Here is a 72089-nt window from a genome sequence, read left to right as displayed (position 1 = left end):
AATAAAGCAACACCTGAGAGAGTGGCATCTAAAACCATTACGAAATCTTTAGGTGTTACAGGGACCTTGTAAAGTGATAAGAATTCCTTATAACTAAGTAAACGACCCTCTGCATTTACCAGTTGGCTTACCAATAGGATATTATTTTGGAACCAATATTCTAAAAACAAAGTATTTTTATACAATATATCCCGATTGTATAAAAATACAAATTTGTTTTTAGAATTTTGGTTCCGAAATAATATCTTATTGGTGAGGTGTCACCACAGACCCTGGTTTGATGCCAGGCTGTATCACAACCGGCCGTGATTGGGAGTCCCATAGGGCAGCGCACAATTGTCCCAGCATTGTCCGGGTTAGGGTTTCGATGGGGTAGGCCGTCATTGTAAATAAAATTAAAGACCTATATCTATCCTGCCTTTCTAAAGTCTTCGAAAGCCAAGTTAACAAACAGATCACCCGACCATTTCGAATCCCAATCCTTCTCCGCTTAGCAATCTGGTTTCCTAGCTGGTCATGGGTGCTCCTCAGCCATGCTCAAGGTCCTAAACGATATCATAACCGCCATCAATAAAAGACTACTGTGCAGCTGTCTTCATCAACCTGGCCAATGCTTTCGACTCAGTCAATCATCACATTCTTATCAGCAGACTCACAGCCTTGGTTTCTCAAATGACTCGCCTGGTTCACCAACTACTTCTCAGATAGAGTTCAGTGTGTCAAATTGGAGGGCCTGTTGTCCGGACCTCTGGCAGTCTCTATGGGGGTGCCACAGGGTTCAATTCTCTGTCCGACTCTTTTCTCTGTATATATATATCAATGATGTTGCTGCTGGTGATTCTCTGATCCACCTCTACACAGACAACACCATTCTGTATACTTCTGGCCCTTCTTTGGGCACTGTGTTAAACCTCCAGATGAGCTTCAATGCCATACAACACTCCTTCCGTGGCCTCCAACTGCTCTTAACTGCTAGTAAAACTAAATGCATGCTCTTCAACTGATCGCTGCCTGCCCATCTAGCATCACTACTCTGGACGGTTCTGACTTAGAATATGTGGATAACTACAAATACCTAGGTGTCTGGGTAGACTGTAAACTCTCGTTCCAGACTCACATTAAGCATCTCCAATCCAAAAATAAATCTAGAATCAGCTCCCTATTTTGCAACAAAGCCTCCATCATTCGTGCTGCTTAACATACCCTTGTAAAAATGACTATCATTCCGATCCTTGACTTCGGCGATGTCATTTACAAAATAGCCTCCAACACTCTACTCAGAAAATTGGATGTAGTCTATCACAGTGCCATCCCCATATACTACCCACCACTGCGACCTGTATGCTCTCGTTGGCTGGCGCTCGCTTCATATTCGTCACAAACCCACTGGCTCCAGGTCATCTAAGTCTTTGCTAGGTAAAGCCCTGCATCATCTCAGCTCACTGGTCACCATAGCAACACCCACCCGTAGCATGCGCTGCAGCAGGTATATTTCACTGGTCATTCCCAAAGTCAGCTCCTGCTTTGGCTGCCTTTCCGTGCAGTCCTCTGCTGCCAATGACTGGAACGAATTGCAAAAATCAGAGTGGGAAGTTTACATACACTTAGTTTGGAGTCATTAAACACATTTTTCAACCACTTAAAAATGTTCTTGTTAACAAACTATAGTTTTGACAAGTTGGTTAGGACATAATTTTTCCAACAATTGTTTACAGACTACAATTCCTGTGGGTCAGACGTTTACATACACTAAGTCATTTTTGGAAATGATCAGATTATTTCACTTACAATTCACTGTATCACAATTCCGTTGGGTCAGAAGTTTACATACACTATGTTTACTGTGCCTTTAAACAGCTTGGAAAATTCCAGCAAATGATGTCATGGCTTCTGAAAGCTTCTGATAGGCTAATTGACATAATTTGAGTCAATTGGAGGTTTACCTGTGGATGTATTTCAAGGCCTGCCTTCAAACTCAGTGCCTGAGTTCAAATCCACAGTAAAACGAGTCCTATATTGTCCTAAAGGCCGCTCAGCAAGGAAGAAACCACTGCTCCAAAACCGCCATAAAAAAAGCCAGACTACAGTTTGCAACTGCACACGGGGACAAAGATTGTACTTTTTGGAGAAATGTCCTCTGGTCTGATGAAACAAAAATAGAAAAGGCCTGTAACAAAATTTGAAAAGGTTTCAAAACAAATGTCCTTGTTAAACTTTGACACAAAGTAGTCTGTGATAAATAACACAATATGTTTCATCTGAGTATTTGTTATAGTCAAAATAATCCATACATTATTATGTTTTCACTCAAAAACGAGTTGTATGAGCTCAGGTCAATGAGGCCATAAATAGCAAATAGAAGTTCAAACCTTTTATTGTGAACATTACCTTATGTTGATAAAAAGATCTAACCCAACATTAGGTGATAATATATGTATTATTATGATTTATAATAAGCTAGAATGGGGCGGTCATTTTGGACCAGGAACACAGAATGAATTAACATGAAACGAACACAACAGGTGGGTTAAGTATTTATGTAAATTGTTATGGCTGTATTGTTTTAAAAACCCAATAATGTTGTGGGTCCATCAGACCCGCGAACATTGGGTGAATAACAAAAACATGAACACCACACAAGGGTTAAATGTATGCTCACTCAGCTGTGCCTCACAAGTAATACAATAAACGCTCTATTACTGGTGTGATCATACAGCCTACCCCACATTTTGAAATATATATATTTTTAAACATCCTGAACAACAATGCATTGGCAGGGCAATTCAAGCAAAGCCAAAATGTGGTGATAATGTATTGGGCCTACACTGCACAAACCTCATTTCTACAGTAATGTTTTTAATTGGTTCATGTTACATAGGCTATTGTTAAAGGTCATGTTAAAAAAGACATCTGAGCGGTAGATCTCAGCTAGCATTAGCATCTTAACTTAGAAAAGGTTGGTGACCACTGTTCTAGAGTTTTCCCTGTTAACACTATCAACTTTTCCCTGTGGCAATTGTGATCGAATCAACGCAATATTAGCCACTTCCAATGCAACATACTGAAACAAATGAACTATGCAAGACAGGTTTTGTTGTAGGCAGAACGCATTGGAGTAGGATTCTGTTGAATTGACAAGCTCTACTCAGTCTGTACTCTACACAGACCGGTGCGGCATAACCAATCAGAGCTGCAGTAGGCCTATATGCAAATAAATGGATATATGCATCTGTGCAATTTACTTTGAACTGGACTATGTTTAATAGCATGAGCGGTCATAGGTAGAAGCGCTTGTTCTGAAATCAAGGCAAGAGCTGCATGTAGCCACCTGCACATTTTGTTAATATCCTTTGTAAGTTAGTGAGATAATAGCCCAGTTATAGATCATTTGTAGTCAGCAGTAGGGTAGTGATTGCTTCCTACAAGAGCACAAAACGTGTACATTTCTAGACATCTTTGAAAAGCGAGTCAGGTAAATCACTTTTTTTTGTCTTAAAAGGGGCAGTGTTGTATTTTGAGACAGTGGATAAAGTGGATAAACAGGTATAAAGTGGATAAACAGGTTAATGTCAAGCCCTGCATGTTTTTTTCAAAAGTCTCATGGAATAAAGACCTACATTGGCTGCTACTGTAGGCTGAATGATAGAACAGCTAATTCCATGATAAAATGTTATGGGATATACATTGCTCAAAAAAATAAAGGGAACACTAAAATAACACATCCTAGATCTGAATGAATGAAATATTCTTATTAAATACTTTTTTCTTTACATAGTTGAATGTGCTGACAACAAAAATCACACAAAAATGATCAATGGAAATCAAATTTATCAACCCATGGAGGTCTGGATTTGGAGTCACACTCAAAATTAAAGTGGAAAACTACACTACAGGCTGATCCAACTTTGATGTAATGTCCTTAAAACAAGTCAAAATGAGGCTCAGTAGTGTGTGTGGCCTCCACGTGCCTGTATGACCTCCCTACAACGCCTAGGCATGCTCCTGATGAGGTGGCGGATGGTCTCCTGAGGGATCTCATCCCAGACCTGGACTAAAGCATCCGCCAACTCCTGGACAGTCTATGGTGCAAATGGAGCGAGACATGATGTCCCAGATGTGCTCAATTGGATTCAGGTCTGGGGAACAGGCGGGCGAGTCCATAGCATCAATGCCTTCCTCTTGCAGGAACTGCTGACACACTCCAGCCACTTGAGGTCTAGCATTGTCTTGCATTAGGAGGAACCCAGGGCCAACCGCACCAGTATATGGTCTCACAAGGGGTCTGAGGATCTCATCTCGGTACCTAATGGCAGTCAGGCTACCTCTGGCGAGCACATGGAGGGCTGTGCGGCCCCCCAAAGAAATGCTACCCACACCGTGACTGACCCACTGCCAAACCGGTCATGCTGGAGGATGTTGCAGGCAGCAGAACGTTCTCCACGGCGTCTCCAGACTCTGTCACGTCTGTCACGTGCTCAGTGTGAACCTGCTTTCATCTGTGAAGAGCACAGGGCGCCAGTGGCGAATTTGCCAATCTTGGTGTTCTCTGGCAAATGCCAAACGTCCTGCACGGTGTTGGGCTGTAAGCACAACCCCCACCTGTGGACGTCGGGCCCTCATACCACCCTCATGGAGTCTGTTTCTGACCGTTTGAGCAGACACATGCACATTTGTGGCCTGCTGGAGGTCATTTTGCAGGGCTCTGGCAGTGCTCCTCCTGCTCCTCCTTGCACAAAGGCGGAGGTAGCGGTCCTGCTGCTGGGTTGTTGCCCTCCTACGGCCTCCTCCACGTCTCCTGATGTACTGGCCTGTCTCCTGGTAGCGCCTCCATGCTCTGGACACTACGCTGACAGACACAGCAAACCTTCTTGCCACAGCTCGCATTGATGTGCCATCCTGGATGAGCTGCACTACCTGAGCCACTTGTGTGGGTTGTAAGACTCCGTCTCATGCTATCACTAGAGTGAAAGCACTGCCAGCATTCAAAGGTGACCAAAACATCAGCCAGGAAGCATAGGAACTGAGAAGTGGTCTGTGGTCACCACCTGCAGAACCACTCCTTTATTGGGGGTGTCTTGCTAATTGCCTATAATTTCCACCTGTTGTCTATTCCATTTGCACAACAGCATGTGAAATTTATTGTCAATCAGTGTTGCTTCCTAAGTGGACAGTTTGATTTCACAGAAGTGTGATTGACTTGGAGTTACTTGTGTTTTTTAAGTGTTCCCTTTATTTTTTTGAGCAGTGTATGTTCTCCAATGTGTTTGATGGTAGGCCACTCCGGTAGGCCTACATTGTGATCAAATAGTAAAAAATGTAACTTAAAGTGGGTACAGTGTCAGTGTTCACAGTAAATGCGTATTGGAAGTTGCACAAAAGTTTGCGCTCAGCAGACCTGACATTTGCTCAGTGCCAAATAAATTTGAGGGAACATTGCCTATGACCCTTGCTGGTTTGAAAGTGGCCGATGCCATTGGCTTGGAGGTAGTTTCCCAACCCCCTCCACTTATAGTTAGGCTTAATCACAGGATTTCAGGGCATCCAGCTCTGTTTTTTAGGTGGTGCAGAGATAGAGAACAGGCATGTACAAGCATGAGTTACAAGCTTAGGTCCAGATTTACCTGAGTTTAGCAAAGGGTATAAATTGAGGACCAGGAGAGACGGTAGAGAAAGTGATAGAGAGAGAGAGTGAAGTGAGGACAGGAGGACACCTAACCTCATACAACCATCCGGAAACTTCGCAAGCTTTCATTCTGTTTTGCTATGCGCATTCGCAGCGGTAATCAGTTTGGTAATATGTGGCTCGAGGAGAGCAGCAGGCGAGGGGGATATAATGTTGGTGTTATGTGGCCAAGTAGACGACTGCACGCACACATGCATACACACTTTCACTGAGTATACCAAACATTAGGAACACCTTCCTTATATTAAGTTGCAATCCCTCTTTTGCCCTCAGAACAGCCTGAATCCTGGACTCTACAAGGTGTTGAAAGCGTTCCACAGGGATACTGGCCCATGTTGGCTCCAATGCTTCCCACAGTTGTGTCAAGTTGGCTGGATGTCCTTTGGATGGTGGACCATTCTTGATACACACAGGACACTGTTGAGCGTGAAAAACCCAGCAGCATTGGCGTTCTTGACATACCCACTTAAATCTTTGGTCTTGCCCATTCAACTTCTGAATGGCACACATACACAATCCATGTCTCAATTGTCTCACGGCTTCAAAATCATTCTTTAATTAACTCTCCAACCTTCATCTACACGGATTGAAGTGGATTTAACAAGTGACATCAATACGGGATCATAGCTTTCACCTGGATTCATCTGGTGAAATCCAGGTCATCTATGTCAAGGAAAGATCAGGTCTTCTTAATGTTTTGTATACTCAGTATACTTACAAGCACACACACATATTGTATGTCCCATACCATAGGGTATGTGGTGGAGCTGAAAGTTGGAAGCTTTAGGCCTATCCTGTCACTCGTCAGGTTATTGTGGGGAACAGGCGGATGCCACAACACTGGAGGAAAACAAAATCCATCCAGCTGTGAATTAGCTGTGGCCTCAGCCCATAACCACAGCTGGATTCCCCTAGTTACGTCAGCCCAGTCAAGTGGGGTGCAAACTTGACTCTGTCTAACATTAAACACACACTTCCAGCACGCTAAGGCAAAGAAACAAGCAGAAAAGAGATGGAGGGAGACAAACAGAGACAGACAGAGAGACAGAGAGAGAAAAGGGTGGAGTCCCAGTCCAGGACAACCATTACATAATACCCTTTTTTTCCCCTCTAACATTACGTTCTGCCTATCACACACATCTGGGTCCACACGAGATGTTTAGATCATTCACAGATGTATGAAGGCCAGCACCATAAGGCAGCCTAACTCAGACAACACTACATGGATGACACGTCTCAGCTATGCACCATTTAATAGATGGTATAACTTGTCTAACCAAATGTGTGTGCTCAAGGAGCTAAAGAGTAATGTCTCTATGGGTATCCATGCCGTATAGGAGAGGGCTGGAGGTGTTGCCTGGTTACCCAGGCAGGTGGAGATGAGAGTAGGTTTAGGTCAATAACCAGTAGTCTTTGTCCTAGTCCAGTACCCTGTGATTCGTGTCTTCACTCCAGGACTTGGTGATAAACAGATAGGACATAAACTACATAAACCAGTTTTGGTTAGGCCAGGGTGTGACTAGGGTGGGCATTCTATGTTCATTTTCTAGGTTTTGTTTTTCTTTGTTGTTTGGCCGGGTGTGGTTCTCAATCTGAGGCAGCTGTCTAGCGTTGTCTCTGATTGAGAATCATACTTAGGTAGCCTTTTCCCACCTGAGTTTTGTGGGTAGTTGCTTTCTGTTTTTTTTGTGTGTGTCTGCACCAGACAGAACTGTTTCGGTTGTTCTTTTGCATTTTAGTGTTCAGTTTCGAATAAATAATATGAACACGTACAACGCTGCACCTTGGTCCTCACCTTCTTCCACCAACGGCCGTTACAGATACTCGTTACATTATGAATGCTTAGCAGGAAAGGAAAATGGTCCAATACACATCCCTACTGCCTCTGATCTGGCGGACTCACTAAACACAAATGCTTAATTTGTAAATTATGTCTGAGTGTTAGTGTGCCCCTGGCTATCCTTATATAAACATGTTTTAATAAATGGTGCCCTCTGGTTTGCTTAATATAAGGAATTTGAAATTATTTATACTTTTACTTTTGATACTTAAGTATATTTTAGCAATTACATGTTTACTTTTGATACTTAAGTATATTTCAAACCAAATTTACTGAGTAACTTTCAATACCTCACCTTGCGAGGATAATGGCACTGAGCCTTTTTCTAAAATGTTTTATGAGTTGGAGAACACATTGGGAGGGATCTTAAACCATTCCTCCATACAGAATCCTTCCAGTTCCTTGATATCCTTCATCTGCACTTATGGACTGCCCTCTTCAATTCAGACCATAGGGTTTCAATGGAGTTTTAAGCCAATTATCAATTTCTTGTAGATTGTGCTTGGGGCTATTGTCTTGCTGGAAGATCCACTTGCGGCCAAGTTTCAGCCTCCTTACAGAAGCAACCAGGTTTTTGGCTAAAATGCCCTGGTACTAGTTAAATAAAGGTAAACATTTTTTTTTTAAATAAGCTGGGTAAAGTCCATGATGCTGTTAACAAAGGCCAGTGGAAGCAAAATAGCCCCATAACATCAAAGATCCACCACCATATTTTACTGTAAGTATGGGGTTCTTTTCTACTCATGCATTCTCAATTCGACGCAAAACCCACCACTGGTCTGTGTGGTCAAAGAACTCTATTCTCATGTCATCCAAGAAATGTAAATCCCCGGAATTTGCTAAACGGCATTGGCACTTGGATTGGAACCAATGCTTTGGTCAGATGACATGAAAATAAAGCTCTTTGATTAACTTCATTGATGCCAAGTGGCTCAGTCAGGATTGCTAGCTGACGTGAAAACAATGGAACAGTGATGTGGAACGGACTTGAAAACAGTATTTATTTAACTGCTCTGACTTTCAGGTACCTGATGGTATGTCAGCTACGATGAGACTAGAGATTGTGCCATAGGTAATGCCTGGGCCTCGTTTCCCAATTGCAATGTAACGTAAGCATTACGATGATAGTACTAGATCCATCGGTATTTACGAGCCAACTTTTTTAGTGTTTCCCAAACAAGCACGTAGAGAGAACGTTCGCTAAGTGCGTTGTTAGAACATGTGTCGATACTGATAGGATCAAAAGAAAAGCAGCCCTGCTCTCAGATCAGCTTTCTCCATTCAAATCTTACCTTAACATAATTATTCTACAATACTGACAACGGATCAGCTCCTAGAGAGATTGCAACCATAGGTGGTACTAATAGGCTATTAAGGCGGCTTATTATGCTTACCCAATAATAATGCACTAAATTGGGCACATCATTGTACACATGTTGTCACACATCATGAAACACATTGAGGCAAAAAATTACAGAAAGTAGCCTAGTCTCAAATTAGAACAATTTTTTTTTACATTATGTCATGACTGTCCACGAGAATCCAAACAGGTCAGATCAGGTTTGCAATGATTAACTTCAATCAGACCCCCTCTCACCCATAGTGGGGGAAGGAAAGAACTAGTGTGGATTAACAACTCATGTCCTGTTGAAAATCAAGGGAGAAGATCCAGGCCTGCACTCTCCAAATTCACTAAAGGAATGTGCTTTGTCTCAACAAACCTTTTTCCCCGCTGAAACTAACATGTTCAAATGCGAATACTGGAACAATTTTTCCAACGTAGAACGTGGGGAATGGTCAGAGGCAATCTGTTGGACACTAATGTAATTTTGTTTGTTATTTTGTGATGTCATTAAAAATGTTAGAAAGGAAATACTGCAACTTGGAAAATATACCCACTATGACGTTTCCAAACTATGTGTTTTGCATGTAATATGACAAATTATCAGTGTTTAAGAGAGGGATGTGATTTGAGAAGTTATAAAGGCTAATTGTTTTCCATAACTTTGCACAGTTAGGTCAGGTAGCGTCCCGGCCTGCCGAAACCGCCGCTTTTGAGCAAACGGTATAAAGGATGGGTTAAGAAGTTAACACATTAGACCAGAAAAACGTGAAATTGCAGCTCAGCGTTTAAAATGGTTTGAACTTTGAATCTCAGCATGAGGACAATTGGTGCGTCTGATAAGCTGTTCTAAGTAAAGTTCCTTCGAAAGCAAATTTAAATAGAACCATTCTGTTACTCTGCTCAAACTATTGTATTACGCTACTCTCATCACCCCACTGGGGATCTTCGATATGGCTGGCTAGCCGATCTTCAAAGAAACATATTCAAGAGCGAATGGAAGGAAACTCAACTCTGTAGTTCTGTTCAGGACTACACGACAAGTCACGGGATGCCGGACAAAAGGCCCAAACCCCTTTCCAATGCTGCCCGCTTCACTGAAAGACCCCCGGTGAACCCAGGCATTTCACGCAAATACATCCAGGATTTTTTTCACACAGTGGGCGGCGGTTTGTGTGCAAAGTATATGGTTACTGTAGGTGATAGTAGTTTCTGAATGTTGCAATGTTAAGTGTCTGTCTCTCTCTCTCAGGCTCCCTCTCCTTCTCTTCTTTATCAAGCATCCATGTTGTTATCATTCCGCAAGGGACCTGTTTTCAGCATATTAATTCTCCAGTCAATAACCGGTGCAGTGTGTATGTTTTCCTGTGTTCCCATTTAATTAGCTAGTATATAAATAATTAAACCAATTTGTGTAGTACTGAATCATAAGTAAGGCTTGAGTTTTTGCAGATGAAAGGAGGTTACAACTGTTCAGAATGATGATATGATACGAGGTTACGTATGATACGAGGCCTTAAAATTGTCAAAGACTCCAGCCATCCAAGTCATAGACTCTTGTAACTGCTACCTTGTGGCAAGCGATAGCGGATTGCCAAGTCTGGGTTCAAAAGGTTACTTAAAAGCTTCTACCCCCAAGCCATAAGACTGCTAAAAAGTCACTGAAATGGCTACCCGGACTATTTGCATTTACAGTGCATTCTGAAAATGTTCAAACCCCTTGACTTTTTTCACATTTTGATACGTTACAGCCTTGTTCTAAAATTGATTAAATTGTTTTTTTCTTCATCAATCTATATACAATACCCCATAATGACAAAGCATTAAAACTGTTTACTAATTTTAACAAATGTATTAACAATAAAAAAAAGTAAATATCACATTTATATGAGCATTCAGACCCTTTACTCAGTACGTTGTTGAAGCACCTTTGAGTCTTCCTGGGTATAATGCTACAAGCTTGGCACACCTATATTTGGGGAGTTTCTCCCATTCTTGTCTGCAGATCCTCTCAAGCTCTGTCAGGTTATTTTCAGTTCTCTCCAGAGATGTTTGATCAGGTTCAAGTCCAGGCTCAGGCTGGCCCACTCAAGGACATTCAGAGACTTGTCCTGAAGCCACCCCTGCATTGCCTTGGATGGTTGCTTAGGGTCATGTTCTGTTGGAAGGTGAACCTTTGCCCCAGTCTGAGGTTCTGAGCGCTCTGGAGCAGGTTTTCATCAAGGTTCTCTCTGTAGTTTCCTCTGTTAATCTATGTCTAGATCCTAACTAGTCTTCCAGTCCTTGCCACTGAAAACCATCCCCACAGCATGATGCTGCCACCGCCATGCTTCACTGTAGGGATGGTGCCAGGTTTCCTCCAGACGTGACGTTTGGAATTAAGGCCAAAGAGTTCAATCTTGGTTTCATCAGACCAAAGCATCTTGTTTCTCATGGTCAGAGAGTCCTTTAGGTGCCTTTTGGCAAACTCCAAGTGGGCTGTCATATGCATTTTACTGAGGAGTGGCTTCCATCTGGCACCTGTACCATAAAGGCCTGATTGGTGGAGTGCTGCAGAGATGGTAGTCCTTCAGGAAGGTTCTACCCTCTCCACAGAGGAACTCTGGAGCTCTGTCAGAGTGACCATTGGGTTCTTGGTCACTTCCCTGACCAAGGCCCTTCTCCCCCAATTTCTCAGTTTGGCCAGCTCTAGGAAGAGTCTTGGTGTTTCCAAACATCTTCCATTTAAGAATAATGGAGGCCACTGTGTTCTTGGGGACCTTCACTGCTGCAGACATGTTTTGGTAACCTTCCCCAGATCTGTGCCTCGACACAATCCTGTCTCAGAGCTCTACAATTCCTTCGACCTCGTGGCTTGGTTTTTGCTCTGACATGCACTCTCATTTGTGGGACCTGCCTTTCCAAATCATGTCCAATCAATTGAATTTATCATAGGTGGACGCCAATCAAGTTGTATAAACATCTCAAGGATGATCAATGGAAACAGGATGCACGTTTGCTCAATTTTGGGGTCTCATAGCAAAGGGTCTGAATACTTATGTAAATAAGCTATGTCTGTTCTTTTAATACATTTGCAAAACTGTCTAAAAACCTCTTTTCGCTTTGTCATTATGGGGTACTGTGTGTAGATTGATGAGAAAGTCAAGGGGTCTGAATACTTTCCGATTGCACTGTATCAGTGGAGGCTGCAAAATGGAGAACGGCTCATAATAATGTCTGGAACAGAGCAAATGGAATGGCATCAAACCATGTGTTTCCAGCCATTTCCACTAGCCTGTCCTCCATAATTAAGGTGCCACCAACCTCATGTGCACTGTACGAATAGTCACTTTACCCCTACCTACATGTACATATTACCTTGACTAACCTGTACCCCCACACATTGACTCGGTACTGGTACCCCCTGTATAGTGCCTCTTTGTTAGTTTACTGTGTTACTTAAACAAAACAAAAAAAGTTAAGTATTACTATAAAAAAATTACTATAATATTTTTTTTACTAACATAGGCTAATGTGATTAGCATGAGTTTGTAAGTAACAAGAACATTTCCCAGGACATAGACATATCTGATATGGGCAGAAAGCTAAAATTCTTGTTAATCTAACTGCACCGTCCAATTTACAGTAGATATTACAGTGAAAGAATACCATGCTAGGGTGTACAGTTATGAACATGAAAAGTGTAATGGTGTGTATAAAGGCAAAGTCAGATGCAGGAGAGAAGAGTATGATAAATAAAGCGCACTTTATTATGGTTCCAAACCGGGAGCACAACAAAACAAACGTGTTCAAAAAAACAGACCAATAAAGTAAAGCGCTAAGGAGAGGTCGCGGGTAACTGTACCCCACCGTGACTTGATTGAGACCTCGATAGTCAATGCACGGGCGTAACCCTCCATCCTTCTTCTAAACAAAAAAGAAACTCGAGGAGGCAGGTAAAGTAGAGGGCCGAATGTACCCCTGATGCAGGGATTCAGAGACATATGTATCCATAGCCACCGTCTCTGCTTGCGACGGGATACACGTGCCTCCTGGGAAGCACAGCGTCTGCCAGGAGATTTTTTGCACAATCCCCCAGTCAATGAGGTGGTAATTGAGTCCCGTCTTTTTACAGAAGGCGAGAGCCAAATTGGCATATTCTGGGGGGGGGGGGATGTGCAGAGCCAACCAGGGAAGGCCTAGTACCACAGGAAATGCAGGTGAGTCAATGAGAAAGAGACTGATTCTCTCATCATGATTCCCCTGCATAACCATGGCCAAGGAGATGGTGGCCTCCCTGATTAGCCCGGACCCTAATGGTCGACTATCTAGAGCATGTACCGGGAAAGGTCTAACTATAGGAAACATGGGGATCCTTAACCGAATGGCTAATGCTCTGTCGATAAAATTCCCAGCTGCGCCTGAATCGACGAGCTCCTTATGCTGGGAATGTGAGGAAAACTTAGGGAAACAAACAAGCACAAACAGTTGATCAACAGAGGACTCTGGATGAGTGTGGTGCAAGCTCACCTGGGGTGATGCCAGAGTGCCCTGCCTGTTGCCTCGACTCCCAGAGGAATCAACAAGGCACCGACCGGCAGTGTGTCCTCTGTGGCCACAAATGACGCAGGTGATGGCTCCTCCTCCCGTCTCCCTATGCGCCGCACCTCCTAACTCCATGGGCACCGGAGCAGGGTTGCTGGATGATAGAACCAACATAGCCCCCTCTGGACGTCCGTGGGTGACCAGCAGGTTATCCAACCGGATCAACAAATCCACCAGTTGGTCAAAGGTAATGGTGGCATCCCTGCAGGCCAGCTCAAGTCGGTTGTACTCTCGTAGGCTGCATCTATAGTGGTTGATGAGGGCTCTGTCATTCCAGCCCTCTCCGGTGGCCAAGGTTCGAAATTCAAGGGCGAAGTCCTGGGCGCTCCTCGTCCCCTGCCTCAAATGAAAGAGCCTCTCCCCCACCGCACTGCACTCAGGTGGATGGTCGAAGATGGCCCTGAAGCGACGGGTGAAATCCTAGAAGTGGTCTGGAGCATCTCTCCTTCTCTCCAAACGGCATTTGCCCACTCCAGCGCTCTTCCTGTGAGGCAGGAGACAAGAGCGACCACACTCTCCCCTCCCGAGGGAGCTGGGTGCACAATGGCCAGTTAGAGGTCCAGTTGGAGCAAGAATCCCTGGCACTATGCTGCCATACCATCATACTCCCTAGGAAGGGAGAGACTAATCCCCCTGGGATTCCCTCCAGGTGTAAAGGGTGGAGACAACTGTCAATGATTAGTTATTGGAGAAACAAGACCAAGATGAGACTATGGACAATGTTATTACAACACAACTCCGGTTGTGGTGGTCGAGGCACTGGAGAGACCTCCTGTCTCTCCCAGCGGTCCATGGTCTGGACAACGCGATCCATCATGGCACCAAGATGATGTAGCATGGCCGAATGTTCCTGGACGCGTTCCTGGACTCCTCTAACCGGGGTACCTGTTCCTGCTGACTCCATATTCTCGATGTGTAATTCTGTCAAGGTGCGTCGAGGAACGCAGGCAGGAGAGAAGAGTATGATAAAGCGCACTTTATTATAGTTCCAAATCGGGAGCACAACAAAACAAACTCAAAAAAAAACGGAACAATAAAGTAAAGCGCTAAAGAACATCGCTTGACATGAAAACAATTACACACAAAACATGATGGGAAACAGAGGGTTAAATACAATTAGATTGATTGGGGAAATGAAAACCAGGTGTGTATGAAAACAAGCCAAGACAAATGGATATATTAAAATGGAGCGGTGATGACGTCGATCGCCGAACGCAGCCCGATCAAGGAGAGAAGCCGACTTCGGTGGATGTCGTGACAAAAAGGTTATGCTACATTGAGGGGAGTGCTGAGTAAGTTGTCCTCTTTAACTGTGAAATTAAAACCTTTTTGACACCAGATCCTCCAGTCCTTAAATCTGTTAAATCTGTCAAGCGTGCATGTTTGTGAATGTGGGATCACACATCTTACCTATCCATAAGTGTCTGGCTCAGGGCTCTAAATTAATATTTTTCATTGGTTGCACTGGTGCTCCCAATTTTAAAAAGTTAGCAGCACAACCTAAAATCTAGAAGCACCAGAAGATGTACAGTACCAGTCAAACGTTTGGACACACCTACTCATTCAAGGGATTTTCTTTATTTTTTACTATTTTCTACATTGTAGAATAATAGTGAAGACATCAAAACTATGAAATAACACACATGGAATCATGTATTAACCAAAAAAGTTTTAAACAAATGAAAATATATTTTATATTTGAGATTCTTCAAATTAGAAACCCTTTGCCTTGATGACAGCTTTGCACACTCTTTGGCATTCAACTGGAATGCTTTCCCAACAGTCTTGAAGGAGTTCCCACATATGCTGAGCACTTGTTGGCTGCTTTCCTGTACTCTGCGGTCCAACTCATCCCAAACTATCTCAATTGGGTTGAGGTCGGGTGATTGTGGAGGCCAGGTCATCTGATGCAGCACTCCATCACTCTCCTTCTTGGTCAAATAGCCCTTACACATAGTCCCACTAAGCGCAAACCAGATGGGATGCTGACTTACTGCAGAATAAGAACTACTTCAAGACTTGGAAAAGCATTCCAGGTGAAGGTGGTGGAGAGAATGCCAAGAGTGTGCAAAGCTGTCATCAAGGCAAAGGGCTGCCACTTTGAAGAATCTCAAATATAAAATATATATTTTCACAGTGGCCTATGTGTTTTTCCAACTTGAGACCCAAGGGAGGATGAATGATCTGTCAAACTACAGCAACCTTATACTTGTTTGAGACTAAAACGCACAGACCCAGAGACAACAACTCAATAAAAAAGTGGTCAGATGAAGCAGATGCTAAACTACAGGACTGTTTTTCTAGCACAGACTGGAATATGTTCAGGGATTCTTCCGATGGCATTGAGGAGTACATCACATCAGTCACTGGCTTCATCAATAAGTGCATCGATGATGTCGTCCCCACAGTGACTGTACGTACATACCCCAGCCAGAAGCCATGGATTACAGGCAACATCCACACTGAGCTAAAGGGTAGAGCTTCCGCTTTCAAGGACGGCACTCTAACCCGGAAGCTAAAAAGAAATCCCGCTATGCCCTCCAACAACCAATCAAACAGGCAAAGTGTCAATGCAGGACTAAGATCGAGTCATACTACATCAGCTACAACGCTCGTCGGACGTGCAGGGCTTGCAAACTATTATAGACTACAAAGGGAAGCACAGCCGCGAGCTGCCCAGTGACACGAGCCTACCAGACAAGCTAAATTATATCTATGCTCGCTTCGAGGCAAGTAACACTGAAACATGCATGAGAGAATCAGCTGTTCCGGGCGACTGTGTGATCATGCTCTTCGTAGACGATGTGAGTAAGACCTTTAAACAGGTCAACATTCACAAGGCAGCAGGGCCAGACGGATTACCATGACGTGTACTCCGAGCATGCGCTGACCAACTGGCAAGTGTCTTCACTGAGATGTTCAACCTCTGTAATACCAACATGTTTCAAGCAGAACACCATAGTCCCTGTGCCCAAGAACACTAAGGTAACCTGCCAAAATGGCTACCGACCCATAACACTCACCTCTGTAGCCATGAAGTGCATTGAAAGGCTGTCATGGATCACATCACCACCATTATCCCAGAAACCCTAGACCAACTACAATTTGCATTCCGACCCAACAGATCCACAGATGATGCAATCTCTATTGCACTCCATACTGCCCTTTCACACCTGGACAAAGGGAACACCTATGTGAGAATGCTATTTATTGATTACACCTCCCTCTGCAACTGGATCCTGGACTACCTGACGGGCCACCTCCAGGTGGTAAGGGTAGTTTACAACACAACCGCCAGGCTGATCCTCAACACGGGTGCCCCTCAGGGGTGCATGCTCAGTCCCCTCCTGGACTCCCTGTTCACTCATCGCTGCATGGCCAGACACACCATCATTAAGTTTACTGATGACACAACAGTGGTAGGCATGACGAGACAGCCTATAGGGAGGGGATCAGAGACCTAGCCGTGTGGTGCCAACCTCTCACTCAAAGTGATCAAGACAAAGGACACGATTGTGGACTACAGGAATAGGAGGACCGAGCACGCCCCCATTCTCATAGATGGGGCTGTAGTTGAGCAGGTTGAGAGTTTCAAGTTCCTTGGTGTCACATCCTCAACACACTAACATGGTCCAAACACACCAAGACAGTCATGTAGAGGGCACGGCAAAACCTATTCCCCCACAGGAGACTGAAAAGATTTCGCATGGGTCCTCAGATCCTCAAAAGGTTATACAGCTGCACAATCGAGAGCATCCTGACTGGTTGCATCACTGCCTGGTATGGCAACTGCTCAACCTCCGATCGCAAGCCATCCAGGACCTCTATACCAGCCAGTGTCAGAGGAAGGCCATATAAATTGTCAAAGACTCCAGCCACCCTAGTCATAGACTTTTCTCTGTGCTACCGCATGGCAAGCGGTACCAGAGCGCCAAGTTTAGGTCCAAGAGGCTTCTAAAACAGCTTCTACCCCCAAGCCATAAGACTCCTGAACATCTAATCAAATGGCTACCAAGACTATTTGCATTGCCCCCCCCCCCTTTCACGCTGCTGCAACTCTCTGTTTATTATCTATGCATAGTCACTTTAATAACTCTACCTACATGTACATATTGCCTCAATTACGTTGACTAACCGGTGCCCCCGCACATTGACTCTGTACCAGTACCCCCTGTATATAGCCTCGCTATTGTTATTTTACTGCTGCTCTTTAATTATTTTAGGCATTTTTCTTAAAACTGCATTGTTGCTGAAGGGCTTGTAAGTATGTATTCGGCGCCTGTGACAAACACAATTTGATTTGAACAACTGCAATTGGACAATATAATAAATAGGGCTGAGCTTGCTCTATGCAGGGTGCATTGTCTCGTAAGCACCAGTAATTCAAAAGTTATTCACACAGTGTATGTCATCAATATGTTGATCGGTTCATTTCAGTCAATAATTCAGAATGAAAATGTCTAGGTAGCCTAGCCAGGCAGGTTACTTGAGGCACACCTCGTATGTCAGTGGCGGACCGCTGGCTTGGTTCTCTGAGCTTTTCCTTTGTCTGTTTTCATCCACAACACCCTCTTGCAGGTACTACCTTCTTCATCTTATTTTCGTCTCTCTCTCTCTCTCTGGCACTAAGAAGTTATCCTTTATCAACAGTCTCATTTGATGGCATTGAGAAATAATACAAAATGGCGATGGCCCCTGGTAAAGTATGTAGTCGACATGGGCTATAATCTATAGTATAGTGTAAGTGATGCCTTCCGGGTATGGCTCCTCATGTTTAACTCTAACTGTCACTCAAATAATGTTGCCTGATACTACTTTTGAACATCATATGCTCATATATAGTTATCTCATCTTCTTTCACCAAAGAATTCAGTTCTCCAAGCTTGCTGAAACTCTCCCGAAAGGCAGGTTTTCATTTTGAGCCCTGACCCCTACAGATACAGTGAGGGAAAAAAGTATTTGATCCCCTGCTGATGTTGTACGTTTGCCCACTGACAAAGACATGATCAGTCTATAATTTTAATGGTAGAATTATTTGAACAGTGAGAGACAGAATAACAACAACAAAAATCCAGAAAATAAACTCATTTCAAAAATGTTGTAAATTGATTTGCATTTTAATGAGGGAAATAAGTATTTGACCCCCTCTCAATCAGAAAGATTTCTGGCTCCCAGGTGTCTTTTTTACAGGTAACGAGCTGAGATTAGTAGCACACTCTTAAAGGGAGTGCTCCTAATCTCAGTTTGTTACCTGTATAAAAGACACCTGTCCACAGAAGCAATCAATCAGATTCCAAACTCTCCACCATGGCCAAGACCAAAGAGCTCTCCAAGGATGTCAGGGACAAGATTGTAGACCTACACAAGGCTGGAATGGGCTACAAGACCATCGCCAAGCAGCTTGGTGAGAAGGTGACAACAGTTGGTGCGATTATTCGCAAATGGAAGAAACACAAAATAACTGTCAATCTCCCTCGGCCTGGGGCTCCATGCAAGATTTCACCTCTTAGAACTAGCTAGATAACAGGTATATTAGGTTTTTCTCCAAAGCCCATTGGCAATACCTCCAATACCGCCTTCCCTCACTCAAAGGCTTGAAAAGCTTCAAGTTGCTACTATTTTAATTTGATCCATAAGTTGGTCATTACTATGTGGCAGTGTTGTTGCTTTATCTCCTTTTTAGAAAGCTCCATCACTGAATTTTCTCCCCACAGTTTTAGGCAGCTAGCCTAACTTTAGCTTGGTTTGATGAGGAAGCGTGGGGGGCGTTGCGCATGCAAATAGCATGCATATAACAACGAATCAAAAAGTTGTTCAAAGTTGCTCAGAATTTACAAGCCGGAGTCTCCAGACCACTGAGTCACAGCTTGCTGTGTCGTCATGTGGGTTGCGCATTATCCAGGCTAATTACACCCTTCCACCTATCTGCTTCATGTTTCAGGTAGCCCACAAAAGCCAGCATGGATAGAATGAAAGAATTGACAAATTTTGCCACATTCTAATCATTCTCATGTGCCAACATATGGCCACGGTCCATGCCATGGTGAGACTTGCACTCCTGTAGATCTGAAATAGTTGGATGGTGAAATTTGCATCCAGCCAACCAGAAAAGCGAGGCGAAGCAATTCAGGCCTTCTTGAAATTCAAGACAATCCCAGTACTGCAATTAAACATTATTTGTATTTTTATTATTTTTTACCCCTTTTCCTCCCCAATCAGTGGTATCCAATTGGTAGTTACAGTCTTGTCCGATTGCTGCAACTCCCGTACAGACTTGGGCGAGGCGAAGGTCGACAGCCGTGCGTCCTCCGAAACACAACCCAGCCAAGCCGCACTGCTTCTTGACACACTGCTCGCTTAACCTGGAAGCCAGCCGCACCAATGTGTTGGAGGAAACACCGTACACCTGGCGACCATGTCAGCATGCATTGTGCCCGGCCCGCCACAGGAGTCGCTAGTGCGCGATGGGACAAGAACATCCCTGCCAGCCAAACTCTCCCCTAACCCGAACGACGCTGGGCCAATTGAACGCCGCCCTAAGGGTCGCCCCATGGGTTTCCCCGTCGCAGGACTCGAACCAGGACCTCTATGAAACATTATTTTTATAGTTAAAAAATATATTTAGTAAGCATAAGAAATGTAGAATTAAATGTGGAGTGGTGCTTTATAGTTATGTGATGACATCTGTTGCCCCGCGTAAATTATTCAGCAATCATCATTTACTGTAAAAAAAAAAAAAACAGTGTTTCCATTATCATTTGTCACAATAAAGTTCGACAAAAGAAAAATTCACCAATGTCGAACGGATAAAAACACTGTCAATCTTTAGAAAATTTCTCCTATACAGTGGCTTGCGAAAGTATTCACCCCCTTGGCATTTTTCCTATTTTGTTGCCTTACAACCTGGAATTAAAATGGATTTTTGGGGGGTTTGTATCATTTCATTTACACAACATGCCTACCACTTTGAAGATGCAAAATAGTTTTTATTGTGAAACAAACAAGAAATAAGACAAAAAAATTTGAAAACTTGAGCATGCATAACCATTCACCCCCCCATAGTCAAAGCTTTGTAGAGACACCTTTTGCAGCAATTACAGCTGCAAGTTTCTTGGCGTATGTATCTACAGTGCCTTGCGAAAGTATTCGGCCCCCTTGAACTTTGCGAACTTTACCCACATTTCAGGCTTCAAACATAAAGATATAAAACTGTATTTTTTTGTGAAGAATCAACAACAAGTGGGACACAATCATGAAGTGGAACGACATTTATTGGATATTTCAAACTTTTTTAACAAATCAAAAACTGAAAAATGGGCGTGCAAAATTATTCAGCCCCCTTAAGTTAATACTTTGTAGCGCCACCTTTTGCTGCGATTACAGCTGTAAGTCGCTTGGGGTATGTCTCTATCAGTTTTGCACATCGAGAGACTGACATTTTTTCCCATTCCTCCTTGCAAAACAGCTCGAGCTCAGTGAGGTTGGATGGAGAGCATTTGTGAACAGCAGTTTTCAGTTCTTTCCACAGATTCTCGATTGGATTCAGGTCTGGACTTTGACTTGGCCATTCTAACACCTGGATATGTTTATTTTTGAACCATTCCATTGTAGATTTTGCTTTATGTTTTGGATCGTCTTGTTGGAAGACAAATCTCCATCCCAGTCTCAGGTCTTTTGTAGACTCCATCAGGTTTTCTTCCAGAATGGTCCTGTATTTGGCTCCATCCATCTTCCCATCAATTTTAACCATCTTCCCTGTCCCTGCTGAAGAAAAGCAGGCCCAAACCATGATGCTGCCACCACCATGTTTGACAGTGGGGATGGTGTGTTCAGCTGTGTTGCTTTTACGCCAAACATAACGTTTTGCATTGTTGCCAAAAAGTTCAATTTTGGTTTCATCTGACCAGAGCACCTTCTTCCACATGTTTGGTGTGTCTCCCAGGTGGCTTGTGGCAAACTTTAAACGACACTTTTTATGGATATCTTTAAGAAATGGCTTTCTTCTTGCCACTCTTCCATAAAGGCCAGATTTGTGCAATATACGACTGATTGTTGTCCTATGGACAGAGTCTCCCACCTCAGCTGTAGATCTCTGCAGTTCATCCAGACTGATCATGGGCCTCTTGGCTGCATCTCTGATCAGTCTTCTCCTTGTATGAGCTTAGAGGGACGGCCAGGTCTTGGTAGATTTGCAGTGGTCTGATACTCCTTCCATTTCAATATTATCGCTTGCACAGTGCTCCTTGGGATGTTTAAAGCTTGGGAAATCTTTTTGTATCCAAATCTTCTTCATAACAGTATCTCGGACCTGCCTGGTGTGTTCCTTGTTCTTCATGATGCTCTCTGCGCTTTTAACGGACCTCTGAGACTATCACAGTGCAGGTGCATTTATACAGAGACTTGATTACACACAGGTGGATTGTATTTATCATCATTAGTCATTTAGGTCAACATTGGATCATTCAGAGATCCTCACTGAACTTCTGGAGAGAGTTTGCTGCACTGAAAGTAAAGGGGCTGAATAATTTTGCACGCCCATTTTTCAGTTTTTGATTTGTTAAAAAAGTTTGAAATATCCAATAAATGTCGTTCCACTTCATGATTGTGTCCCACTTGTTGTTGATTCTTCACAAAAAAATACAGTTTTAAATCTTTATGTTCTAAGCCTGAAATGTGGCAAAAGGTCGCAAAGTTCAAGGGGGCTTTCGCAAGGCACTGTAGATTGCACACAGGTAGACTTTTTTTAAACTAATTATGTAACTTCTGAAGGTAATTGGTTGCACCAGATCTTATTTAGGGGCTTCATAGCAAAGGGGTGAATACATATGCACGTACCACTTTTTCAATTCTTATTCTTTGGAATTTTTTGAAACAAGTAATTTTTTTTATTTCACTTTACCAATTTGGGTTATTTTGTGTATGTACATTACATGAAATACAAATAAAAATCAATTTTAATTATAGGTTGTAATGCAACAAAATAGGAAAAATGCCAAAGTGGGTGAATACTTTTACAAGGCACTGTAGCTGCCGTTTCCATTACACATGACGCAATGTTTTTTTGTGTGTGTATTCTACTATTCTAAGTCTCAACAATAAGTTGAGAACCCGACTGAGTTCCTGGGGGGGTCTGAGGCCCTCTAGTGGCCGGGGGCCCTAAGCTACTGATTTTGTCACTTATGCCTGGAGCCGGCCCTGGTTTTATAGAAAGTCTTTAAAAATGACTGTTTCGCATCACTAAACTGGCTAAACTAAGTGGTAGACACATGAATTACCATGCAGTTACGTCTTCAGAAAGTTGAAAGAAATACAAATCGCTGATGCATTCACTAATATTCTTTACATGTAGGCTTTGGATGGAACGAATCTGCGCTCACGTTTTTCACTAGGTCATTCGGAAACAACTGCACAGTGAAGCCTATCAATACAATTATTTTTGGGGTGATTTTTTTCCCTGGTCGCACTGGTTCTCCCAAAATAAAATATCAGGTCGCACAGCAAAATATCTAGGAGCATATGATCAAAATTGTCACACTTTAGAGCCTTGGTCAGACTGCCCTGCCTGGATCTCTGATTATGTGGTCTGTCTTTAGGGGAGGAGTGCAGTTGAGAAGCTCTCCCACTGAAAAGCTGAGTCCATCAGGTCTGGTCCTCCAGCCCCCAACCTCCAGGCCTAACACGAAGCAGATGGTGAGGGGAGATCCCCAGCAGTAAAGGACAGGCTGAGGCCTCTGCTGGAGGTACAACAAGAACTAGAACCTCATTTGGAAGTGGAATCATAACATAGGCACAATGGACCTGGAGCTATTGAAGTGTAGAGCTGTAGAGGTGGAGTTATGATATGTCACTATCTATGGGACCTTTGAGAGAAGAGGGAGAGAGTTAGAAGAGGATGAGAGGAAAATAAATATGGAAGAGTGAGGAACAAATTATGGTCAGATTATGGTCAAAAAGACAAACCTACTTTGTTGAGGCGAGTTGAGTTTTGATTATTACTGACAACCTCATCCTGATTAATAATTTGTTCATCCACATTTACAGTGCTAACATAGTTATCAATGTTTGAGGAACTACAAAATAGGTTCAGAGTTCAAGTTAATGGCTCATCCATACACACACAAACAAACAAACAAACAAACACACAGACACACACACACACACACACCATCCCTAATATAAAAGCTAAATATGTTCTTGACAAAAGGCTTAAAAAGAAAGATGAAGAAGAATGTTTAAGCAAACCCTCCCTGTCTCATTGATATGGGTGAGTGCACAACGGACACCCATCATTTCACATCACCATAGCGATTAGGAAACCTTTGATCTTTGGGGTGGATGTGACAGGAGGATGAGGCAACAAGCTCTCACAGTCTCAATGCAGAATTGGACATTCATCCACGTTCTCCAAATGTAACATTTCAAAGTTGCTCCAAACATCACATTTCTAAGTTAAGGGTTAAGTTTAGGCACTCATTCCGAATGGTTAAAGTTTGGGATAGAGTTAAAATAAAATAAAAAAATAAAAAAACAGTGTCCACGAATGGAATTGAACACACAACCTCCAGAGTCATAGGATTACTTTAGAGCCCTGCCTGGACCTCTGATTCTGTGGTGTGTCTTTAGAGGAGGGTTGCAGTTGAAAGGCTCTCCCACGGAGAAGCAGTCCACCAGGCCAGGTCCTCCAGCCCCCAGCCTCCAGGCCTAACACAAAGCAGATGGTGAGGGGAGATCCCCAGCAGTAAAGGACGGGCTGAGGCCTCTGCTGGAGGTACAACAAGAACTAGAATCTCATTTGGAAGTGGAATCCTAACATAGGAACAATGGACCTGCACATTGATATGCATAAAATGTTTGTGTGAATTTCCAGGCAGACTAGATGCTGTGCTGCGTATTACTGCCTTTCTTAAGGTCTATTGCAAATTTGTCACAAAAAAAAGTGAAAATGAGAAGGTCATTTTTTTAGATTGCGCAACCATCTAACCCTGCACCTTATACACTATCCCCAAAATCCATCACCCAGTTTGCCGTCTGCCAACTTGCGTCTTTATCTTCCAACAACGATAACCCCTCTAAACAGGAGTGGGAGGGACCAGAGTCAAAATGTCCATTTGGGCACACTTATTGGCTGACAGGAAGGACCTTTTGTTACAGTCTCTCTCATTCTTACACTCTCTGCCCACTCTCTCTTTCTTTGTCTCTCTAAATCAGGGGTCCTCAAACTTTTCTGAGTCGAGATCACTTTCTGAGTCAAAATGAAGGCAGAGATCTACCACTCAGAGTATTTTATAAACAGGACTAAAAAGACAGAAGCCTATGCAACATTAACCTATTAAAAACAATTATGTAGCAATGATGTTTGTAGTAGGCTATATGCCCAAAACATTATCACTGCATATTGGCTAAGCTTGAATTGCCCTGCCAATGTTATTCTTCTCAGACCATTTTAAAATCATATTTCAAAACTTAAGGTATATGATCACACTGGTAATAAATCATAATTTGTTGTATTACTTGTGAGGCACAGCTGAGAGAGAATAAATTCAAATAATATGCTTTCTTTATTTTACTGGACTGATTATGCTTGCAATCTGATGATCAGTCTCAGTGGAGGGAGAGCATTAGAGGGTCTGCCTCTCAACATAGTACCATCTCTCAGTACCATCTCTCAGTATCATCTCTCAGTATCATCTCTCAGATATCCCCCCTCTGCCAAGACTGACCAAAATACATATTACAACCTATGTGTTGTGATAATTGTGTTGTTTGCTCTATAACCTTTTAGTTCATATCCCTTGAAACCGTGATATATAGACCGAAGGCAAAGACAATAAGAAGACAGAGTAGCAAAATACATTTAACCACACCTTTGTATCATCACAGAACCGGAGAGCAACATCTGTCTGGTGAAGTCAACAAAACATATTGCATGTAACAAACAGTTACATGACCTACAGCATGGTCAAGCAAGGTAATGTTTCTGACATTTTCGGACTACTAAACAGCTATTGATTAAGAACCACGGAGAGTCGCAAACAGGAGCTGCCTCCACTAATCCAGCAACATTTGTGTGTGTGTGTGTGTGTGTGTGTGTGTGTGTGTGTGTGTGTGTGTGTGTGTGCAATTAGAAAAAACATGTTGACTCACGCCCATGCTGTCCTCCTCTTCATGTTGCCTAAATGGTCTATGGCTGTCATGCAGTACACACTTTAAGTTTTTGTTATCCCATGCTGCCCGGTAAAATGCTTTCTCGCTAGCCTAACTACCTTTCATGGGCAAGTTAACATTAGCATACTACTTCTAGCTACATGTTAAACTTCCATCCTCTCAGGACAGGGGCACAATGTATGAATTTATGGTTGGATCCGTTATAATCATTGGCCAGTACAGAGAATTAAGTAAAACTACAAGTCCAAATCCCTATCTCCATCCATGGCTAATTTAGGACAGGGCTGATTTTAACTAGCTATCTAGCCACCGGAGGATGGCGTCCAACCAATATATGGACGAGATGCAACAATACAACAACGAGATGCAACAATGCAAGTTGTTTTGTTGTCAATAATGACGTTTGTGATGTGATTGTTCGGAAGCCAAATCCAAATCCAAATCCAAACTATGCTTGCATGGTGAGTGATCTGACCTGAGACCTGAAGACCCAAGCCTTTAGCTCCATGGACTAACATGGTCTTGAGGTGTATTGACAACCCAGGTTTGACTCCCAGGTGGTCATCCAGACTGCTAGGGTTGCCAAGTAAAACAGGCAGTTGAGCTAAACCAGTCCATATGCAAGGACATTGAATCATGATGATGCTGCTGAGGATGAGGGTGATAAGGATGTTTAAAGACATTCCATATAAATTAATTTCACAGTTCTTCACGTTACATTTCCTGATTCTTCATAACCATCACTGATGATGTAAAATATGCTTCCAGGAAACAGGTCTTTGGCTCTTTTTGATAATTATTATTAGTTCCATACAATGCACATTCATGTCCTAATTATGGTGATGGAAGTCCCTGGAATATGTAAGGACAGGTTAACAGTACAACTAGAGTTCAAGGAAGTAGTTTCATATCAACAATAGGCTATAAAGTTGGTGTAGGTTAAAGACAGTGAAGGGGAGGTTTCTTTAGTTGCCTTGGAGACGGGGGTGGGGCCGCCGCTCGCGGAAACTGCCTTTAAATATGTCGTTGGAGTGAGAGGTTTTACACAGTCTCATTTGGATTGTACACTGAACTAGGCTACATAGTATAGTATCAGGGAAAACAACCAGGTACCGACCGTCGCCCTGAACACTATCCAGTTAGGACAAGACAATCAGAACTATGTGTGGTAAGAACGGATAGCCTACATCTAATCTAGATAATCGGGAGACAAATTACGCATTACTCATAACAAGCAATAGCCTACAGTAGGCTCGTCTAGTAGAGACTATTGGAATAGTACAATAGTATTAGCTATGTTGTTATTGTAATGTAAAACCAGTCCATTGGGAGCCGTACCAAGGCAAACAGTTTTTGTGTGTGTGTGTCTCTAACACTGTGTCAATGAGGTGCCATCCTTGTAGGCAATTTACATGCCACCGTTGGCCAATTACTTAAATATAAACCTAGATTATATATAAATATAACTTGTATTATTTATAGTAATAACAAAATAGGTTATCAGTGTTCAGCAGCAGTCCATATATTGGTTGGACGACAATCCTTCTGCTTTAGACAATTGACATGCCAGTCTCAAGGCATGTTCTGAGCTGCTACGTGTCAATGTAGCTCCTTGGGGTATTAATGACAGGTCTGGCAACATTGTAGGCTATGACAGGTCGGGCAACATTGTAGGCTATGACAGGTCGGGCAACATTGTAGGCTATGACAGGTCGGGCAACGTTGTAGGCTATGACAGGTCGGGCAACATTGTAGGCTATGACAGGTCGGGCAACATTGTAGGCTATGACAGGTCGGGCAACATTGTAGGCTATGACAGGTCGGGCAACATTGTAGGCTATGACAGGTCGGGCAACATTGTAGGCTATGACAGGTCGGGCAACGTTGTATTATGTTCAGATTATGATGATGGGCTACATCAATAGGATACCATCAGCCCAGGAGCGGCATTCTCAAATATTAAATTGAACGAAATTTTGGCTATGCTTAAAGATATGTACTCTCATCCGAGTCGTTGGACTCTAGGCCTATGCACTATGCACATTTATGTTGCTTAAATATGATTTTGCATTATCAAAAAATATATGATTGTATGCTATTTAAATGCTTTAGGGTTCTAATAGTAACTATTTGCCCCGAAGTGAAGCAATCCAAGCAAAGCTTTACAGCCAACTGTAAATGTAAGTCGGCCAGTTTCTTCCTGGCATCTCCGACTGTAAATCTAGGTCTGTTCGTTTCCTCCCGGAATCTCCCCCGGGATTTGGCCTAAAGTTAGCCTACCTGGTTGAGGCGAACACTGCGCGCAATGTGCTCCTCTCAATGGCCACCTGTGTTGCTCTGAATCCAAACTCCCTCCAGCGTGGTGCACATACTGGGACCTTTAATTGCAGACGTCACGACCATTTGAGGCGCTCTCCAGAGCATTATGTGTCATTCGCCTTTGATAAGAAACCAATGTAGGCTACACTGTATTGGATATTTAATTCATTCCTCGGTAAGGTTGCTCATTGAGACAGGCCCTTTATATCCCAATCAGACAGCCCCAAATGTTCTGTAAACAACAGCGGGAGATGCTGGTAGGAAATCAAAACAAAAAGGCAGTGACTTTGTCAGCTGCTACAGAGTCAGTGTTCACAGAATGTCCTTCATACAATACAACAGTGAATATTCAGTGTGTCCTTTGGCATCACTCACTATCATTTGATATGAGAATAACTCATTACAAGTTTATTGACCATCAACCCACACCCTAGGTGCCACAAAAACTTAAATATGCTAAACATTGTGTCAAAAAACACTAAACCTATTTTCAGCATCACACTCATGCATCATCAACACGGATGATTAATTTGCACCACTATGAGTCTCCCATGAAGTGGCTTTTTTATTTCCAAAGCTGTGATTATATGATTCCATTACTTCTCCAGTTGGCCAGGGATTAGTTTGTTGATACACACTTTTAATGATATATTTTGATTTCCATTCATGTCTTAGCTGTCTCAGTTGGCCATGTCAGTAACTTATATGCGTAGGCCACTGTCTCCATGTTCACCACACATTATAGAGGATCATATTCCCAAACACAGGAATAGAGAATTATGAACAACAGAAAAATGTTGGGATACTGACTGTGTTGTTACGTTCTGACCTTAGTTCCTTTGTTTTGTCTTTGTTTATATGGTCAGGGCGTGAGTTGGGGTGGGCAGTCTGTTTGTTTTTCTATGTTTGGTTTCTGTGTTCGGCCTAGTATGGTTCTCAATCAGAGGCAGGTGTCGTTAGTTGTCTCTGATTGAGAATCATACTTAGGTAGCCTGGCTTTCAGTTTTGGGTTGTGGGTGTTTGTCTTCCGTGTCAGTGTTTGTCGCCACAGGGGACTGTTTCGTTCATTTCACGCTGCGTTTTGGTCCTCCGATCCTTCTCGCTTCTCCTCCTCAGAAGAGGAGGACGAGATCCCTTACAGCAGTACAGTACTTGCCGCCTCAACTGTTTTCTAAACCATAGTCTAGTACTGGATGGATAATCTACATTAAAAGTACACACTGCTCAAGTCTTTCAGTGAAAGTACTCATAAAACAGCTTGAGTTGACTGTAACGATAGACCGAAAGAGGGTGAAATAAGTAAATAGTCTTTCTCTCGTTCTCTCTCCCCTCCCTCACCCCTTTATCCCCTCTTTTTTGACCTCATTGCAGGGATCTTTGCCTACCTGAATTACTGTGTGCCTCGCACCAGAAAGGAAATATTTGAGACATTGGTGAAGGGACTGCAGAGGTTGGAGTACAGAGGCTACGATTCAGCAGGTAAGGCCCTGAGTATCACCCTGAACACACAACAGCTCCTTCACACTAAAGCCCACAGAGCACCACTCCCACAACTGCATCTCACTATGTTTTATCCAGTCTTACTTTGGAACTGCACAGCGGGTATATGGCTTCAAGCACAGTTATGACAAACATTAGTAAAACCACTGTCATTACACTGTAAAACCCCCAAAACAAGTTATTCCTTCACTATGTGCTTCAGGGCGGTTAAGCAGTGAGAATATTGATACAGAGACTCTGTGGTGGTACTGAAGGTATGATATCTAATCACTTACAGTTGAGTGCGGCCGGTTACTATCAGTTATCATGCCGATGAGTGCATTGTCCTCCTATGTTGACATGCAGGGTACTGTTGAAGCAGGTTGTTACGTGCCTCCTAAAGGAGGGAGGACCAGGAATCAGGAGCAGGAGAGCAAGGAAGTCCCAGTGGCACAATAGCTAATTGAGCAGTCCCAAATCAACTACAACATGGGACTGAAACACGCCCAAACGAGGTCGACACTCACACAGGGAAATAAACGCTACACACGGAGGAGAAACCTCTACTCCTAAACTCATACCAAACGGCCCAACTGCCGTGAGAAAAGAAAACCCCGTGGTGCAGACACGCACCCCTAACAACATAACCACAGAAAACAATCCCACACAAAGACTAGCAGGCAGTGGAGGTAAATATACCCACCGAAATCAACTAATAAGACACAGGTATAAACACCAAGAGAGACACAAACGAAAAGGAAAATTGATTGGTGGCAGCAAGTAGGCCGGCGACGACGACCGCCGAGCACCGCCCGAACAGGGAGAGGAGCCACCGTCGGTGGAATCTGTGACACAGGTGTACACGTGATCACATGGTCCATTTGAAACTGGGTGTGGACATGCCATCTAGCTGGCGTACCAGTGGGCAAAAGGTAGCTCTAATACCTTATTACTTCCACCCATCTGATCCATTGGGTAGTAGGATCTCGGCTACAGTGGGTCCTCCTTTAAAAGTTGCTAGCTTACACCGCGGGTCTCAGAGGTACCCAGCGTCACGGCTTCATTGTTCCGGACCACCGCAAGGGGGAGTTAGAGCACTCGTTATGCATTTGGGTTCCAAGGATTTATATGACCAATCATATTGCGTGGTTCCAATGACGAATTTGACACGAGCCACCTGACTCTGGTGACTTTCTTCAGCAAAGATGGCTGACAAAACATTACGGTGGAAGCTAATTTAAGTAATTATAATGTCATAACGAGTTATGGAAAAAATTTACAATTGAGAGAAATATGTTAGTGAATGTAGAAGTCTACAAAAAAATTCAGAGGTCTTGGCTGATTTCTTTTGATTTTCCCATGATGTCAAAGCAAAGATGTACTGAGTTTGAAGGTAGGCCTTGAAATACATCCACAGGTGCACCTCCAATTGACCCGAATGATGTCAATTAGCCTATCAGAAGCTTCTAAAGCCAAGACATAATTTTCTGGAATTTTCCAAGCTGTTTAAAGGCACAGTAAACATAGTGTATGTAAACTTCTGACCCAACGGAATTGTGATACAGTGAATTGTAAGTGAAATAATCTGATCATTTCCAAAAATGTTTAAACCTGTTTTTGCTTTTTCATTCTGGGGTATTGTGTGTCGATTGATGAGCGGGGAAAAAAAGCAATTTAGTCCATTTTAGAATAAGGCCACAAAATGTGGAAAAACTAAAGAGGTCTGAATACTTTCAGAATTAACTGTACACAGTTGAAGTCGGAATTTTACATACACTTAGGTTGGAGTCATTAAAACACGCACTTCAACTGTCTTCTGACTGTAATTAGAGCGATGTTGATGTCGTGTAGTGATGCCAGCCGATTACAGATTGCCTTTGCCGATTGCTCATCATCTTCATGAATATAAGCAAGTTTCACCAGAAATAAAGAATTTGAAATAACACACTGGCCAAAATATTGTTACTTTTTAAACAAAGCGATTTATTATTATTATTATTAAAAATTAATTTAGAATGATTTAAAAGCCCCATAGATATTCTCAGATATTCTCACAGATCCTTTCAGAAAATTTAGAGTCCTCCAATCCTCTAAATGTAATTGTTGGTGGAGAGTCACGTCATGGCAATAAAATATGTTTTGATATACTGTAGGCCTACCAGAGGCGAAATGAGTCTCACTAGTGTTGAGTAATGTGTTGTTAAAAATGGTGTATGTCTTGTTTATTTCAAGAGCATATTGAAGTTAGAAGCAAAATCCTACAACTATTTTAGCACCGTTTCTCGCTGCTCTGAGGCAAGCATGGGGACTGGTCTTGATAAACCAATGACATTATTATTTTCTCTTCATCTCCGTTTGTGTATTTGTTAGACAAGATTTAGAAAATTAAGGTGCAGAAATGTTATGATCTTAGTGTAACCTTTTTTTTAACTAGGCAAGTCAGTTAAAAACAAATTCTTATTTACAATGACAGCCTACTCCTTCCTCCCGTTGTACAGCTCCATATTTTCCAATCCATCCTAATGGAAACCTGAAAGTTTCGTTTTTCTCTGAATAGAAACACCATAATATTAATCAAATTAATTAAGCCAAATTTCTTAAAATCAATCCATATACTATGTTATTACAAAAAGGTTTTAAATGATCTGTTAATGCCAATACGGAAGACTATCAAAAGCTTCTCAAAGATGCCCTCTGGTGGTCAAACTAGCAATAACTTGCACTAACAGAAAAAATGGCTGACAAATAAACTCAGCAAAAAAAGAAACGTCCTCTCACTTTCAACTGCGTTTATTTTCAGGAAACTTAACATGTATAAACATAACAAGATTCAACAACTGAGACATAAACTGAACAAGTTCCACAGACATGTGACTAACAAAAATTTAATAATGTGTCCCTGAACAAAGTGGGTGGCCAAAATTAAAAGTAACACTCAGTATCTGCTGTGGCCACCAGCTGCATTAAGTACTGCAGTGCATCCCCTCCTCACGGACTGCACCAGATTTGCCAGTTCTTGCTGTGAGATGTTACCCCACTCTTCCACCAAGGCACCTGCAAGTTCCCGGACATTTCTGGGGGGATTGACCCTAGCCCTCACCCTCCTATCCAACAGGTCCCAGATGTGGTTAATGGGATTGAGATCCAGGTTCTTCACTGGCCATGGCAGAACACTGACATTCTTGTCTTGCGGGAAATCACACACAGAACGAGCAGTATGGCTGGTGGCATTGTCATGCAGGAGGGTCATGTCAGGATGAGCCTGCAGGAAGGATACCACATGAGGGAGGAGGAGGTCTTCCCTGTAATGCACAGCATTGAGATTGCCTGCAATGACAAGAAATTCAGTCCGATGATGCTGTGACACACTGCCTCAGACCATGATGGACCCTCCGCCTCCAAATTGATCCCAATCCAGAGTACAGGCCTCGGTGTAACGCTTTCCTTCGATGATAAACGTGAATCCGACCATCACCCCTGGTCAGACAAAATCGTGACTCGTCAGTGAAGAGCACTTTTTGCCAGTCCTGTCTGGTCCAGCGACGGTGGGCTTGTGCCAATAGGCGACATTGCTGCCGGTGATGTCTGATGAGGACCCGCCTTACAACAGGCCTACAAGCCCTCAGTCCAGCCTCTCTCAGCCTATTGCGGACAGTCGGAGCACTGATGGAGGGATTGTATGTTCCTGGTGTAACTCGGGCAGTTGCTGTTGCCATTCTGTACCTGTCCCACAGGTGTGATGTTCGGATGTACCGATCCTGTGCAGGTGTTGTTTCACGTGGTCTGCCACTGCGAGGACGTTCAGCTGTCCCTCCTTTCTCCCTGTAGCGCTGTCTTAGGCGTCTCACAGTACGGACATTGCAATTTATTGCCCTGGCCACATCTGCAGTCCTCATGCCTCCTTGCAGCATGACTAAGGCACGTTCACGCAGATGAGCAGGGACCCTGGGCATCTTTCTTTTGGTGTTTTTCAGAGTCAGTAGAAAGACCTCTTTAGTGTCCTAAGTTTTAAGAACTGTGACCTTAATTGCCTACCGTCTATAAGCTGTTAGTGTCTTAACGACTGTTCCACAGGTGTATGTTCATGAATTATTTATGGTTCATAGAACAAGCATGGGAAACAGTGTTTAAACCTTTACAATGAAGATCTGTGAGTTTTATTTTTATTTTTACGAATTATCTTTGAACGACAGGGTCCTGAAAAAGGGACTTTTTTGTTGTTGCTGAGTTTAGATAACGTGCCACAGAATGCTGCAGCAGCCCGCAAGGTGTGCCACACACAGTATGACACAACTTTTAAAGGAGGAACCACTGTAGGGGTTGATTTTGGGATAGGGCATCGGTCAACAGGGTTCAGAAAAATGAGATGAGGTGAACCCAGAAAGCAAAGAATGCAGTGGTAGAGAGTCCTGAACATGTGAGGAGAGAATCTGTTGCCCCTATTCCTGTTCTGAGCCTCACCATACACCAATGATATCTGCCTCACTGATATTTACTATTGCTTTGGCACATGTTTAACATGATTTTTAAATGACTACCACATCTCTGTACCCAACACAAATAATTTTCTGTAAGGTCCCTAAGTCAAGCATTGAATTTCAAGCACAGATCCAACCACAAAGATGTTTGTTAATGGCACCTATTGGTAGAAGGGTAACAAACAAAAAAGCTGACATTTAATATCCTTTGAGCTTTGTGCAGTTATACATTTTACACTGTGGATGGTGTATCAATACACCCAGTCATGACAAAGGTACAGGTGCCCTTCCTGAATCAGTTGCCGGTGAGGACGGAAACCGCACAGGGATTTCAGCATGAGGCCAATGGGGATTTTAAAACAGTTACAGAGTTTAAAGGCTGTGATACGAGATAACTGAGGATGGATCAACAACATTGTAGTTACTCCACAATACTAACATAAATTACAGAATGAAAAGAAGGAAAATAAGCAACATAATAAAAAAAAGGTACTACATTTTTTTGTCCTGAATAAAATGTGTTATGTTTGGTGCAAATCCAACACAACACATCACTGAGTACCAGTCTTCATATCTTCATAGTTTGTCATCTGCAAGGACTAGGGACTTTTTTTAGGATAAAAAGATAGAAATAGAGCTAAGCACAGGCAAAATCCTAGAGGAAAACCCGGTTCTGTCTGCTCTCCAACACTGGGAGACAAATTTGTTACAGTTGTCCTAGTTACAGTTTTGACTTAAAATGTATGGCAAAACTTGTAAATGGCTGTCTAGCAATGATCAACAACCAACTTGACAGAGCTTGACATTTTTTTAAAGAATGGGCAAACATTGTACAGTCCAGGTGTGCAAAGCTGTTAGAGACTTACCGAGAAAGACTCACAGCTGAAATCGCTGCCAAAGGTGATTCTAACATGTGTTCGTTCACACACACACACACACACACACACACACACACACACACACACACACACACACACACACACACACACACACACACACACACACACACACGTGTGTGACCTACGTGAGCTGGTTGATATTCACAAGAGATTCCACAATAATCAGCTCTTTCCTCTGATAGGTCCGTTATAAAGGTTTTGTATTATTTCAGGCAGTAGTTTTGAAAGTAGTGCTAACGAGCCACAACAGGTCCTCGGAAATGGTGTACTATGACATCCATTTTGTATGACATGTGACGTCCTGCAAAAAAATGTAATATATATTTAGCAATTCGTATGATATTGTTGCAAATCCAATTTGTACAAAATGTTATGAATTTGTTCTTCCAGATCTTGTTCAATCTCTTTAATTGAGTCTTTCAAACACGTTTTCAAATTTGACATGAACACTGCCTCAGTTGAAGTTGAACTGATTCATTGACTAGCCTTGCAGCAGGTTTAGCCTTCATTGACCATGATTGGCTCAGGGTTGGTATTGCTCTACATTTGCCTCAGTAGTTTTTCTCTCGTGTCTCAGGCATCGCTGTGGATGGTGACAAAAACACGACGACAGATGGCATCAACAAAAACAACATCGTTCTCATTAAGAAGAATGGCAAAGTCAAGGCCCTGGATGAAGAGCTCTACAGTAGGTCTTATGGATACATTTCTCTCATTCCCTCATCACATTCCTCTCCTCTGGCGTCACATATATGATTCCAAAGACTCCTATGGCCTGTACCTCTTTCTTCATGGTAACTTATTTTCTGCCTCACAACCCTTCTAGTGCATTTCTCTCCCTCTTCTATCTCTCCTCACGCTTTCCCTTCTGCTCTGTCCTAACCAAATACCTCTTTAATGAAAGAGGGTACAGTGTAGGGTTATGGTAAGACATTGAGCTCGGCTGAATTACCAGACGAACGTAGTCTGTCCTCTGTCAGCTTCACCCTATCAATGTACCCATTATTGACTGACGTTAAGTCGTATCATGTTACTGGTCAATCATTGATAGAATACCTTTGTTCGTATTGTTGATCAGTGCTTGATGTGTTTTGTGATCAGAGAAAGACTGCATGGATCTGGAGGTGGAGTTGGACACACACTTTGGCATGGCTCACACACGCTGGGCCACACACGGAGAACCCAGCGCCCTCAACAGCCACCCCCTCCGCTCCGACAAGAACAATGGTAACACACACTCACCTGTGTACACATACACACACACACACACACACAGTTCATACCTACACACAACATACAGTGCAGACATACACACCAACCCACTGCTCTGTCATGGCTTTGACAAAGTTCTCTGGAATGGCGGTGTCAGTCAGTCAGGTGAGCTAGTTTTTTTCTGGTTACTGATTGGCCAGAGATATCAATGTGTAAAACACACCTTACATACTGTGATCGGGCCTTGCCTCCCCGCAGCTCTCTCTTATAGGGAGAGTTCTAGGGGAGTGTGGGAGGCCTCAGTGAAAGGAGTATTTACACACTTCCAAACGTAGAACATGAGATGGACAGAGAGAATCAGCCTTTCACAGAGGCCAGCCAGACAGACAGGGTCTTGTTCAGTTGACTTTAAACACAGCCATATCCTTCCTCAGGCACACCTTTCATATGTGTTCTTTGTGCTAAAAATAACTATGTTCAGTGTCATTTTAGTTCTAGTTCTGACCGCCACATGCAAAGGTGTGTGTGCATATGTCAGCACTCAGGATACACTCCTTAACTAAGCAGTCAGGCAGGAATTACAGGAATTGCTGTTAAGATACCTTTGGTCATGTAGTGTATGTGGACACCTGCTTGTCGAACATCTCATTCCAAAATCATGGGCATTAATATGGAGTTGGTCCCCCATTTGCTTCAAAAACAGCTTCCACTCTTCTGGGAAGGCTTTCCACTAGATGTTGGAACATTGCTGCGCGGACTTGCTTCCATTCAGCCACAAGAGCATTAGTGATGTCAGGCGCTGATGTTGGGCGATTTGGCCTGGCTCGCAGTCGGTGTTCCAATTCATCCCAAAGGTGTCCGATTAGGTTGAGGTCAGGGCTCTGTGCAGGCCAGTCAAGTCCTTCCTCGCCGATCTCGTCAAACCATTTGTGTACGGAACTCTTTTTGTGCACAGGAGCATTGTCATGCTGAAACAGGAAAGGGCCTTCCCCAAACTGTTGCCATAAAGTTGGAACCACAGAATCGTCTAGAATGTCATTGTATGCTGTAGTGTTAAGATTTCCCTTTACTGGAACTAAGGGGCCTAGCCCGAACCATGAAAAACATGCCCAGACCATTATTCCTCCTTCACCAAACTTTACAGTTGACACTATGCATTTGGGCAGGTAGGGTACTCCTAGGATCCGCCAAACCCGGATTCATCTGTTGGGCTGCCACATGGTGAGGCATGATTCATCACTCCAGAGAAGGCATTTCCACTGCTCCAGATCCAATGGCGGCGAGCTTTACACCACTCCAGCCGACGCCTGGCATTGTGCATGGTGATTTTAGGCTTGTGTGCGGCTGCTCGGCCATGAAAACCCATTTCATGAAGCTCCCGACTAACAGTTCTTGTGCTGACGTTGCTTCCAGAGGCAGTTTGAAACTCGGTACTGAGTGTTTCAACCAAGGACAGACGATTTTTACACGCTAAGTGCTTCAGCTGAGCAGTTGTTGCTCTTAAACATTTTGCTCTTAAACATTTCCACTTCACAATATCAGCGCTTACAGTTGACCGGGGGAGCTCTAGCAGGGCAGAAATTTGACTAACTGACTTGTTGTAAAGGTGGCATCCTATGACGGTGCCACATTGAAAGTGACTGAGCTCTTCAGTAAAGGCCATTCCACTGCCAATGTTTGTCTATGGAGATTGCATGGCTGTGTGCTCGGTTTTATACACCTATCAGCAATGGGTGTGGCTGAAATCGCTGATTCCACTCATTTGAAGGGGTGTCCACATGCTTTTGCCCATGTAGTGTATGATAAGAGGAGTTCCTAACTGATTTCTCACTGTCTCTATTTCCTGACTGATTTCTTGCTGTCTCTATTTTCCCTCAGAGTTTGTTGTCATCCACAATGGCATCATCACCAACTACAAAGAGTTAAAGAAGTACCTGGTAAGAACAAGTCCTTCTCTACCCCTCCACTCCGCTGTCTGTATTTCTATAGTTCTACTCTATTTAAGTATAAATTACTCCACCGTAAAGTTCAGCTTGTTTTGGGTCACACCCTTGGTAATGGACCGAGATATGATCAGAAGGGTTATAGGATTTAAAGTCCTCTGTCATCCATTGCCTTTGACGATCTTCGTTCTGGGTCCTTTGTTTTGGACTTTTTGACCGATGACTCTTGCACTGTTCTACACAAATGCAAGTGAATTGAAATGGCATTAACAAAGTAGCAATGATCAATGTTGGCTTAGGCTAACATGGAAACCATACAGCGTATCTTTTATCTTCTGAGTCAGCTTGCCTTTTGTCTGTCTTGTTTTGTCAGTCCAGTTTAGCTGGTTCTGCCCAGCCAGCACATAATGAATAATATTCTGAGAACCATGTGTTTTTTAGAGCTTGGTGAGAGCGTGGTTGTCCTATGGTTATTTTGCATACAACCTTCCCACAACTTTCTGGGAATGGTGCATGATAGTTGCTTGGCTTTGGAACATTCTATTTTCTTAGAAGATTTTCTAAAAGCTCAAATTTCAATTTTGGTAATGTTTTAAGAATGTTCTCCAACTGGTTTGACATTAGGAATGATCTAAAATATTTCAGAGAATGTTAAGAAACAACATTATTCTGTGGGAATTTCGGTACTTCAGCATAATGTTTCCTACACATTTCCTCGTGTGCTATTTAAAATGTTGTTCTCAAATTGTCCGAGAACGTTATGAAACAACGTTTACAGCAAGATGGCACCGACAGACATGGCAGCTCTGATTCTAGCTCCTAAGCAACTTTGCAGTATTTGTTTTTTTGTGTTATTTCTAACACTATTAGCCCAGAACATTTTTTTGTTTTATTACATTCAGCCGGAAATAACTTTTGGATATCAGAGCAACGTTAACTCACCAGCACTACGACCAGGAATACGACTTTCCCGAATTGGATCCTTTGTTCACACCCCCCAAGGCAATTGAACTTATCCCAGAGGCTGCTTCAAGATGCCACCGGCGGAGAAAAGGTATTCGGAGTGGACTTCTAGTCCGACTCAGGAGGCGGGCACACCATCCACCGCTTCCGAGTATATTACTCGCTAATGTTCAGTCTCTGGACAATAAATGATAACGTACAGAAACCTGGCCTTCTAGGCAGAGTTGCAAGGAAAAATACATATCTCAGACTGGCTAATTAAAATAAAAGATTAAGATGGGCAAAAGAACACAGACAATAGGCAGAGGAACTCTGCCTAGAAGGCCAGCATCCTGGAGTCGCCTCTTCACTGTTGACGTTGAGACTGGAGTTTTGCGGGTACTATTTAATGAAGTTGCCAGTTGAAGACTTGTGAGGTGTCTGTTTCTCAAACTAGTCACTCTAATGTACTTGTCCTCTTGTTCAGTTGTGCACCAGGGCCTTCCACTACTCTCTATTCTGGCTAGAGCCAGTTTGTGCTGTTCTGTGAAGGGAGTAGTACCCAGCATTGAACAAGATCTTCAGTTTATTGGCAATTTCTCGCATGGAATAGCTTTCATTTCTCAGAACAATAATAGACTGATGAGTTTCAGAAGAAAGTTCTTTGTTTCTGGCCCTTTTGAGCCTGTAATCAAACCCACAAATGCTGATGCTCCAGATACTCAACTAGTCTAAAGAAGGACAGTTTTATTGCTTCTTTAACCAGGCCAACAGTTTGCAGCTGAGCTAACATAATTGCAAAATGGTTTTCTAATAATCAATTAGCCTTTTAAAATGATAAACTAGGATAAGCTAACACAACGTGCCATTGGAACACAGGAGTGATGGTTGCTGATAATGGGCCTCTGTATGCCTATGTAGATATTCCATAAAGAATCAGCCGTTTCCAGCTACAATAGTAATTTACAACATTAACAATGTCTTCACTGTATTTCTGATCAATTTTTATGGTATTTTAATGGACAATAAAATAGCTTTTCTTTCAAAAACAAGGACATTTCTAAGTGACCCCAAACTTTTGAATGGAAGTGTATATACTGTACTCCCTATTCTACTGTATTTTAGTCAATGCTATTCTGACATTGCTCGTCCTAATGTTTATATATTTCTTAATTCCATTATTTAACTTTTAGATTTGTGTGTGTTGTTGTGAATTGTTAGATATTACTGCACTGTTGGAGCTAGGAACACAAGCTTTTGACTACACCTGCTAAATGTGTGTATGTGACCAATACAATTTGATTTGATTTCTGTGTGAATTTCAGTACTTCCACAGAACATTTCACACAGGTTCCCGTGTGGTTCTATTTCATGTCATATTTTACTATATTCTGGGAAAGTTATAAAAATGGTGTGACTTTAGCGATGTTCTTAGAACATTCAGATAACGTATGGTTCTCTTTTGGCAATATTCTGGGAATGTAAAAAAAAAGGAAATTGTACACATTAACATCAATAAACTCTACATTATTTTCTCAGAACATTAAGAAGGCTTTCCATTAAAAAAAAACAGGAGAAAAATGTTGTAACATTCAGAGAACGTTCTAAAAATGTTATTTAAAAATATATACATTTGGTTCTCAGCATCAAACAAAATCTCTCTATCCTCAATCATCTTAAGTGTGTTTAGGTGTGTCGGCGCACCAACTATTTGGTCACACCTGATCTTAATGAGTTCTTGTTTCCTTTGAAACGGGGTGTGTTTGAGTAGACAAAAATAAACAGCTTCGTATGCGTAAAAGAACATGGCATGCTATCTCCATCCTGGTGGTGCAGTGGACTTCCATGGGTAGAGAACAGAAGATCATAGGTTTGAATCTTACTGATGCCGTGTCACAATAAAAAATAAATGTGTTCACATGATTATTGCCTAAGGAAATGAATGTACAGTGCCTTGCGAAAGTATTCGGCCCCCTTGAACTTTGCGACCTTTTGCCACATTTCAGGCTTCAAACATAAAGATATAAAACTGTATTTTTTTGTGAAGAATCAACAACAAGTGGGACACAATCATGAAGTGGAACGACATTTATTGGATATTTCAAACTTTTTTAACAAATCAAAAACTGAAAAATTGGGCGTGCAAAATTATTCAGCCCCTTTACTTTCAGTGCAGCAAACTCTCTCCAGAAGTTCAGTGAGGATCTCTGAATGATCCAATGTTGACTTAAATGACTAATGATGATAAATACAATCCACCTGTGTGTAATCAAGTCTCCGTATAAATGCATCTGCACTGTGATAGTCTCAGAGGTCCGTTAAAAGCGCAGAGAGCATCATGAAGAACAAGGAACACACCAGGCAGGTCTGAGATACTGTTGTGAAGAAGTTTAAAGCCGGATTTGGATACAAAAAGATTTCCCAAGCTTTAAACATCCCAAGGAGCACTGTGCAAGCGATAATATTGAAATGGAAGGAGTATCAGACCACTGCAAATCTACCAAGACCTGGCCGTCCCTCTAAACTTTCAGCTCATACAAGGAGAAGACTGATCAGAGATGCAGCCAAGAGGCCCATGATCACTCTGGATGAAATGCAGAGATCTACAGCTGAGGTGGGAGATTCTGTCCATAGGACAACAATCAGTCGTATATTGCACAAATCTGGCCTTTATGGAAGAGTGGCAAGAAAGCCATTTCTTAAAGATATCCATAAAAAGTGTTGTTTAAAGTTTGCCACAAGCCACCTGGGAGATACACCAAATATGTGGAAGAACGTGCTCTGGTCAGATGAAACCAAAATTGAACTTTTTGGCAACAATGCAAAACGTTATGTTTGGCGTAAAAGCAACACAGCTGAACACACCATCCCCACTGTCAAACATGGTGGTGGCAGCATCATGGTTTGGGCCTGCTTTTCTTCAGCAGGGACAGGGAAGATGGTTAAAATTGATGGCAAGATGGATGGAGCCAAATACAGGACCATTCTGGAAGAAAACCTGATGGAGTCTGCAAAAGACCTGAGACTGGGACGGAGATTTGTCTTCCAACAAGACAATGATCCAAAACATAAAGCAAAATCTACAATGGAATGGTTCAAAAATAAACATATCCAGGTGTTAGAATGGCCAAGTCAAAGTCCAGACCTGAATCCAATCGAGAATCTGTGGAAAGAACTGAAAACTGCTGTTCACAAATGCTCTCCATCCAACCTCACTGAGCTCGAGCTGTTTTGCAAGGAGGAATGGGAAAAAATTTCAGTCTCTCGATGTGCAAAACTGATAGAGACATACCCGAAGCGACTTACAGCTGTAATCGCAGCAAAAGGTGGCGCTACAAAGTATTAACTTAAGGGGGCTGAATAATTTTGCACGCCCAATTTTTCAGTTTTTGATTTGTTAAAAAAGTTTGAAATATCCAATAAATGTCGTTCCACTTCATGATTGTGTCCCACTTGTTGTTGATTCTTCACAAAAAAATACAGATTTATATCTTTATGTTTGAAGCCTGAAATGTGGCAAAAGGTCGCAAAGTTCAAGGGGGCCGAATACTTTCGCAAGGCACTGTATCCTATCTGTGCGTGTTACAAAAAGTTTACCCCAAATAAGCTAGCAGTGTTAGTAAAAGACTTTTCAAATCCTTCCAAATAACCTATAATTTCCATTCTCAAAGCATTAATAAATCCTCCCAGGAAAACTTTGAAAGGAACCAGAGTAAAATGTTCTCAGAACCTCCCTGCAACTTAAAAATGAACTTTCCAAGAACCGGCAAGATGTTCACTTTTGTTCTTAGAACGTTTAAAAAACGTTTTGTTTTACTGGTCAAGAAACGTATGGCTTTGATCCCACAACCAAAGTGAAACCAAAAACATTAGTTCCCACAACTTCCAAGGAACCAAATGTGCTAGCTGGGTACCTTCTCCTCAGCTATAATGGATATTCAAGCAGGAGACACTGAATAGTAACTGATAGCTACCTCTACTGGTTTTGCTAGTTATCACTCATAATTCTTAGGGTATAAAATATTGTTCTTACCCATCCTAGCAGATATCCATCCCAAGGCAATTATATCCTAGCAGACAGTAAAAAAAAGTGACAATAAATCATGTTTTGTGAACCATGCTGACTGTACTTACCTCCCCTTAGATCTGTTTGTGCTGAAGCCAACTCCTCTGACTATTGGTGTTATGCTAGCGGAGTTATTACTATGCTAGCTAATGCACATTTAACCTTTACTTTGGCAGGAAGTCCAATTGAGACCAAGGGAGCCTTGCATGAAAGCCCAGCAATTACACGATAAAAGTTAGAGGCATATCCGGGAGTGCTGCTTTCAGTAAACTTGTAACATTCATTCTGATCCCCACCCTCTTTCAGAACTCCAAGGGCTATGAGTTTGAGTCAGAGACGGACACAGAGGTCATCCCTAAACTTATCAAATACGTTTACGACAACCGAGAGAGAGAAGACCTGTCCTTCTCTACCCTGGTGGAGAGGGTCATTCAACAGCTGGTGAGTACTGGGACACCTCAATCAGTCAATACAATTTATTTATGAAGCCCTTTTTACATCAGCAGATGTCACAAAGTGCTTATTCAGAAACCCAGCCTTAAACCCCAAACAGCAAGCAATGCAGGTCGGGGTTCCATAGCCACAGGCAAAACAGCAGAAACTGGATCAGCAGCACGAACAGGTGGACTAGGGACGGGGATAGCCAGGAGTCATCAGGCCAGGTAGTCCTGAGGCATTGTCCTAGGGCTCAGGTTTTCCGGGACTAGAGAGATAGAGAGAGAGATACGAGAATTAGAGGGAGCATACTTAAGTTCGCACAGGACACCAGATAAGACACGAGAAATACACCAAATAGGACAGTCTGACCCTAGCCCCCCGGCACATAGACTATTGCAGCATAGATACTGGAAGCCGAGACGGGGGAGTAGGGGCGCACTGCGGCCCCGCCCAATGATACCCCTGGACAGGGCCAACCACTCAGGATATAACCCCACCCAATGTAGCGGATGTGAAACAGCTGGCTTAGTTAGCGGTGGTGCGCGCTAAATAGCGTTTCAATCGGTGACGTCACTTGCTCTGAGACCTTGAAGTAGTTGTTCCCCTTGCTTTGCAAGGGCCACGGCTTTTGTGGAGCGATGGGTAACGATGCTTCGTGGGTGACTGTTGTTGATGTGTGCAGAGGGTCCCTGGTTCGTGCCCGGGTATGGGCGAGGGGACGGTCTAAAGTTATACTGTTACACCAACACCTACTCTACTACTATGTTATTACTATAGTACTACTGCTGCTACTACTACTACATTTTTTGATTTTAGTAATTTAACAGAAACTCTTATCCAGAGTGACTGACAGTTAGTGCATACATATTAAGATAGCTGGGCGGGACAACACATCACAATCGTTTCAAGTACATTTTCCCTCAACAAAGTATTTATCAAAAAAGTCAAATAAGTGTTTTATTTTCTGTTTGGGGGAGGGGTGTCGGAGGCGGAGGCGACGTGAGATTTATTTAAAGTATTCTTCAAAAACTACTATGATGACGACGATTACTACTGCGGCTGCTTCTGCTACTACTACGAAACAAAAATGAACTGCTTAACAAAAATGACAAAACATCCCCTCAGATCCCATCTGGCCCTATGATGAATTCCATCTCTGAAACAGCATTGTAAGGGAGTGTTTTCAACAACAGAGCAACAATCTCCCCCAGTTCTCCTTGATGATGTCATCATCACACTGTCCAGTCTGGCCTCAAATTTGGCCGTCCCATTAATAGTGTTACGTCATCACCAAAACTGTCACCATGGCAACCACCCCAAAAACATCTTTAGTGACATCGCAATCTGTATCTGGTGAACAGGAGCGAGACACTTTTTCAATCCCCTTTGCACCAACTAGATTGCTCAGTCATTTTCTCTCTCTTTCTCTCTGTCTCGCTCAGTTCTTCACACACTCTTGTTGTTGAGTTTGGTCTTATTGGAGCCAGTCCTATATCAGCCACATCTCCCCTCTCCTTGGCTCACTGTAAAAGGTCTGAGAAGAACACAGAGGATAAAATGTACAGCTTCAGTGGGTTTGGGCTAATAGGAACCAGACCAGAACAGACCCCTTACATCCTAATGACCACTGCTCCTCCCCCTCCCCCTTCTCTCCTCCATCTCTCTCCCACCCTTGGTGAGAGTGCTGGCAGTGTGTTGGAAACAGAGCTGGTTTTATACAATAGAGGTCTTATTCCTCCTAACTTCCCTGAACATCGACCCCCCCCCCCCCCCCCCCCCCATCCCTTCCACACATCCCCACTACTACCCCCACGAGGGGAAACAGATGGAAAGACTGTCTCCAAAAAGAAATAGGACATTTCAATGTTGTTGTGTGATGTCACTGTGGGTCTGTTCGACTGAAACTGTCCTCTACATTTTCCTTCGCTGTATTTTTTCTTTTTACAATTCCTTCTCATTTTCAACCTTCTCCTCTTCCTCGTCATCATCATCATCATGGACCCTAACAGACATGTTTGTATTCTCTCCTCTTTGTCATCCTGTCTTAGGAGGGGGCCTTCGCTCTGATGTTTAAAAGCAGTCATTTCCCCAGAGAGGCGGTAGCCACCAGGTCAGTATCCATGTCCACTCACATATCTCTGTCTGTCTGGCCTATGCCATGACCTCACATAAGTCTGTCTATATATATGTACAGTATATATTTATATTGCTCATTCTAATATTTCTATATTTCTTAATTCATTTATTTGTATTGGTTTTGCGTGTATCGTTTTGTATTGTTAGGTATTAATGCACGGTTGGGAACATAAGCATTTGCTACACCCGCGATAACATCTGCGAAGTTTGTGTGCAAAATTTGATTTGAAAGGATCAACGCCCATTGGCATTGACTAGTCGTCTCAGCTATCGCCACAATAAAGCAATAACAGCTTGACTCTATATAGCCCTATATTGATCTTCAGACTGTCTCTGCCAAGCTTCTATTCCATCTAATTAATGTCATGTATGATGACATCACTCTTCCCTAGCTACAGCTCCCTGCCCAGCGTAAAGAACTGTCAGAGAAGAGAAGGATACAGTAAGCAGAGGGAAAGAAAAGAGCGTAATTGAGAAACGTGCCTGTTTTCTTTAAGCCTCAGGTGTGAATTACCCCAGCCAGGTGTAAGCTGTCAAACACAATGACTTAGAGATTTACGATTGTCATTTTTTTGATGGGAGTGTTATGTATGTCTGAGTACTTTTATCAGGTGCTTTGTGTACACACTGTCATAGGTCCTATTTGACACTATAGGAATAAAGGCTTGAGCTAGATTCAGGTTATTTTTGCCACACCCTCTCCCCCCACCTGCAGTGGACACTATTTCCCTACTTTCAAGGCCCATAATGCAATTCTTCAGAAAGTGTGCGTGGCTTCACAACATTTTCAGAGTTTAAGAAAATGGCAGAAATATGTGGCCGAAGTCCAACGAGAGCGGATACAAATTAATTTCTTTAACTAATTTTGACAAATGTTAAGAAAATGTCACACCCATCTGCACCTGCATCAGCCAATCAGAGAAGCACACATAGAGTAATGGAGATGAGAAGGCTAGAAACATGAGCAGGAACTGAACTCATCCAACTGTAGGGGAGAGGGTGGAAAAGGAGCAAGAAAGTGCTAGAGAAGAAGAGAGACAGCAAAGCTGTGTTCGAATACCCATACTAACATACTATTAGGTCATTTTAGTATACTGTAAACGAACGGTATAATTTCAGTTGAGCATACTAGAGCTACGCTTGTCTATTGGAAATTGATGCTCTTGCTAGCTTGTTAGCGTAACAAATGACTAGCTAGACATTTTATGACAAGTGTGTTATTAAATTTAATCTGGAGGGCCAGAGTACGATCTGGGTTTACCGGTAAACCCAGATCATTGTCAGATTTCCAGTTCATAAATTCAGAGCATTTTGCTCTCTCTCAGCACACTGGACACTAGTGATGGGCATTCTGGCTCTTTTGGCTCCCAAACGGCTCTTTAAAAAAATATGTTTTGTATTTTTTCAAGTCAAACAGTTTGCAATAGTTTGACTATGAATGGTGTTAAAACAAATCTAATTCAATTATTAAATAAAATCATACTCGACCTTAACCACAATGTATTTAAAATGCATTGGTTTGTTATGAAAAAGAATGCTATTAAACATTTGCATTTAAAGCATAACTTTTGAATGTATATAAACAAAGTGCTTTGAATTAGTTAAATATATTCATTAAAATATTTTGATTATTCATATCTTATTTTCTAACTATTTGTATAGATTCGGCTCTTCTGACATGCTTAGGGTCTTAGAGCCGACTCGGTAAGGAATGGCGCTGGAGAATATTAGCTGGTATGGGGAGTTTACATTTAATCAGGAACGGGCATGCAACAGGACAGGAACAGCGTCAGAACTGGGAAACACAAAGACAGACGGCAAACAATGCAGCAGCGGGGAACAGAGCTGGGGAAACGATAAATATAGGGGAGGTAATAAACAGGTGATTGAGTGAGTCCAATATCGCTGAAACGCGTGACGAGGGAAGGCAGGTGCGTAAATGATTGATGCAGGAGTACGTAATGCAGGGCAGCCCGGGGAAGAGCCGGAGCAGGCGTGACAGACTCGTTCGCGAACGACCCATCACTACTTAATTAGCCAAAATACGAAGTATACATGCAGTGGACACTATTTCCCTACTTTCAAGTTCCATAATGCAGTTCTTCAGAAAGTGTGCCTGGCTTCACAACGTTTTCAGAGTTTAAGAAAATGGCGGAAATATGCGGCCGAAGTCCAACGAGAGCGGATACAAATTAATTTCGACAAATGTTAAGAAATGTAATAAAGTAATGACTTTTCAAATAAGTTACACTATGTTGGCTGACAATTTGCTACGCTAGCCGCATAGCATTACAGCAGTATGTACCTGTATTTTAGCTAGTTACCTAACGTAGTCGGCTACTAATACATCGAACTTTCCAGGCAGTATATTAACTATCTGCTATCTAACTACCCAACGTTTATTGACTTGATTGTTCATATCATGCTTAGCTAAGTGGTATAGTCGTGTGCGTTTCAATTGAGTTAATAGCACTCATCTGAGTGTGCCAGAGCGCCGAATAACGGATGCATTTACGAAAGCTCAACACCGGTTGAATATGGTCAGTGTCGGTAAACGTCGGCACAAAAACCGTAATTAAATTGTTGCCAGCAGCACAGTTACATTCACCAATGCTCTGGATCACATTAAAACAGCCTAACCAGCTATGCTAGGGCGAGAGAAATGGTCAGTGAGGTGTTCTCTAATTTGTGTCTGGAAGTAGCTAGCCAACGTTAGCCAGTTAGCTTGGGTGCTTGACAGCTGTTGAACGCTCGGATCACCTCTACTCCTCCGCCAGAGCGTCCAGTAGTGATGGGTCGTTCGCGAACGAGTCGGCTCTTACTTAAGGCTCTTTCTTGTAGGTGAACGTTGGGACCCGGCTCGCACATCAGAGGAGCCGAATCTATTTATAAAAATATTTTAAAATGATATATGAATAATCAAAAGATAGCTAGCATTTGTTGCCCAAAGCTAACGTCATAAGGCTCCCGAGTGGCGCATCGGTCTAAGGCACTGCATTTCAGTGTTAGAGGTGTCACTACAGACCCTGGTTCGATTCCAGGCTGTATCACAAACGGCCGTAATTGGGAGTCCCATTGGGCGGTGCACAATTGGCCCAGCGTCGTCAGGGTTATGGTTTGGCCGGGGTAGGCCGTCATTGTAAATAAGAATTTGTTCTTGATTGACTTGCTTCGTTAAATAAAATAAAATAAACAGTGAGGTTTGACCGGACTGGGTTATGTGTTGTGAAGCTAGCCACAATAGTGGAAATGGCGACTGGCCTTCAAAATAAAAGTCCCTATTTGAAAGACGCAATATTTAGACAACATAATGTTAAAACAAGGTTGGAGTGTTGTAATTTGGAGCAATGAAATTGGGTATCAGTCTACTCAGTGACACCCACAGAACACAACTTGTGAAGAGTTTATGTAAATATTAGTCCCTTATCAGGGACTTTGAGGGAAATCACCTCCCAAGTCAGCCTATTGTGCGCACTGACAATCATATTCCACGGTACAGCCTTATTTAAGGATTGGGGATTAATTAAATGGTCTATCAGTCTACTCAGTACCCTAGTGCTTTTTTTCCAACGTCCTCCTCAGAGTTCTCAGACTCCAAAACATCCACGTTGTATTGTTTTTCCTCTGGAGTAGTGTTCAATACACATAGTAGGTTGACTGGTACTATAAATGTGGCTCAATTCAGTGGTTTCATAGTCCCGCAATAAGAGCTAATGCTAATTAGATGCTAATGTTCTCTGGGTGTCAGCGAGTGGACTGATACCCCATGTGATTGATCCACAATCCATATGCAATTCTAAAGTCTAATACAGCCATTGTGATTACAATAGATTCTTGTCAAATGATTGTCTTTTGTTGAATTTCTATAACATTCCAACCTAGTTTGGCATGATCTATTCAATTATGGAATAATTCCACTATGCGTATTAATTTGCATCACCGTCAATGACAGACCTTTATTTTGATGGCGAACCGCACGTTCCACTATTGTGGCTGATCTTCACATAGGTGGGTCCGCCCATTAATCAAATAAGATCTGTCTTATAAATGAGGGGTATTTTAGATGATGACACCTAGCTAGATAGTTAGCTAGCTAACTGTAGCTACTGAAACAGATTATGTCGTTTTGCTATATTTTTTGGGAAGAACATTGTTTGCATCCATCAGCTAGCTAGCTTTTTTTTAATGACCAGCACAGTCCAGAGCATGGGGAAGTGTATGCGCTCGCACGCAGCGGTGCGCGAGACAAAACTTTACCAGCATCATAGCATACCAATCGGTGAATAGTTGTGTCAAATGAAATACGAGTGATAGTGTAATCAATGTGTAATAACTACGTAAAAAATGTATGAACGTGTTAAATTATTATGTGGCGTGCAGTCAGACCTGACCAGACCTGTCCTGCTTGGTCAACAAGCTTATTTCACGAGTCAAATTGTGTTATTTTTTATTGATTTAACTAGGCAAGTCAGTTAAGAACAAATTCTTATTTACAATGGTGGCCTACTCAATCACAGCCGGATGTGATACAGTTTGGATTCGAATCAGGTACTGTAGTGACGTCTCTTGCACTGAGATGCAGTGCCTTAGACCACTGCTCCACTTGGGAGCATGTATTTAACATGTATCTTTTTTGACACATAAAGACCTAAAGGCGTTCCACAGTGTGTGTGTGTGTGCATGTGCTCGTGCATTTGTGTTTGTTCTCTCACACAAATCAAACAATTTATCTCCTGACCCCTCTGTCTTTCTCATGCTCGCCCTCTCTTTTCCCCTTTCTCCCTATCCCTCTATCCATCCCCTTTCTCTGTCTGTATCCTTCAGGAGAGGAAGTCCTCTGCTCATTGGTGTGCGGAGCAAGTATGAGCTGTCTGCAGAGCACATTCCAATCCAGTACAACACTGGTGAGCTCTGTTCCCCTCTATCAGACATTATCACTTTACAGTGTTCTTAAACCTCTCAGTCAGTGTTCCCACAGAAATTTGACTGTGTTATCAACCTAAAACACATCGTATTTCAATCAAACCACATCTCAACACATTCGGTTACATTATCTTCACGCACCGATCTCTTAATTTGAGATACGAGGGCGTAACTCATAAATATTGCACATGAGATTTGCATGAAAAGTTTGGTTATATGTCTGTAGTTCAAGTCCCGATTCAGGTCAATATGAAACACCCATAAATGAACTAATTAACTAACCAACTCATAAGCTAACCAACCAACCAGTCAGCTAACATAGTAATGCAGTTGTTTAAAGCTATCTGTGTTTGTGAGCAGTATCTGTATCTGTGTCCTAACACTAACAGTTGCAGTACTTACCATCTGATCCAGACTAATGGTTACGAAAGCCTGTTCTCCTGTGTGTGATAACGTGTCATAATCTAAGCCTAATCCCGTTTTGTCCGTAGCTCCGTACTACTCTGTCCTGAGGGACTGTGCAGTTAATCCAGTGGTCCCAGAGGGTCAGAGGGCCGCTGAGCCCATATGTGAGCCAACTACCCAATGAACACTTGGGTGTTGTGGCTTGATCTCTGATTTGGTGTTCAGATTACTGCACTGTTGGAGCTAAAAACATAAGCATTTCGCTGCACCTGATAACATCTGCAAATATGTGTACTTTACTAATAACATTTGATTGAACCACCTATTAAGAATTGCATGACTCACAACAATCAGATACCCTTAAATCAGACTGTCTCCAATGAATCAACTGTTGTATGATTGCATGAATCTACTCTCCAAAGAGACAAGTGCAAAAATGACAAGATTCATATTTTAAAAAATATATACAGTACCAGTCAAAAGTTTGGACACAAGTACTCATTCATTTTAGTTTTTTAGTTTTTACTATTTTCTAAATCAAATCAAAAGTATTTATATAGCCCTTCTTACATCAGCTGATGTTACAAAGTGCTGTACAGAAACCCAGCCTAAAACCCCAAACAGCAAGCAATGCAGGTGTAGAAGCACGGTGGCTAGGAAAAACTCCCTAGAAAGGCCAAAACCTAGGAAGAAACCTAGAGAGGAACCAGGCTTATGAGGGGTGGCCAGTCCTCTTCTGGCTGTGCCGGGTGGAGATTATAACAGAACATGGCCAAGATGTTCAAATGTTCATAAATGACCAGCATGGTCAAATAATAATAATCACAGCCGATCATTGATAATATCTCTACCGCTCCTGCTGTCTCTAGAGAGTTGAAAACAGCAGGTCTGGGACAGGTAGCACGTCCGGTGAACAGGTCAGGGTTCCATAGCCGCAGCCAGAACAGTTCAAACTGGAGCAGCAGCACAGACAGGTGGACTGGGGACAGCAAGGGGACATCATGCCGGGTAGTCCTGAGGCATGGTCCTAGGGCTCAGATCCTCCGAGAGAGAGAAAGAACGAGCATACTTAAATTCACACATCACCGGATAAGACAGGAGAAGTACTCCAGATAACAGACTGACCCTAGCCCCCCGACACATAAACTACTGCAGCATAAATACTGGAGGCTGAGACAGGAGGGGTCAGGAGACACTGGCCCCATCCGATGATACCCCGGACAGGGCCAAACAGGCAGGATATAACCCCACCCACTTTGCCAAAGCACCCACACCACTAGAGGGATATCTTCAACCACCAACTTACCATTCTGAGACAAGGCCGAGTATGGCCCATAAAGATCTCCACCAAGGCACAACCCAAAGGGGGGCGCCAACCCAGACAGGAAGATCACGTCACTGACTCAACCCACTCAAGTGACGCACCCCTCCTAGGGACGGCATGGAAGAGCACCAGTAAGCCAGTAACTCAGCCCCTGTGATAGGGTTAGAGGCAGAGAATCCCAGTGGAGAGAGGGGAACCTGCCAGGCAGAGACAGCAAGGGCGGTTCGTTGCTCCAGTGCCTTTCCGTTCACCTTCACACTCCTGGGCCAGACTACACTCAATCATATGACCTACTGAAGAGATGAGTCTTCAGTAAAGACTTAAAGGTTGAGACAGAGTCTCCGTCTCTCACATGGGAAGGCAGACCATTCCATAAAAACTGAGCTCTATAGGAGAACGCCCTGCCTCCAACTGTTTGCTTAGAAATTCTAGGGACAATTAGGACTGCGTCTTGTGACCGTAGCGTACGTGTAGGTATGTACGGCAGGACCAAATCGGAAAGATAGGTAGGAGCAATGCTTTGTAGGTTAGCAGTAAAACCTTGAAATCAGCCCTTGCCTTAACAGGAAGCCAGTGTAGGGAGGCTAGCCCTGGAGTAGTATGTTCAAATGTTTTGGTTCTAGTCAGGATTCTAGCAGCCGTATTTAGCGCTAACTGAAGTTTATTTAGTGCTTTATCCAGGTAGCCGGAAAGTAGAGCATTGCAGTAGTCTAACCTAGAAGTTACAAAAGCATGGATTCATTTTTCTGCATCATTTTTGGATAGAAAGTTTCTGATTTATGCAATGTTACGTAGATGGAAAAAAGCTGTCCATGAAACAGTCTTGATGTGTTCGTCAAAAGAGAGATCAGGGTCCAGAGTAACGCCAAGGTCCTGCATAGTTTTATTTGAGACGACTGTACAACCATCAAGATTAATTTTCATATTCAACAGAAGATCTCTTTGTTTCTTGGGACCTAGAACAAGCATCTCTGTTTTGTCCGAGTTTAAAAGTAGAAAGTTTGCAGCCATCCACTTCCTTATGTCTGAACACAGGCTTCTAGCGAGGGCAATTTTGGGGCTTCACCACGATTCGTTGAAATGTACTGCTGTGTGTCATCCGCATAGCAGTGAAAGTTAACATTATGTTTTCGAATGACATCCCCAAGAGGTAAAATATATAGTGAAAACAATATTGGTCCTAAAACGGAACCTTGAGGAACACCGAAATTTACAGTTGATTTGTCAGAGGACAAACCATTCACAGAGACAAACTGATATCTTTCCAACAGATAAGATCTAAACCAGGCCAGAACTTGTCCGTGTAGACCAATTTGGGTTTCCAATCTCTCCAAAAGAATGTGGTGATCGATGGTATCAAAAGCAGCACTAAGGTCTAGGAGCACGAGGACAGATGCAGAGCCTCGGTCTGATGCCATTAAAAGGTAGAATAATTTTAAAGACATCAAAACTATTACATAACACATATGGAATCATGTAGTAACCAAAAAAAATGTTAAACATATATTTTCGATTATTCAAAGTAGCCACCCTTTGCCTTGATGATATAAAATATATTTTGCATTGTTTAACACTTTTTTGGTTACTACATGATTCCATATGTGTTATTTCATAGTTTTGATGTCTTCACTATTATTCTACAATGTATAAAATAGTAAAAAATAAACGAAAAACCCTGGAATGAGTAGGTGTGTCCAAACCTTTGACTGGTACTGTATGTGTTTGAGAAATCACTCTTGCTTCTTGTGGAAATGCCAATACGATGTTGAACCTCTATGAGATATCATAGCCCTCTCCAAATTATACATTTAAAATATGCTTCTTGAAAAGTGTCACAATAAATCTGCCCCTTACCTACTCATTCAGTTAATAACAGTCATGGGTTTGGTGTGTTATGTTCTCTTTGTGTGTATCATCAATTTGGAGACAGAACACCCTGTAGGTATGTTGACTGTGTCTTCATCTGTTTACTTAACTACGCTCAGATTTATTATTGCAGTTTCTAGATGGAGACTGGGGTCCGGTCTAAAGTCCAATGAGAAAGGAATGAGGAAGGGAAGTAGATAATGGGTTTGCTTCTCTCAGTACCATAAAGTGGCTTCCTTCTCTCTGCTCCTTTCCCTCATCTCTTTTAAAACACAGGATTAGGTGAAAGCAACATAGTGGATGCATACTGTAAATTCACCTGTGGAGTACAGATGAAGGCAAAGAGACGAGGAGAGAACAAGGTCATTTATCGCTATTGGGGACTAATACTCCTGGCCCCATCATGACTGCAGTGCTCTACTGTAACTGTGCTTAAGGGCAAACGTCCCTCAACTGCGTTCAGTCACCTTATAAATAATATGTGACAAATCAAAACGGATGGCAGTTTGAACCTCCACCTGATTATTAATTCCAGAATCTTCTGAAGCAATGTAACCAGATGATTAGCATGTTCATTTATGGTGAAAGGAGCCTTGGCTCAGATGGCTCCTCTCCTCTGTTGTTTGTCAATCACAATCATGAACTTGTTTTGGTTTGCAATCATCGGGTTAAAACAGCTGTTACCAGTTTATGAAAAATTACAAAATGTTTTAGGTGGAGAGTTCAAGTAAAGTAGAAGTGTTGATTTCAGTGATCCATCTCTGGTTGTTCCAGTGCTCAGTTTGAACCATGAACCATAACCCATGCCCTATACCCCCTGCCCTCTGTCGAGTAGCTATGTTCAAAGAGGGGGTCCAGGAAAAGAACAGCCATAACCGGCCAGATATCGCCAATGCTGTGAATTCTGCTGAAGACGGCAAGGCTGTGGAGTACTACTTTGCTTCTGACGCTAGGTGAGCTGAAAGCCCTAGGTGTGTGTGTGTGTGAACACGTGCACGGTGTGTGTGTGGCGCATGCATTTGTGCTTGTCTCGTGATCCTTTTTTTCTTTCTCCTCCTCGCTCTCCCTGCCCAGTGCCATCATAGAGCACACCAACAAGGTGATCTACCTGGAGGATGATGACATAGCAGCGGTTGTAGGGGGGAAGCTGTCCCTCCATAGGCTGAACCGCCTGGCAGGGGAGGTTCCTGTCCGGGCCATCCAGACCCTCCAGATGGAATTGCAGGAGATCATGAAAGGTTAGAGATCATAGGGCTCGTCGCCATGGAAACCGAAGGGTTAATTAGGAGTAAGATAGAGTGTCCCAGGCCCTGCACACTGACCTGACCAGTTCTGTGCAAGGTTAATGTGCAATATTTAGGATTTGAGGAGGGAAAGCTGATTCTCGATATGTACCTAAAGGGACCTTAAACCTAGAGCTGGTCAGTATCGATACCTTCCCATTCACAAAGACATGTCAAAGATAAGGTCTAATGTCATACTAGTGAAATGTAGTCTGATATTACACAGAGAACACATACCCATTTGGCCACACATACTGTATTGAAGCTGCTATACCTCTAAGAACACTAGAATAAGATCTCCCCCTGCTGACGTTAGTGAGTAACTACACCTGTGTAGTAACCACTGTCCCTATTGTGTCCTTATCTTTTCTGTGCAGGTAACTTTGAGGCATTCATGCAAAAGGAGATCTTTGAACAGCCAGAGTCTGTGTTCAACACCATGAGGGGGCGGATCTGCTTCGACACCAACAAAGGTAGCTTACCATGACGATGTCATATCCTGATCCGGTCCCTCCCTATTGTTCCAGGATGCTGATGGCACAGTGCCCTAGGCTCAATCAATATTAGCACAGCAATTCACGGAGGCATACGTTATTAAAAACAAAAAACTATGTTTGTGAGAAGTAGGCATTGGTCTGAAGCCGATAAAGGAAATTCACATGAGCACCACAGTGCTTACTTCAACGTCTACCAAGGTTTTCCAGCACACAGCTTTGACCTACTACTGTAGCTATGTTGGTCTATTGTACTTCAAACAATGTGTAGGCAGGTCGCTTAGGATTCAAACCTTCTCAAACAGCCTAATTCACAGTCTTAAGATGAGGTGCACCCACAATAATGTGATTTGTACTGCATACAAGGTAAGTTATTGGATTCTTCATACACCACACTAAGACGTTATCCCATTCCACTACCTTCTCAAAGTTTATTTGTTTATATGACAGCAAGCTTTTATACTTACAAGATCATCAGGCTTTATTGAGTGAGCTGTTTTGTCTTGTAGTAATGTGGTGCCTACTGGGATTTCATAATATTTTGCTGTGCTGATCAATGGGCAGTGAATATGTAGTCCAAAGTTATGTTTGTATTTATTTTTGCAATAATGGTGATGCTACAATAATATACATTTACAATAGGCCTATATCAAAAAATACATTCAGCCTAATGATAAATATATATATATATATATTAATGAGTAGCCTTATTTTAAAATTGATTATTTGTTTTTTTCCTCATCAATCAATCATCAATATGACAAAGCAAAAACAGGTTTTTAGAAATGTTTGCAAATTTATTACAAATAAAAAACGGAAATATGACATTTACAAATGTATTCATACCCTTTCCTCAGAACTTTATTGAAGCACCTTTGGCAGCGATTACAGCATCGAGTCTTCTTGGGTACGACGCTACAAGCTTGGCACACCTATATTTGGGGAATTTTTCCCATTCTTCTCTGCAGATCCTCTCAAGCTCTGTTAGGTTGGATGGGGAGCGTCGCTGCACAGCTATTTTCAGGTCTCCAGAGACGCTCGATCGGGTTCAAGTCTGGGCCACTCAAGGACATTCAGAGACTTGGCATGAACCCACTCCTGCGTTGTCTTGGCTGTGTGCTTAGGGTCGTTGTCCTGTTGGAAGGTGAACCTTCACCCCAATCTGAGATCCTGAGTGCTCTGGAGCAGGTTTTCATCAAGGATCTCTCCGTTCATCTTTGCCTCGATCCTGACTAGTCTTTCAGTCCCTGCCGCTGAAAAACATCCCACAGCATGATACTGCCACGACCATGCTTCACTGTAGGGATGGTGCCAGATCTCCTCCAGACATGACACTTGGCATTCAGGCCAAAGAGGTCAATCTTGGTTTCATCAGACCAGAGAATCTTGTTTCTCATGGTCTGAGAGTCTTTAGGTTCCTTTTGGCAAACTCCAAGCGGGCTGTCGTGCCATTTACTGAGGAGTGGCTTCCTTCTGGCCACTCTTCCATAAAGGCCTGATTGGTGGAGTGCTGCAGAGATGGTTGTCCTTTTGGAAGGTTCTCCCATCTCCACAGAGGAACTCTGGAGCTCTGTCAGAGTGACCATCGGGTTCTTGGTCACCTCCCTGACCAAGGCCCTTCTCCACCGATTGCTCAGTTTGGCCGGGCAGCCAGCTTGGTGGTTCCAAACTTCTTCCATTTAAGAATGATGGAGACTACTGTGTTCTTGGGGACCTTCAATGATGCAGACATTCCCCACATCTGTGCCTCGACACAGTCTTGTCTCGGAGGTCTACGGACAATTCCTTCGACCTCATGGCTTGGTTTTTGCTCTGACATGCATTGTCAACTGTGGGACCTTATATAGACAGGTGTGTGTCTTTCCAAATCATGTCCAATCAATTGAATTTACCACAGTTGGACTCCAGTCAAGTTATAGAAACATCTCAAGTTATAGAAACATCTCAAGGATGATGAATGGAAACAGGACGCACCTGAGCTCAATTTCAAGTCTCATAGAAAACGGTCTGACTTTCTGTTTTTTATGTTTAATACATTTGCTAATATAAAAAATAATATTTTTTTTATTTAATCAAATTTTAAGGGTGTAACGTAACAAAATGTGGAAAAAGTCCAGGAGTCTAGGGTACTTTCTGAAGGCACTGTGAATGTGTGTGTGTATATATACAGTGCCTTGCGAAAGTATTCGGCCCCCTTGAACTTTGCGACCTTTTGCCACATTTCAGGCTTCAAACATAAAGATATAAAACTGTATTTTTTTTGTGAAGAATCAACAACAAGTGGGACACAATCATGAAGTGGAACGACATTTATTGGATATTTCAAACTTTTTTTAACAAATCAAAAACTGAAAAATTGGGCGTGCAAAATTATTCAGCCCCCTTAAGTTAATACTTTGTAGCGCCACCTTTTGCTGTGATTACAGCTGTAAGTCGCTTGGGGTATGTCTCTATCAGTTTTGCACATCGAGAGACTGACATTTTTTCCCATTCCTCCTTGCAAAACAGCTCGAGCTCAGTGAGGTTGGATGGAGAGCATTTGTGAACAGCAGTTTTCAGTTCTTTCCACAGATTCTCGATTGGATTCAGGTCTGGACTTTGACTTGGCCATTCTAACACCTGGATATGTTTATTTTTGAACCATTCCATTGTAGATTTTGCTTTATGTTTTGGATCATTGTCTTGTTGGAAGACAAATCTCCGTCCCAGTCTCAGGTCTTTTGCAGACTCCATCAGGTTTTCTTCCAGAATGGTCCTGTATTTGGCTCCATCCATCTTCCCATCAATTTTAACCATCTTCCCTGTCCCTGCTGAATAAAAGCAGACCCAAACCATGATGCTGCCACCACCATGTTTGACAGTGGGGATGGTGTGTTCAGCTGTGTTGCTTTTACGCCAAACATAACGTTTTGCATTGTTGCCAAAAAGTTAAATTTTGGTTTCATCTGACCAGAGCACCTTCTTCCACATGTTTGGTGTGTCTCCCAGGTGGCTTGTGGCAAACTTTAAACGACACTTTTTATGGATATCTTTAAGAAATGGCTTTCTTCTTGCCACTCTTCCATAAAGGACAGATTTGTGCAATATACAACTGATTGTTGTCCTATGGACAGAGTCTCCCACCTCAGTTGTAGATCTCTGCAGTTCATCCAGAGTGATCATGGGCCTCTTGGCTGCATCTCTGATCAGTCTTCTCCTTGTATGAGCTGAAAGTTTAGAGGGACGGCCAGGTCTTGGTAGATTTGCAGTGGTCTGATACTCCTTCCATTTCAATATTATCGCTTGCACAGTGCTCCTTGGGATGTTTAAAGCTTGGGAAATATTTTTGTATCCAAATCCGGCTTTAAACTTCTTCACAACAGTATCTTGGACCTGCCTGGTGTGTTCCTTGTTCTTCATGATGCTCTCTGCGCTTTTAACGGACCTGAGACTATCACAGTGCAGGTGCATTTATACGGAGACTTGATTACACACAGGTGGATTGTATTTATCGTCATTAGTCATTTAGGTCAACATTGGATCATTCAGAGATCCTCACTGAACTTCTGGAGAGAGTTTGCTGCACTGAAAGTAAAGGGGCTGAATAATTTTGCACGCCCAATTTTTCAGTTTTTGATTTGTTAAAAAAGTTTGAAATATCCAATAAATGTCGTTCCACTTCATGATTGTGTCCCACTTGTTGTTGATTCTTCACAAAAAAATACAGTTTTATATCTTTATGTTTGAAGCTTGAAATATGGCAAAAGGTCGTAAAGTTCAAGGGGGCCGAATACTTTCGTAAGGCACTATATATAGCGTAGTGTCCAGAGCATGGAGGCGCTACCAGGAGACAGGCCAGTAGAGACGTGGAGGAGGCCGTAGTAGGGCAACAATCCAACAGCAGGACCGCTACCTCCTCCTTTGTGCAAGGAGGAGCAGGAGGAGCACTGCCAGAGCCCTGCAAAATGACCTCCAGCAGGCCACAAATGTGCATGTGTCTGCTCAAACGGTCAGAAACGGACTCCATGAGGGTGGTATGAGGGCCCGACGTCCACAGGTGGGGGTTGTGCTTACAGCCCAACATCGTGAAGGACGTTTGGCATTTGCCAGAGAACACCAAGATTGGCAAATTCGCCACTGGCGCCCTGTGCTCTTCACAGATGAAAGCAGGTTCACACTGAGCACATGTGACAGACGTGACAGAGTCTGGAGATGCCGTGGAGAACGTTCTGCTGCCTGCAACATCCTCCAGCATGACCGGTTTGGCGGTGGGTCAGTCATGGTGTGGGGTGGCATTTATTTGGGGGGCCGCACAGCCCTCTATGTGCCTGCCAGAGGTAGCCTGACTGCCATTAGGTACCGAGATGAGATCCTCAGACCTCTTGTGAGACCATATGCTGGTGCGGTTGGCCCTGGGTTCCTCCTAATGCAAGACCATGCTAGACCTCATGTGGCTGGAGTGTGTCATCAGTTCCTGCAAGAGGAAGGCATTGATGCTATGGACTGGCCCGCCCGTTCCCCAGACCTGAATCCAATTGAGCACATCTGGGACATCATGTCTCGCTCCATCCACCAACGCCACGTTGCACCACAGACTGTCATCAGGAGCATTCCCAGGCGTTGTAGGGAGGTCATACAGGCACGTGGAGGCCACACACACTACTGAGCCTCATTTTGACTTGTTTTAAGGACATTACATCAAAGTTGGATCAGCCTGTAGTGTGGTTTTCCACTTTAATTTTGAGTGTGACTCCAAATCCAGACCTCCATGGGTTGATAAATTTGATTTCCATTGATCATTTTTGTGTGATTTTGTTGTCAGCACATTCAACTATGTAAAGAAAAAAGTATTTCATAAGAATATTTCATTCATTCAGATCTAGGATGTGTTATTTTAGTGTTCCCTTTATTTTTTTGAGCAGTATGTGTATAAATACACTGTGTATGTACTGTGTGTGTGTGTACATACACTGTGTGTATGTACACAGTATGTGTATTTATATACGTACACACACATTATTTTAATAGCAGGTCACTGTAAAGTCCATAATCCCACTGAAGAGTAAATTAGGCTGTTTGAGAAGGTTTGAATCCCAGGCAACATGCCTATACATTGTTTTTAGTACAATAAACCAAAATAGTTAGTCTAGTAGGTCAAAGCTTTGTGCTGGAAAACCTTAGTAGAGCATGGTTGAACTAGGCATTGTGGTGCTCACAAATGTCCTCTTTTTTTCGGCTTCAGGCCAATGCTGTCATTGGCAATGCTGTTCTAACCTGTAATGCGGCCTCTGGCAAAATGTCTGGACCTTAGTGGCATAGGTGGTGTGCTTGCATAACTTCAAGGGTTGCTGGTTTAAACCCTGGTCTGCTGACTGTTGCCATCTAAAATCAGTTTTGAACTAACTAGATTGGGACAGTCTTACATTTTAAAATGACTTCCCATTCAAATCAACGTTTTAACTCCGGTTGACTTTTGAAGGTCTTAGCACAGCCAAAAAGGTAGCACCTCGTTTGTTCTCTTTTGGCACATGAGAGCAATAACTTCTAAATGTCATCCAAACGGTTGCCCTTGCAAACTTATTCAGTCAGAAATGTAGCAAGTGTAATGGTCACGTTATGGACCTGTGGTCTTGTTCTTATCCGACGCCTAGACATTGAGCTAGGTCGGGGCAGCAAATCATATTGTTTCCTAATGCTATCGATCCTGTTCAAAATCCGGTATGCGGTTCTCGGTAACTGCCTGACGGTTCATGACGAGCGACAGGGAATGTGTTGTGTGCCGCCAATCAAGGTGATTTGCACTCTCCCCTTCACCATTTTCATCGACTTTGGTATCATGTTGGATTAGATATGATGATAGGGACATTTTAATTTAACATTGAGCTTCAACCGAAGCCTACGCGACAATAATTAACAGTTACTATGTGGAAGTATAGGCCTACTGTGCTGTAAGACTGGAGACGTGCCACAACTGCAAAACATATATTTATAAACCAATACAAACACCCACTTACTATGTGACCCCCTATTCCCGAGCCTCAGATATCAAAACACAATTTATTTATTTTTTATCATGTTTTTAAACATTTATAATTAATAGTTAAAGAAAAAAGGTAGAATAAACAGCTTTGGACAAATAAAAACATTGTCAACGCAATCCCAACATATTCACATAAAACCCCTAAATATCTGAACAATATCCCTCTCACCTCTCACCTCTATATGCTAATGCTGATGGTCTCCTCTCTTCTGTCCTATCTTGTCCAGTGATCCTGGGGGGATTGAAGGACCACCTGAAGGAGATCAAACGCTGCAGACGCCTCATCATGATTGGCTGTGGAACCAGCTTCCATGCTGCCGTGGCTGTAAGTGAACCAACCAGAAGTGCGATTGAGAAGGAGAAAGGAAAGATGATGGTGATGACCTCTCTTCCCCTCTCCCCTTCACCTCTCAGACCAGACAAGCTCTGGAGGAGCTGACTGAGCTTCCTGTCATGGTGGAGCTGGCTAGCGACTTCCTAGATCGCAACACGCCCGTCTTCAGAGACGACGTCTGCTTCTACATCAGCCAATCAGGTAATGCCATACTGCGTTGGTGGGTAGACTGCTGTTTCATAAAACGCTAGTGTTTTTGTTATTTCACTCTCTATGGTGGAAACTGTGGAGACTCCGATACAAGATGCTAGTACAGAGACTATAATCTGTTGGATTGGGAAGAATTCTAGTGTTTGTATGAATGCTAAGTTGCCTCTGTCCTCTGCGCCTTCCTCCCCTCAGGTGAGACAGCAGACACCCTGATGGCTCTGAGGTACTGTAAGGATAGAGGTGCTCTGACGGTGGGGGTCACCAACACAGTGGGCTCCTCCATCTCCAGAGACACAGACTGCGGGGTGCACATCAATGCTGGTCCAGAGATCGGTGTGGCCAGTACCAAGGCCTACACCAGCCAGTTTGTGGCTCTCATCATGTTTGGTCTGATGATGAGTGAGGACAGGATCTCCCTGCAGACAAGGAGGCTGGAGATCATCAATGGACTCAGGATACTCCCAGGTGAGTCTATAAACCACAACACCCACTATGATAATGTTTAACCCATTATCACCTTCTCACTGTAACCAACATGATATCACTATGACTAACACACTTTAACCAATAAACTGCCTGATCTCACCAACAAAAACACCACTTTGTTGTTTTTACTAAACCTTACTAAACTTTTTCACCCCCTATTCCTCTCCTCCCCTCCCTCTCTCAGAGTTGATCAAGAAGGTGTTGACTCTGGATAAGAACATCAAGTCAATAGCAGATGAGCTATATGAGCAGAGGTCTTTGCTGGTCATGGGCCGAGGCTTCAACTACGCTACCTGTCTAGAGGGGGCACTGGTGAGAACAGATCTAGCATTAGCTCACCCACCCTAAATACTAACCCTCAACCGTTATAGGAACCATGAAAAACTGACCTGAGGTCAGCGTCCATCTAGGGGCAATGTTTGGCATTTTCTCCTCTTTTCCGCTTCTTTATATACCATTAAACCTCTATATATATGCACACTCTGACATGATAATACTGATTATTATGTCATTTAACTGATTGATTCCTCCCATACAGAAAATCAAGGAAATCCCCTACATGCATTCAGAGGGCATCTTGGCTGGGGAGCTGAAGCACGGTCCTCTGGCTCTGATTGACAAGCACATGCCGGTCATCATGATCATCATGAGAGACGCCTGCTACACCAAGTGTCAGAACGCACTGCAGCAAGTCACAGCCAGATCGGTACGTTACATTACTCACTCACACAGGCTGCATTTAGAAAGACAGCCAAATTAATTGATCTTTTGACCAATCACATCAGATCTTTTTACATCAGATTTTTTTCAGCGCTGGAGACCAATTATCCGAATTTGGCTGCCTGTCTATCAATGCAACCTTATTCAGATACACACACCCACAACTAAAACTTGCTCAGTAGGGACATTTTGATGTAAAATGTCCCATGAGTACTAACATGTAAAGTTCATAGGAGCACATCACATTTGGTGTCAAATTTAAGCATCTATTTTTTTTAATTCCTGATTTTTTTTTAAATGGAACCTTTATTTAACTAGGCAAGTCAGTTAAGAACAAATTCTTATTTTCAATGACGGCTAGGAACAGTGGGTTAACTGCCTTGTTCAGGGGCAGAACAACAGATTTTTACCCTTGTCAGCTCAGCGATTTGATCTAGCAACCTTTCAGTTACTGGCCCAACTGTCTAACCACTAGGCTACCTGCCACCCCCAATAAATAAGGCATACAGTGGGGAGAACAAGTATTTGATACCCTGCTGATTTTGCAGGTTTTCCTACTTACAAAGCATGTAGATGTCTGTAATTTTTATCATAGGTACACTTCAACTGTGAGAGACGGAATCTAAAACAAAAATCCAGAAAATCACATTGTATGATTTTTAAGTAATTAATTTGCATTTTATTGCATGACATAAGTATTTGATCACCTACCGACCAGTAAGAATTCCTGCTCTCACAGACCTGTTAGTTTTTCTTTAAGAAGCCCTGCTGTTCTCCACTCATTACCTGTATTAACTGCACCTGTTTGAACTCGTTACCTGTATAAAAGACACCTGTCCACACACTCAATCAAACAGACTCCAACCTCTCCACAATGGCCAAGACCAGAGAGCTGTGTAAGGACATCAGGGATACAATTGTAGAACTGCACAAGGCTGGGATGGGCTACAGGACAATAGGCAAGCAGATTGGTGAGAAGGTAACAACTGTTGGCGCAATTATTAGAAAATTGAAGAAGTTCAAGATGACGGTCAATCACCCTCGGTCTGGGGCTCCATGTGAGATCTTACCTCGTGGGGCATCAATGATCATGAGGAAGGTGAGGAATCAGCCCAAAACTACACGGCAGGACCTGGTCAATGACCTGAAGAGAGCTGGGACCACAGTCTCAAAGAAAACCATTAGTAACACACTACGCCGTCATGGATTAAAATCCTGCAGTGCACGCAAGGTCCCCCTGCTCAAGCCAGCGCATGTCCAGGCCCGCCTGAAGTTTGCCAATGACCATCTGGATGATCCAGAGGAGGAATTTTGGTCTAAACTCCACTCCCCGTGTTTGGAGGAAGAAGAAGGATGAGTACAACCCCAAGAACACCATCCCAACCGTGAAGCATAGAGGTGAAAACATCATTCTTTGGAGATGCTTTTCTGCAAAGGGGACAGGACGACTGCACCGTATTGAGGGGAGGCTGGATGGGGCCCATGTATCACGAGATCTTGGCCAACAACCTCCTTCCCTCAGTAAGAGCATTGAAGATAGGTCGTGGCTGGGTCTTCCAGCTTGACAATGACCCGAAACACACAGCCAGGGCAACTAAGGAGTGGCTCCGTATGAAGCATCTCAAGGTCCTGGAGTGGCCTAGCCTGTCTCCAGACCTGAACCCAATAGAACATCTTTGGAGGGAGCTGAAAGTCCGTATTGCCCAGCGACAGCCCCAAAACCTGAAGGATCTGGAGAAGGTCTGTATGGAGGAGTGGGCCAAAATCTCTGCTGCAGTGTGTGCAAACCTGGTCAAGAACTACAGGAAACGTATGATCTCTGTAATTGCAAACAAAGGTTTCTGTACCAAATATTAAGTTCTGCTTTTCTGATGTATCAAATACTTATGTCATGCAATAAAATGCAAATTAATTACTTTAAAATCATACAATGTGATTTTCTGGATTTTTGTTTTAGATTCTGTCTCTCACAGTTGAAGTGTACCTATGATAAAAATTACAGACCTCTACATGCTTTGTAAGTAGGAAAACCTGCAAAATCGGCAGTGTAACGAATACTTGTTCTCCCCACTGTATGTACATTGTTTTCAACCTTTTTCCATCATAAAAATATGGGAAAGGCAAAGGCTTTGATTTCTGGTCAAACAGATGGAAAAGGGGCCTTAGAAAACGTCTTAAAAAGGTATTAGAAATGCATCAAAACACAATAATGCTGAAGTAAAGACCCCAGCCAACTAATATCAGCATTTATATTTTGTTTTGTTGAAATGATTTGCCTTCTGTAAGTTTAAGAAATATTGCCTAGTGTCTTATAATTATTTTACAAAAACCCACATATCTTGAAGATATTTTCCAATTTCTCTCATGACGGAGGATAATGAAAGTTCACAGAAGTAACAAGTGAAGGTTAACTTGCCAATTAGTGTTTTTACTGCTAACAATTTGTTTATGATTTATTAAGTGATTAAAACGCTTCATTCTGTTGCCAAATCGGTAAAGGAAAATAGATTAGATTGTAGGTCAGTACAATACAGTACTCTACTGTAGATTATAATCAAGTTTAGTACAGTAAAGTACAGTACAGCACACTGGCGTAGATGACAATAATTGACTATTGCACTGTACTTTACTGTATAGAACTATACTCTACTGTACTCTACTGTATTGAACTATACTGTATAATAAGTACAGTACTCTACTTTGTTGTGCTTTGCTGTACTGTGATGTAAAAACTTGTGAAACATAGACGTCTATGATTGGTACAGATTTGTTCCGGTCTGGACCAACCAAATGTGGTCTTGTTTGAGGATGGAGCTCATTCGAATAATAGCCAGTGTGTAGAAAAATACCCAAACATGCAAAAGAGGATAGAAAATGTTCTACCTTTCTAGAAAAACATTGGGACATTCATTATTATGCATTTCTGTATAGAACAGATCAGGGACCCAAGATGTCATTCTGTTACCATCATTATGTTACCGTGTGTTAATATTCTTCACTTACTGAAGTTCAACCACCAAAATATATTTTTTCACAACACAAGGTTTTTGGAAAATGTGGTCACATAAAGAACTGAGGGAGATTTGACCTTCATTCTGTTACCAAACGTTACATCTGCACTGTTCTTCGAGTAAATGTGTTTTTGTCAAATTGTCTGTGGAAATTGTTAAAAGTAGTCATTGTGCATAGTTGTATGGTTTAACTTTGCAATCAAATGTTTTTTTATTTATCATACTTTTAAAGTGAAACATCGGAGTCTCAGCATCATTCTGTTACCATGGAATTGCACCAAGACAAACATACACACAACCACAGGCGCAGACACAGCCTGTACTATCAAAAGCCTTGAATAATCTCTTTCGCCCTCAGGGGCGGCCGATTATCCTGTGTTGCCAGGATGACCCAGAGGTGTCTAAGAATGCATATAAGACCATTGAGCTGCCTCAGACAGTGGACTGTCTCCAGGGCATCCTCAGTGTCATCCCTCTGCAACTCTTGTCCTTTCATCTGGCCGTGCTGCGAGGATACGACGTGAGTCTACCACTGCAACCTACCTTGTCTTAATGCAATATTTTCCTTTGCTCACAGACATCCACTACTGTACCTTTTCATTCCCAGTATTTACTCTTGATTTTATTTAGATTTCATTACAACAAGCATTCAAATCTACCGTCACTCACAAAATCAACTATGCTGTATGTTTTATCTAGTCTTGTGTTGTTTCCTTTACTCCTCAGTTTTGAGCTGGTTTAATGGCTGTCTCTCTCTTTCCTCTGGTTGTAGGTGGACTGTCCCAGGAACCTGGCCAAGTCTGTCACAGTGGAGTAGAACCAGACAGACAGGCAGAAGGCTGTAGAGGCCACATCACTGCTCTGCGGAGGAGAGAGACAGAGGAGGCGAAGCCATCAAAGTCGATTATGTGTGTAGATGGTGTTTGTGTGTGTTTTTGGTTTGACCATCCTTGTGGGGACAAGAAGTTAAACAAGGATAGTAAAACAAGGCAAATTGGGATAAGGGGGGACATTTCGCCGATCAACACAAGGAAAAAGGCTATTTTAGGCTTAGGGGTTGGGTTTAGGGTTAGAGTTACAATTAGGGTTAGAATTAAGGTTAGGGTTAAGAGTTAGGGTTAGGGAAAATATAATTTTCAATGGAAATCTATTTTATGGTACCCGCAAGGATATTAAAACAAACGTGTGTGTGTGTGTGTTTGTGTGCGTGTGTGTGAATAGAGGGACGTGACATTTTTAAAGCAGAGAAATGTGAAGTCCTATTGACACACTGTTGAGGCGGTGCCATTGACCTTTTGGGCCTTGTAGAGAGAGAGATCAAAACTTTGACCATCTGTCAAATCAGCATTATCTCCAATAATGCCTCCAAAGCAAGATCCTTTCACTATACAGTCCTGTGCACACTGTGCCTTGTACCAAATGTGTGCCTTGTCCACAAACAGTTGAGCCAAAAATACATATTGTAGGAGTAATGCATTTAGTTGGTGTATTGAAGCGCTTACAATTGTGCAATATGGGAGGCATTGTGAATGTTTCCAATAATATTATCGTTGTTAAATGGGTTCTCTGTCCCGTGGAAGTTTATTAGCTTTGCATCTTGGGGAGTGTAGGCTATTCCATAGCATTCTGTTATTCAGCAGAGCCAATAGCTAGCATATTGTAGGGAACTATTCTGAAAAGCTCTATGTAGGCTATTGGGACATAACACTTGTGATGTAGGGCCTACACACATTGCTTTGGTGTACTGTACACAAAAATGCATTCCTTGTAGTCCCATAATCAAGGGGCACTTTTTTTTATCACTCCTTTGTCAGAGTGAATCTAATATGGTTTTAATCATGAGAGGATTACTGTTCATAATCTACACTCCAATCTGTTGAAAAGGGCCCGGGTGATACTGCTACAGTCTTGTAAGATACTATAAGAATTATTCTTCCTTTCATTCACTACCCTTTCATGAATCATAATTCTCTGTTTAGTCATTGTATGACGTTCACCATTGCAATCATATTATGTTGTCTGTCATGTAGCATTGTGAGCGAAATCTCTGCCCTATTCTATGAAGACTGTTTGGGTTCCATTGGCTTATATATGGATGAAGACCAATTGGTTGCACTTACTTTTATAGTGGATTTAATCTCCCAGAGTGTAATCCACAACGGCTATATTGACATGCCCTAACTCTTGTTCTCGAAAATGTGAAGCATTTCCCTTCACATCTCAATATAAGACTGATATGCATAAAGTGATATGGATTGTAGTTTTGTACTGTAAAGGGTAAAACATGTTACATTGAGATGTACTGTAGTTAATGTATTTATCTGTTTTTTTTATGGGGGTTAAAGAAAGTTGGGCTGATTTATCACAAACTATGATTGTATTTTATAATATACACTACCGTTCAAAAGTTTGGGGGTCACTTAGAAATGTCCTTGTTTTTTAAAGAAAAGCAAATGAAAATGGCCATTAAAATAACATCAAATTTGATTGGAAATACAGTGTAGACATTGTTAATGTTGTAAATGACTATTGTAGCTGGAAAAGGCCGATTTTTAATGGAATATTTACGTAGGCGTACAGAGGCCCATTATCATCAACCATCACTCCTGTGTTCCAATGGCACATTGTGTTAGCTAATCCAAGTTTATCGTTTTAAAAGGCTAATTGATCATTAGAAAACCCTTTTGCAATTATGTTAGCACAGCTGAAAACTGTTGTTCTGATTAAAGAAGCAATAAAACTGGCCTTCTTTAGACTAGTTGAGTATCTGGAGCATCAGCATTTGTGAGTTCGATTACAGGCTCAAAATGGCCAGAAACAAAGAGCTTTCTTCTGAAACTCGTCAGACTATTCTTGTTCTGAGAAATGAAGGCTATTCCATGCAAGAAATTGCCAAGAAACTGAAGATCTCATACAACGCTGTGTACTACTCCCTTCACAGAACAGCGCAAGTTGGCTCTAACCAGAATAGAAAGAGCAGTGGGAGGCCCCGGTGCACAACTGAGCAAGAGGACAAGTACATTAGAGTGTCTAGTTTGAGAAACAGACTGGCAGCTTCATTAACTAGTGCCTGCAAAATACCAGTCTCAATGTCAACAGTGAAGAGGCAACACAGGGATGCAGGCCTTCTAGGCAGACTTGCAAAGAAAAAGTCATATCTTTCAGACTGGCCAATAAAAATAAAAGATTAAGATGGGCAAAAGAACACAGACACTGGACAGAGGAACTCTGCCTAGAAGGCCACCATCCCTGAGTTGCCTCTATACTGTTGGTGTTGAGACTGGTGTTTTGCGGGTCCAAAATAGCATAACTAGTGTATTTTAACACCAATAAACCCAAACATTTAAAAATGGATTTAGTATATGTCAATCTAGTAAACCAGGCAACTAAAAGCAACTTTCTAAACAATATTTTGATTAGTTTCTATTTAGTTATCTAGCTAGCTAATGTTAAGTTGGCTGGCTAGCCAGTTCAAATAATGACCAAATCATATAGGTTACAACTTCTTCAATTTAGCTCATTTGTCTTCATTATTACAGGAAAATAAACTCACAACAATAATATTATTTACAAGTTAATTGCAAGCCAATTACAGAAAATAACTTACGGTTGTGAGTGTGACGAAATAAAAGCAGGGCATTCTACTGGAGGATTTTAGAACTTGGACACTGTCTCGTTGGCCTAACTTTATATCCTAATTTGACTTTGGTGCAGGTCATGTTCTTCACATTACCGTCTCTGGTAAACACATATTATATCAAATAAAGTCTACATATGTGTCACATGCACAGGACACAGGTGTAGTAAAGTGGTTACTTGCATAAGTGAGTCTTTTAGACATGTAGCTAGCTAGCTTGCTAAACAATTAACCACAATTCCAACATATAACGTTACTACCCTGCATGAATCTGCAGGTAGCTAACCAACCAGGTTCATTGTTAGCTAGATAGCTAACATTAGGCTATAACTAGCAATGCAAATGGCTCTGAGATATCAATAATATTACAACACAGATCATACACGTAACGTTAGCTAGCGAGCCAGCCAGCTAACGTTAGCTAGCTAGCTAGCTAACAGTAAGCTTTAATTGAAATAAATGACTTTCTGGCTAAATTAGAAATGTATAATATCTGAAAATGTAGCTAGCTAGACTATCTTACCCATATACATGGATGGACACTTCTCCCTCTTTGTCACGGATGCCATGGTTGTCCTTCATTTGAAGATGTAATCCGGAGACGGGTGTTTTATACAACAGCGTTCTTCTGTGTGTTCTCTTTTCGAAACCTTCTGCATATTTGCAATCAAACGCCTGAATTTTCTCCATCTCCTTAGCTATCATACTCGAATTCCACCATGCATGATTTCAAAACTCAGTCCTCCAGAAAGTGGAGAGCAACACTTACGCAGTTCTACTCTGTGATATATAAAAAATACAAAATAAAGATGCTTTAGTAAGGATTACCTACAATACTGACCTGCTCATGTTATAGACATAAGCGTGTTACATGGCAGACTAATCCGAACTCATCTCTCCACATGTCCAGCCCATCCATTGTCTCCGGCCAATCATGGCTAGCGGGAAGGTTCCTGTCTTTTTCCGTGGCTAAACCAACTAGGATTGTAATTTAACAATTGTATTCATATTTACAGATGCCATACAAGTTTGTTATTAAGGCACATGAAAGTTCACATGTTCCAGAAGGCATTTCTGCCAAAAAAAAGGCATTTTGATAAAAATGTTAAAAAATAAGTTTACATTCAAATAGCTCCCCTGTGAAGTAGTGACGCGTGACATACGGCCAGTTTCCTGAATCAAGCCATAAATGTCTTTAATGTGAGACTCATAAAATGTATTTAATCAGGTTCAGAATTTTTATCAAAGCTCTAATCAAATCCAGACAAGGAGATGTATTCTCGTGATGGAACATTTGTAAAATACCGGGAATAAACTGTATTCAACTCTATAGGAAACACACCACTAGCTAGGTTTCCATTAAATTGGAGACAGATTTTCATGTGAACATTAAAAGATCTGCATAAAGAAAATATGCAAATTTCCCCACTGGTGGCGGGTTTCCACCAAACTGACTTGTTGCAGATACAAATCAGTGCGTGATGACTTAGTGCACACAACGTGTACTTTTCTGCTTACGGGGCTGTAGTGGAGCCGGTCGAGAGCTTAAAGTTCCTTGGTGTCCAAATCACTAAGGACCTATCATGGTCCAAACACACCAAGACAGTCGTGAAGAGGGAATGACAATGCCTATTCCCCCTCAGGAGGCTGAAAAGAATTGGCATGGGACCTGAGATCCTCAAAAAGTTATATTGCTGCACCATCGAAAGCATCCTGACTGGTTGCATCACCGCTTGGTATGGACTGTCACGACCATCGTATGAATAATTGGACCAAGGCGCAGCGTGAGTAGAGTTCCACATTTTAATGATAGTGAAACTTCCAAAACAATAAAGATATAACGATCGTGAA

The 72089-nt window shown here is 42.4% G+C and overlaps 1 protein-coding gene across 5 annotated transcripts; it reads left to right on the top strand.

Annotated features, from left to right (window-relative positions):
- Window positions 1-26439: 26439 nt before the first annotated feature.
- LOC110488607 (glutamine--fructose-6-phosphate aminotransferase [isomerizing] 2) lies at window positions 26440-69095 on the top strand. 5 transcript variants are annotated; one of them, XM_036942738.2, is made up of 19 exons: window positions 26440-26782; window positions 29305-29412; window positions 35367-35477; window positions 35891-36016; window positions 37880-37938; window positions 43259-43393; window positions 45439-45500; window positions 50351-50430; window positions 50941-51018; window positions 54880-54997; window positions 55119-55282; window positions 55705-55800; window positions 62068-62165; window positions 62255-62375; window positions 62577-62849; window positions 63055-63182; window positions 63409-63576; window positions 66987-67121; window positions 67374-69095. In XM_036942738.2, exons 1-19 carry the CDS (start codon window positions 26776-26778, stop codon window positions 67416-67418), a joined length of 2112 nt encoding a protein of 703 aa, XP_036798633.1. In that variant the 5' UTR covers window positions 26440-26775; the 3' UTR covers window positions 67419-69095. The 5 variants fall into 5 exon arrangements, with proteins under 5 accessions (XP_036798633.1, XP_036798632.1, XP_090054321.1 ...); XM_036942737.2 differs by having other exon boundaries at window positions 66960-67121; XM_090198195.1 differs by lacking the exon at window positions 50941-51018.
- The last annotated feature ends 2994 nt before the right edge of the window (window positions 69096-72089 follow it).

This window comes from Oncorhynchus mykiss, chromosome 14, assembly GCF_057628025.1.
Source record: "Oncorhynchus mykiss isolate SJ-2025 chromosome 14, ASM5762802v1, whole genome shotgun sequence".
Lineage (NCBI taxonomy): Eukaryota > Metazoa > Chordata > Actinopteri > Salmoniformes > Salmonidae > Oncorhynchus > Oncorhynchus mykiss.
The sequence above is the reverse complement of the archived record's forward strand: the minus strand, read 5'-3'. Positions and strand labels throughout refer to the sequence as shown.

Coding starts and splice junctions, on each gene's coding strand:
- LOC110488607 (XM_036942737.2), top strand. Junction 55,801..62,067: donor CTGCTTCGACACCAACAAAG/GTAGCTTACCAT, acceptor TATCTTGTCCAG/TGATCCTGGGGGGATTGAAG. Junction 62,166..62,254: donor GCTTCCATGCTGCCGTGGCT/GTAAGTGAACCA, acceptor TTCACCTCTCAG/ACCAGACAAGCTCTGGAGGA.